The 68,000-nt window shown below is 36.1% G+C and overlaps 2 protein-coding genes and 1 long non-coding RNA gene across 4 annotated transcripts; 2 read left to right on the top strand and 1 right to left on the bottom strand.

Annotated features, from left to right (window-relative positions):
- The first annotated feature begins 11,055 nt into the window (after positions 1-11,055).
- LOC119189859 lies at positions 11,056-11,799 on the top strand. The gene is made up of 2 exons (XR_005112638.1): positions 11,056-11,474; positions 11,576-11,799. It is a non-coding gene; the product is annotated as an uncharacterized LOC119189859 (long non-coding RNA).
- A 33,027-nt stretch (positions 11,800-44,826) lies between these two features.
- Positions 44,827-47,400, top strand: LOC115445929 (putative nuclease HARBI1). Of its 2 annotated transcripts, XM_037440460.1 has the most exons (5): positions 44,827-46,011; positions 46,141-46,337; positions 46,462-46,594; positions 46,678-46,822; positions 47,006-47,400. In XM_037440460.1, exons 1-5 carry the CDS (start codon positions 45,787-45,789, stop codon positions 47,395-47,397), a joined length of 1,092 nt encoding a protein of 363 aa, XP_037296357.1. In that variant the 5' UTR covers positions 44,827-45,786; the 3' UTR covers positions 47,398-47,400. The 2 variants fall into 2 exon arrangements, with proteins under 2 accessions (XP_037296357.1, XP_030028301.2); XM_030172441.2 differs by having other exon boundaries at positions 44,827-46,337.
- Positions 47,401-47,583: 183 nt separating this feature from the next.
- Positions 47,584-50,006, bottom strand: LOC119189819. Its single transcript, XM_037440462.1, has 5 exons — positions 49,876-50,006; positions 49,462-49,650; positions 48,944-49,132; positions 48,335-48,482; positions 47,584-48,195 (listed from the first exon to the last, which is right to left on the bottom strand). The coding sequence occupies exons 2-5, from the start codon at positions 49,642-49,644 to the stop codon at positions 48,032-48,034; spliced, it is 684 nt and encodes a 227-aa protein (XP_037296359.1). The 5' UTR covers positions 49,645-49,650; positions 49,876-50,006; the 3' UTR covers positions 47,584-48,031.
- Positions 50,007-68,000: the final 17,994 nt, after the last annotated feature.

The following is a 68,000-nucleotide window of genomic DNA, read 5'->3' as shown; positions in this document are numbered from 1 at the left end:
AGATTTTCTGTTTAGGTTTACAGAAATACACTCAGTATCGATTCGAAATTCGACCTTGCTTAATGAGTCTCCTTTAGGCGATGTTTGTTCGTCTATTTTTTGTGCAAGGTTGAAAGGATCGGCAAGCATTGGTTCCAAATTCAAACTATTTTTAATAGACGTCTTATCAGTAACGTAAATGCCTGTTTTTGTCCAAGGTCAATAAGATATAGCCAGCTTTGAAGGAGATGACCCTTTTAATGTAAGGCCTGTGTCCGAATAATGCGATAAAATCGGTTGATTGAGTGAAAAATAATTTGATATCTTTAATTTAACATTTTGCAGTTTTATTCTGAAGTATGTGATTGGATTTCTAAAAGCTTTTAGGAGTAATATTCTTTTTTAACCGACTTCAAAAAAAGGAGGAGGTTATCAATTCCACGTGAATTTTTTTTTTTTTTTATGTTTGTTACCTCTAATGTATTTATCTAGCTTATCTAGCAATTTTAATTAGGCACCGACTCCAAAATTGGTATCCAATATATAACTGTTATGTGAAATTATTTTTTGGTTTTGAGTGGTTTTTGAAGGCGGTTTAATTTTTTGTTGAAATTATTTTTATTACATTATATTACTTTTGAAACTAAGATGGTATAAAATCATTGTCTGTTAATGCCAAAGACTAGTATTGTCGTGGATTTAGTTGGTGTTGTTATTGTTTGTAGTTGCCAACAGTTTATCGAGCTGTTTTGTTTCATCGTATATAAAAAACTAAACATGTTTGTATTCGTTGTGCACAGTCATTGCACACTTGTCGCCAATAAGCGGTGTTGCGTCGTGAGTAATGTCGTTTGTACGTGAAAGTATGGCTAACGCGCATTTAGCATCGTCATTGTTACGTTTTTGCTTGGCTTTGTTGTTTGCACTAGGCGTAATGTTGACGTGCAGGGGACATAACAGGGTAACGCAGATTTTATAATGTACTACAGACGACCAAGGTGTGAACCGGAATAAGAGATAGGTAAAAGAATCAGTATTTGTTTTTTTATTAGGCTACAAGCTGCATTTAGAATCAAACACCAAAATCTGCCTGTCAGTGTAGACAAGTGCTACTAGAAAGAATTACTCTAATTGCTATCTCTGTATTAGCGGTGCTACGTTGTCTGCGTCTCATCATTCTTGGCATGTACGTAACATTACACATTACGTTACAGATTGATAAGTAACGGTGGTTCTTTGGCACATCATCATCGCGAAATGAACCGTTGTAGTTGTGGATGATTTCAAAGCTTTAGTAAGAGAATAGTTTTGTTTTCTGTATTTCAATATTATTTAGCTCCTGGTTTATTTTAGCATTTTGTAAAGAAGTCAACAGTTTTTTCATCTTCTTTGAACACTTTTCGAATGAATTAACAGACAAAATCGAACCCTGAGCTACGAGTTAGGATTCCAGCTCTTTTTTTACACATACTATACTCAGGTTTGCAGCGTCTAGTCATAGAAATATAAAATATTGATTATATTTATAACATATTGGGATCGGTGACTGGCTTTATAGCTCAAGGTAGCAGGGAGAAGGTATTGGCTCGCACTCGATACGACTGTAGGGCTGAAGGTTTAAAACAAATGTGTTTATATTTTAATTGTATTTTACAATAATTCAATGAAACGGAAAAGCGGCTATTTCATGTATGTCTTTTTAGACAGTGGTGCTGTGGTACCACATCGATTGAACCTGCTAATTAATGTTCTAGTCTAAAGGTACTAACTTGCCTAGCTCTAGTTTTAGTGTTGCTGTACTTGTCACATCTAAAACTAGCAAGTTACTGGGATCTAATAATATCTCAGCATATTCTAAAGTGAATGATCTAAAACGGGCTTCAGTAGTGGAATTTTAGTTTTATCCAATCGTCGAATTTATTGTACCACATCTGTGACACAAATCTATGAATGAATGTAGTGGGAGCGTCGAAACCGGTCGCCGCGCCTCGACCTTGTCAAGGCGAACCGCTTGACAGGCCAATACGCGACGCTAGAACACCGTACACATACGCACATAGAAAAATCGTTTTTATATATAGCTATGACGAGATGAGCAACTCAATGATTGATTAGCATTGCATAAGCAGTAGCATCAATAGGAACTGCGAATTATAAATTGTGCTGAATAATATGTCGGCTTGATACGTTAGATGTAAAATATTATCCTTACACAACTAGAATGTTCTTCGGCAAAATACAACCTAGGATTCTTATGTTATAATCCAATGTCGTACATAGCTATGTACCACGACGTCGTTCACGGCGACGTTCTGCAACGTTCCAAGAAGCATAAGCTTGTGGTCGGGAAATACGTGGAAGCCCCGGTTGACTTAAAAGTGATTCAGAATCGAAAGGAATAAAATTTCTGAGAAGTTGTTAAATAAAACATGTTTAATTATTTCGAAGAATAAAGGGACGAAATTAAATATACCGCGAAATTACGTACACGTGTTTTGGCGGAGAAAGTAACCTAATGAAAAGCAAGTTGCGAAGGTTGAAATCTTTCAAAAAGGAAGTTAGAACCATTTTGATTGAGTTGCTTAGTTACAAAACACTGCGTCCTCGTCACCTCAGGGCATTGGATGTTAAGCCTCAGGATGACCAGTATTTACACTACATTGTCCTTTTTCATAACCTTGAAGTAATGGTGGCTATCGCACCTGGATGTCGGTAATGCTAAGAAGATTGCCGAGCCGATGACTATTTTAAAAAAAATACGTTCTTCAAACCGGAACACCGAAATTTATTCCAGTTCCAACAGGCCGGCATAATTGTGTCGACTGCCGAGGGGTAATCATCTCTCGTCAGTCGACATTCTATTAGACTCCACTTCACTTACCATCAAGTGCAATGAGCCGACTCCCGTGCTCGTATAAAAAAAATGTACACTGTTATTTCGAAGTTAAAATAGAAATGCTGTGACTACCCAGAACTACTCCTCATACAAGAGATCTACCTGGTGGTAAAGCTAGACTAAGTAGTTTTTCTGGCGTGTTCATTTTGAGGTCCCGGAGCTCCACCAAGGTGCTGATGGAGACCAACACAGGGTTTTTAGCCGGTAGAAATCCAGAAGGACTAGGGTAGTCTAGTCATAAAATAATTAACACAATCTCGCTGCCGTAATACTGCGGTCTTTTAGTGTCTGTAATATAATTTTGTTTTCCCAAGTGGATGAATTATTGCGCTCATTTATCAGGGGGTTATTTTCCACGATAAACAACGGGTATAATATTAATTTTGGTAATTGTTGTGAGCTATTTTGTTTCTTAATTGGTCCCGTGCTATCTGTTTTTAGAATCGACTCCGCGTGATTGCTTCGTAATGACTTTTCGAATTATAATATCGTTATGTTTGGTGTAATTTCGATGAAAATCAAAATCACGCGAGGACAGGCTGGGGTCTTGATTTTAATATCAATAAGATTACCAAAGGGCCCAAAAAAGGCATAGTCTCCCAATTCTTGTCATCTTTGTAAAGCATGGCAATAGATTTTTCTAAAGTTGTAGGTACACTTAGTTTTGTTAATTATTTGAACATATTATGTGACAAGTGTTACCCATAGGTATTGCTCACTTGTTGAATATTATAGTAATAAGAACACCTCTAGGATCTAGACCATGTTTGACGATAGGGCTATGGCATCTCTGGATGCGATTAACAGAGCAAAACTCTGATCAAATATAATATATAAGCGTGATCAGAGGACATAACTAGATAAGTTTTATAAGCAGGCCCCTTAGTTCTGGAATCGTGTGTATAAACAAGGACGCCCACGCATATCTATTTTAATTCTGCTCGCTTCAAGTAAATTGTTGTTTTTTCTGGATGTTCCCGGCAAAGGTCGAGGATGTCTCTCCTCAAGGTTATATTTTTTATTCCTTATATTTATAGTCTATTTGTTCTTTTTTCTTCACAGCGCCTACACGTTTTGAATTGTTTTTTTAAGATTTTGATCTCCCAAGAGAATTTATATTCGCTTATTGATTGAGCGAGAATTGAATATTATGACTATATTATGTTAAGATGAGTAGGATGTATATAACTGCCTGTTTATAGACTTATAGACGGCACTGATCAATCATCAGATTAATTCTAGTTTGGCTGCTTGTTACTATCAAAAATCACAGTTCGGTGCTCATCAACCAAAAATGCCTAGATCGAATAGAATTTGAAGGGTTTAATATTTCGCTTAAATACGTACGTAGGTAAATATCGTTGCTAATTATTTCAATATTCACAAAACTCCGCATCGTCCGCGACCGAGTTATCAATTTAATCAAATTACATAAATTATTTAACATCAGACCGGAACGAACCCGCCGTCCCTAGCAATAATTATAAAGTATTTAATATATCGAACGGGATATTGTTGAGCTATTTTTGGACGTGTGGTTACTAATAAATTGAGTATAGTCAGAATTATGACAATGTATAAATATACAGTATTACTTTATGTACAGATCTCTACGAAATAAAGCTGTAGTCTTAGTTGATTTGAAAAATCTTTTATTTGTGATAAGGTGCATTTTTCGCCGTGGTACTTTTTACATAAGTAGATCCGCCAGTAAGAGCTTTGGAGGAATACATTTAATAACTGTTACAGGTAAGGTTAAGCTTATAATATCACTTTTACAAAAATGAATGTAAAGTATGTCATTGGTGAAGTGATAAGTTTATAGGAAACAGTATGACACAAGTTCTCAATCAAATTACATTTTATCAGAACATGCAAACTGTAATGTTCACGTAACGACTTTATTTAGAAAAAATAGACTCACATCAATCCAAGTACAAGACGCTCGTTTATATCAGCCTGTGTTCCTATATGCCTTAAAATCCATTTTAATCTTTATAACATTACATATACAAAGTTACAACTATTCATTAAATATTAACTAAAGGTGCTTTAATAATCCCTCAAATTTTTCCCGAAATCCGTCAAAATGATTACAATTTTGGAGCACGGCGGCAACGGTACCTTATGTTATATATTTGCGTAATTTATTTAATATGGTGACGTTAATTTTTATCGTCCAAATCCTTTAGCCTGTGTTAACAGTCGTGCTCGGTTTGCGTTGAAACGGGCGTGGTCTCACTTCACGCGAGAAGCGAAAAATAGACGAAAAGTAGAACCAAGTCCACCACTCGGAACTTTAATATAAAATAAATTAACCAAGATAAATATATTTACTGTTTTAAATATCTTTTGTGATACATCCGTATATATTTAGGACTTTGGTCTTGATCTATTTTATAAAAGAAACGATTTAAAATGATAAAATCACCTGATTGTTGTCTAGATAGATGAGATGCAATTATTACCTGACGGGGCGTAATTAGGTCTAGTACTATCTGAATAGCTAATTCGCTAATTAGCAACTCATTGTTGTTTGAACTCGGCGTTAATAGGCAGGATGTTAGGTTTTTCGCGCAGGAGGTATTTTTGTGATGACCTTTACAGTAAAGCAGGATAAATAGATGTTAGGTGTAGATAATTGGCCGGATATAGCAATTACTACCACGCTGATTGTAAACATAGGATGGATTATAAATGTTTTTGTTATGTATACAATTTGTGTTTTGTTAAGGTGGCATGTTTCTGGCTCTATGTTGGCTAGAAAAGGGGGTTTATCATTTTCAAAACTCATTATACGTAAAATATAATATTGGTCATATTACAAACGGTTGTAATAATTAAATTTCTAGTCATGGTTTATAGATTGGCTGAAACTATTATTTGAGTGGAAATACGTTCCGTGAAACGTAATTGGTACATTAAGTATTTTTCGGATCTCCAGGCCCAATCTTATGTTAAGTCCATTATGAACAGCAGATACGTTTTCCCGCTGTAAGTACGCCCACACGACATCGCTTTTGCCGCAGGGCCACGGCAGGCCTACCGTCAGCAGACTTTACGCCCAAGTATAACGGTTTAAGCTTGTTACGCCCTTTGTTAGTTTTGTCGACTGGCTTATATTTTTGGGAGATCCATAATCAAAGGGACGGTATGGACCACTGTTATGGGATTGTTGTCTGTCTATTTGTCTTGCTACTCGTCTGTCAAACGGCTTCTGATGTTTATAAGGAAATGACACATTTAGATGAATTATGTAAATAATTATTAGAGGAAATAGTTAGAAGCCTCTACTCAGATGTTTAGTAAAATATGTCTTCGTCCTGAAATTTAATTTACAGTTTTCGAGGCACATGCAGGTCGCAATGTCCCCACCGAGACAAATGTTTGTGTGAGCCGCAAATATTTGTATCAAGTCTTTGTGCAGTTGGACCGAAAGTCGGTCGTAGTTTCTGATGCTCACGACATCAATGACCAAACTTGTGTTTGGATAGGAATGACTATCTGTGTGACGTTGCATTGACCAATGTACTTAAATATTAATTAAATGGCTTATCCCAATACGGGTTGATCCATCCAAATACATCTGCAACTATGTTCTGCGTGCTTTGCAAAACTATGCGAAGTCTAAATTGTCAGTGAGACATTTATCCCTTTAAAACCGCGCCTTCCCTGAATTAAACATGCGGCAAAGTCAGCTTAAAACGTATATCAACATGTAAAAGGCTGAATAAACGTGGTTTATTTATAACTGAAACGTATCGCGCATTATCCGCCGCGAGCCGGTGTAATCCGGTTGTAGCCGGCGCGAACAAGATATTGTGTTCCGGTTAAGTCGGTTGTACCCGGCGCAAACCGTGCACTGTGCCATCTCCAGATATTGCTTTTATGTTGTTTCATTATAGGTTCAGGTGACCAGGTATTGTGGAAAATTCTCTTTGAACTGTTAAGTCCTATTAGGGCTGAACGCTTGTGGTCGATGGTGTTACTGTGTCCAGAAATAGTAAAAGGTTGATCTGTAATGTTCCAGCATATTAAAGTTTTAGCCCTAACAAATAAAGCACGGTGCAGAAGCGACACCACTAGTGTGCACCGTGTATGCCGGTTAAAATTCGCATTGAGTCTGTTATTTGGATAGCATAGCCTTGGTATGACAATTATATTTAAAAAATCTGGAGTCATTTTATGAATATCTACACCGTAAAATCCTTGCAATCTAAGTCCTGATTCCTAATCCCCATCAACTAACTAATCATATCAGGAATCTAGGCCAACATACTCGAAGTAAAAGCAATATTTTCTCATCTTCACAATAAGAAATGTTATACATGTGTGCAAAACATATTGTGCTTGTAAAATCATATTTACAAAACAATTTGTAATAAAAAATCATTCTCATTTTCCTTGTGTACATATAATTTAGACAAAAAAAGTGTTGCGCAAAGAACCACTAGTTCATGGTAACATGTAGATGGCGCTAATTCGTACATTTTCAAATAATATCCAATGATATTTTTTTTATAATAGTATAACACATTATCCTTTTGATTTAGAATGCTTACCGACACTAATTAATATACATAGTATTGAATTATTTTCTAGATTTGATACTATTTGCATAAATTGTACGATTTTTATCTTATGTAAAAGTAGCGCCCCCAGTGGAAAAGCATCGGAAACTACTAGCGGCACGATAGGGTGGATAAACTGGCGACATTTTACTTGTAGTTCCAACACCCTCCGTAAGATGGCGTTAGTAGGTTCGTCTTTCCCTTAGTCTCGAGTTACTTTTTTCATGCCAAATAACTGTCTATTAAATAAAACAGTTATTTTCATGTGAGTGATTTTCATCCATCACTATTAAACTTTTCTTTCTTCACGCGGAATGTTTGTGTTATAATTTATTTAAGATTTAAGGGTTTATGCCATTCGTGTCAGATTTTTTAATGCAGTGAATTGGCTAACAAAACATAAATAAATTACAATGTCTCTGAAATACCCACAGTATTAAAGAAATTGTAGATGTTTCACAAACCTTATACAGAAATCAAAGTAATTATACTTTAAACGATGAACATCGAAATTCCTTTAAAAATTAACGTCTAAGCTTACAAAGCATTAACCTAAGAATTTGCTTTAAACACATTGCACTAATTCATTACTTACACTTTATCACATTTCTTAGGCCTCTCAACGTATAATGGCGATTTCTATAAATTAACGACGCAATAACTCATGGGTCGTTCAGTATCCATTGTTGTTGATTAATAATAATAAACAGAACATCTAGTAATAACCGCAAATGGGTTTACCGTAGGTAATATATTGAGGCCTCTACTACAGGGGCCTTATTCTTTATGCCATTTGTTTTCAATACGTAACAAGCACGTAAGGCACCGCGTTAGGTTTAAGACAATAGAAATTGGCATATAGAATACCATTCCGCGCGTATTTCACGTAGATAACACTGCTGTGTTATGAGTTTGCACTTTCATAGAGAATAAGGTCTCAGATCTGTTAAAGTGCTTTCTTAAGAATCTAGTTCACCATTTTTATACACTATTGTACAAGCAGTTGGGAGACTATATTCTTTTATATTGACATCGATAAAGGAGCGCCCGTGATACACGTTTGATATTGGGTTAAGATGAAATGCATGTATGGAACAGAAATTAGAGAGGTGTCCTGAATAGGTTATGTGATATTTAGTCATCCATTATGTCCTAGCTCTGAGAAATCTTAGCTAAGCCTCAATAAGTAGTGAATAATAACTAACTTTCTTGCAGTATTCGTAATTCGTAACAAAACCCTTTAGGAAAAGGTGACTTCCACAATAGAAATATGTTACCCTAAAATTTTAATTGTTCTTTAAACGGTGAAGTCGAGTCTGGTTCTCAGTCATAGACCGATGATAGAGGTTATATACGCACGTAAATAATTGTGGTTAATGCTAGAACATCGCATAATGCGTGTTAACGTGTTTTTGATGTTAACGCTATGTTTAACGATGCTTTACACATAACACTATAAGACTACCATCACGGTAGCCTTATTTACATGTTACAAATGAATCGTTGAGTATTAGCATGGTATAGGATCGCTAGTGAATGTATTTAAATCCTCAAAATATATAGTTTAGTTATCATGAAGTTAGCTTTGTCGTGACGCGCTATTTGCAGCAAAAATAATTGTTGTTGCCAATTAAAATAAAATCCAATAGTCAGACATGCCTTGAATCCTTGATTATTTGTTAATATTATTTACATAGATTAAGTATATTAATGTTACTTATTTTTGTTTCAGGTATGTTTAATCAATACAACAACAAACATATATTTAGATTGAAGTACGCACACAGTAAGTAAATATTTCAAACTCTAAAATAATGTTGAAAACAAAAACGCCGACGTAAATGCCTGCGTTAAATAGCCGCTAATGGTTGTTTCGGAACTCGAAAACTTTCACACGCTACGTTTCAAAATGTCTAGATAAAACATCGCGGCTCGTTATAAGCATAAACAGGACGTCAGGCTGACGGGATGGAATTGAGATCAACCCTGGAGAGTGGCTTTTGTGGGTTTTGATATCTTTAAAATTTTGGAAGACTGGTAAAGTTGAATGGTGGTCTCGCGGATGTACTATAGATCTCTGTCTGCTACTTTAACGAATCGCGAGCCTTTATAATAAATATATATATTTTTGGATGCTGCTTTGCGTGTGTCATTTAGATTCAACGGATTCTATCTCGATGAATTCATGCTTACGTGAAAACTACACTGTGACCAGTGTACTGTTGGTCCTCCAGCTGGCAAATACTTCAATACTTCTACTGCAATTGGTTATTTTGGACCCAGAACATCGATTCTGTATTTGATACCTACGAATATTTTTTACATTGAAGTAAGCTCTTTAATGTAAGGTATATAATATAAAGAAGAAGATAACAAAATATGATAGCATAGACATGACAAGACAAAAAAGCTTTATGATGTTAATACAAAAACCGTTTAATAACTATAATTATAGTATTAAAACGAAGTAACTTTTAAATAATGACGGCGTATGTCTGAAAATGCTTTTAATTGTACTTCATTTATTTATTTATTTATTTTATTTATTTATTTATTATTAACGGACTGCTAACGGAGTTTACAATTCAATTTAAATCCACACATGTATATAGTAACAGTCTCTTATGTAATTGTAACTCTAGTTACAAGCAGTCACAGCATGAGCCACAATATATATTTTCAATCTTAAACAATAATTACTCTAATAATATTTAGTACAACTGCAATAAAATTACGTAAAATCTTATATACTATTTATAACAAAAGAGAAAAAACAAAACATACATAGTTAACATTCAGCGTTACTCAATAATTTACGTCTAAATTGTAATAATTTATCACCAAAAATGTCGACGTCATTACGGAAACCAACTGTTTGGTTGTACAGAATAGACAGGCGAGGAACAGGAGCTTGCTTCCCTTTATTAGTTCTATTGAACCGAACATGAAATAAGGGTCCAGGTTTTCGAGGCGGTCTATTTGGTGCCTTTAATAAAAACTTGTTAAGTAAATAAGGGCATCTATTACACCATTCATAATCTTATGTAGGAATAGTAAATTCAAAAATCTCTTCTATCACTTAAAGACTGTAAATTAAAATGTATAAGCTTTTCTTTATAAGATTTAATATGGGCAGGTGGTCTAAATCTGTATGACAAATGGTAGAGTAGTTTTTTGAACTTTCTCTATTCTATTAATGTGTATTTTATATAATGGTGACCAGACAGCACTACAGTAATCCAATTTACTTCTAACATAGCTATTATATAACAATAAAGTTGTAGAGGATTTTTGAATTCTTTGCCATTTCTGAGAATAAAACCAAGTGACTTATATGCAGAATTAAGTACTTTATCAATGTGAAACGTGAATTTTAGTTTAGTATCTAGTGTTATTCCTAAATCATGGATCTCAGCGACCTCTTTTATGGGTACATTAGAAATTGTATATGTAGTGTCGTTTGTTTTATGCTTAAGAGTAAATTTGATGTGGAAACACTTGGCTGGATTTAAATGCATCTTATTGGATACACACCAAGATGACAGGCTATCCAAATCGTCTTGTAACAGTTTTGCGTCATGCGTGTTTTGTATAGTACGAATTAGTTTTAAAGTCATCTGCAAATAAATAACAATTTGAGTTTTTGAGAACATCAGTGACATCGTTTATAAAGACATTAAAGAATAAAGGACCTAGATTAGAGCCCTGAGGCACCCCAGAGTAGGAAATAAAACGAGCAGAGCTATAGCCATTAATTACAACACTGGATTGTCTATTTTTAGGTAAGTTTTGCACCAGTCAAGCATAGGTCCCGATATTCCAAATTTTGCAAGTTTTTTTACCAAAATACGATGGTTAACTTTATCAAATGCCTTGGTAAAATCTGTGTAGATAGCATCAACTTGGCTACCTTTATCTACTGCTAATGTAACATCATCAGTGTACTGAACTAGGTTTGTGTTTGTGGACCTCCTAGTGATGAAGCCATGCTGGTTTGATGATAGTTGGTCTCGAACTTGTCTAAACAGGTGAGGATATACTAGTGATTCAAAGACTTTAGCTATACACGAAAGAATGGATATGGGTCTGTAATTTGAAATATTATGTTTATTTCCGTTTTTGTAAACAGGTACAATTCTCGCCTCTTTCCAATTTGTTGGAAAAATACCCGATGATAATGATTTATTAAAAATATGGCATAATGGAGTTGAGAGTTGATTGGCACATTGAGCGATGAATAGAGGTGGAATATTGTCCGGCCCAGCACTTTTACTCTGGTCAAGATGTTTGAGTTTGTATCTTACATCCCTTACGTGAACGATGATGTTATTAAATTCTTGTCCCAATACAGTATCCATAGTAGTTTCATTTAACGTATCAGAATAACTGTTATCTTGTTCAAATACTGAAGAGAAATGAGTGGCGAACAACTCGATAATGTCTTTCGTAGAATGACCTGTTGTACTATTTAGAAACATAGAAGGGGGATAACTAGAGCCATTGCTTCGCTTGTTTTAATGTGTGTCCAAAAATTTGGGGTTTTATTAATCATTGACTCAATGGAGTTAATATAATTATTGTAACATTCGCGCATTAATTTGTCACAGTCATCGCGTAAATAATCGAACTCTATTTTGTCTAGCGAATTTTAAACTTTTATATTTGCGGTGATATTTGTGTTTACGTTTAAGCAAGCGTACTAATGTGGGCGAGAACCATACTGGATAATTTGATTTAGATTTACATGAGAATGGGACAATGCTTTTTATTATTGAATTAATAATTTCATAAAATTTTTCTACCATTTCGTTTACATTTGTACAAAGCTTAAATATATTTATCCATTCTATTTTACTAAGTTCAAGATTAATTAATTCATAATTGGCTTTTCGGAAGTTTAATTTATTAACTTTAATATCTTGTACACTTTTACTTGGAGTCCCTAATAATTCAATAGCAACATGTAGTGGAGGGTGGTGTTTATCAACTTCTCTGAGGGGTTAGGACAGTGTGTTACCTTCACATTACTACTCATATTACTGAGCACAAGGTCAAGAATTTTGCCGCTGTTGTTAGAAACCTGATTATGTTGAGTAATGTCGTTCAAAGACATAAAATCTATCAAGCTACTTTTAATTTGACAATTAGAATAATTACTTGGAGTAGCATAACCATTGTCACTATTAAATACCCAATTTATACCACCTAAGTTAAAATCACCAACAATGACTGTATTGACTTGGAATTCAAATGCGTAATTGCATTTGTTAAGGTAATTATCTAAGTGTATTTGAGTTACTGGTGGAGGTAAGTAAACAGCGCACAAGTTCAGGGCCAGCCCGCAGTTGTTAAGATGGATTTTAACCCATATATCCTCGCAATCACTTTCTAAATTAGATAAACGGTGAGATGTAAATTTCTTATTAATAGCTATCAAAACACCGCCTCCCTTTGCCCTATGATTAAAAAAATTAGAGCTTTCCCTGTCTCGTCTGTACACATCATACCTGTCGTCGAACACTTCTAAACTAAAAATACTGTCATTAAGCCACGTTTCAGTGAATACAATTATGTCAAAGTAATTTTTTGAATTTGCTGCTGAACCTTAATAGTACTTAACCTAAGGCCTCTAACATTCTGGTAATAACATGATAAATTAAAAAAATCTGAGATCATATTAGAAAAAGCACACATGGGTGCGGACTACAGCTAAACAGTACCGGATACATTATAATAATTAAGAATAAAATAAAATATAATATAGATTATCAGTCAAAAACAGAAATAAACAAAACAAACATAACAGAGCTATTCTACTATCACTTACTCCAGTTTGGATAAAGCTTCAATTGTTTTAATTAGTTTATAATCAGATGACTCATTTTTGCGCATATAAACTAAACCGTCCTTAATCCATACAAACTTGTAATTAAGTTCTCTGGCTTTCATTCTTGCCGCTGCATGTACACTTTTCATAGTTGGAGACAGATGTTCGTTTATATACACCGCACGCCGCTCTCCCGCTATTCCAAGGTGGGTACTGTTTAATTTATCCATATTTGTGGATGCTCTCTTGTTGAAAGTGATGGCAGCTGCAAGAAAGTCATTTCTAATTCTAGGACAGCTAAATTTCACCAACACAGAGCGAGGACGCTTGCTATCCCGATTGACCTTAGATATACGGGTACAAAGATGTAAGTCTGTCTCATTTAAGTTATAATGAATTGTATTGGCGATTTGTTGAACAGTTTTGAACAAATTTTCAGCTTTATGTTCCGGTATGCATTGTATCTCAAGGTTACTAGCTCGGGAATGTTGTTCCATTTGGGTAAGGCGGGTACTGAGGCTAGACAGGTCTTTCTTGAGTTCGAGATTCTCCGTTTCTAAACATCTTATCCGATCTTCCTTCAATTCAAGATCTTTTTTGCACCTGTTCGTAGTTGTGTTGTAAACAGTGAAGGCTCTCATCAACCTGAGATAATCTACTCAATACCTCATTAATGTGAAGGTCGAACTGATGAAGGATGTTGATTTTAAAGTCATCCAATAAAGAAGCCATATCATCGCGAAGTTCCTGCCTAAGGTCATTATCAGCAGGCCGATGTGTTGAATACACTTTTTTCGTAACGTTATATTCGATGCTTCGGAGTTAGATGATGGGCTGCAAGTTGACAGGTTGATCTGGCTGGTAAAAGATTTCTTTTGCACATGCTAAGCAAATCCAAGATGATTTGAAGTCCCTAGTTAGATCTCTGAACTGTTTTGTTTTCTTCGGTCCTTCAATGCATTCAAAATGGTATTTAATCTTACATTCATAGCATGTCAGACAATTCAGAGAAGGTGATTGACTCGAGCAGCATCCAAATTTGTTCAATTTCGACATTTTTATTTTATTTAAAATCAATGTCGAATAATATACCCTAAAATACTAGTTATTTGGCTCTTCTTGAGAAAATGATTATTGATGAGAGGCTAGTTCTTGATTCTGTTTGAGCAGGGGCTTGAGCACAATACATTCAATAGGAAAACTTGCGTAGTAGTGAACTAATGCGTTTACAGTGTTTTGATTTAGTAACGCAATGTTAAAATGACTGTGTTTTCGATTGCCTCTTAATTACAAGTTGCCTGATGAATAAGAAACATTTTAATGAATGAGTAGTATAAAACATCAATTTTAATAGTATATTGGTGTAAAATACGCGTGGAACATTAAATAAATAAAGCGCGAACAACGATCGTAAATCTTGAGTAGTCTTTTGAAACCGGTAAATATTACGAAAATTAATTTGAGTTGTTATTTTTAGTGTGAGATAATGTGCTTATACAACACACGCAACATCACGAATTTTATCCCCGAAGGGGTATGCAGAGGCGCAACCATGGCACCCACTTTTCGCCGAGTGTGTTCCGTCCCATGATGTGATAGGGGGCGAGGCTATCGCCATATCGGGCACAAATTCCAGTGCTTATACAAATCTTTATTATTTCATTTATAGTTTTTCCGTGCTATCGTAAAATCAATTATCACTACATAGTATAAAACAAAGTCGCTTTCTCTGTCCCTATGTGTGCTTAAATTTTTAAAACTACGTAACGGATTTTGATGCGGTTTTTTTTAATAGATAGAGTGATTCAAGAGGAAGGTTTATATGTATAATAACATCCATTAAATAGTCAGCATTGCACCTGTGCGAAGCCGGGGCGGGTCGCTAGTAATTTATATTTCATTTTAATACAGTTTAAAAATGTTAACAATAGTGATTTGTATTTTAAATTATAGTTGTACATCTACTTAATTTTAAATAAAACATTTGTAATACATAATATGTCTATAATTTATGCACGTTTGATAGAAATAGATATCTACGAGTGTGTCCGATCGCGCCAATCGATTAATTAAATATAGTAGAACGACCTTTCAGTGACTAATCTTGTCTTGTAGATTTATATCTTCGCCCTCACTAAAGGCGCGTGAGTATTTTTGTCAAAGTGATAAATTGTTGTTTAAAATAATGCAACGATCGTAAGCGATATTGCACATAGAAACAGTATCTCAGGTTGTTACGTAATAAATATACTGTTTTGCGATCTAATCCATATAACTCTATTTACAGCAAATATTTAACTGCCTTAAATTAATTCAAGTTATTAAATACTTGCTTTATAATGACTTTTCTATCAATTTCTAAAACTAAACGTTTTGACTCAGACACAAAATTAGAGATTAATTACTATATAATGGATCTAATGACGAGTGAGCATAGCGGTAGTTAAAAATCCCGCCGTGACCTTTACATATAAAAAACCGTACAAACAGAGCGTCCGTGTATCTGGCACGAGTGAGGGCCGCTTATTATTAGCCGCGTACACAGAGTTCATTCATACCGCGCCGTTATATATAGAATGTTACGTTTGTGTGTCTGATCGTTGGTCCGGTGCGTGCGTGGGCGACGGCGAGTCATTCAGTTGCTGTGGGGTCGACAGAGCTGATTGAACATGTAGGAAAATGTTGGTCGAGTGTCATGGAAGAGTGTCACTGGGTATTAAGATTTTTTTTTTTATACGGGCTCAATAAATTAACCCAACTGCACCTGATGGTGAGTAAAATGGTCCAGATAGAATGCATTGACAAGGGATGATTATCCCTCGCCAGTCGCCACAATTATGTCGGCCTGTTTGAACCATACAGGCTGGGGCCTTATTCTCTTTCTCGCACGTTATTATAACAGTTCGTAACAAGCACGTAACACAACGCATCATGTTTAGGACTATAGAAATTTGGCTTGCAGAATACCATTCCACGCACATTTCTCGAAGATAACATGACACGGCCGCGTTACGCGTTCACACTACCATACAGAATAAGGGCCCTGATCTCGAAACACAACACACTTACGTAGACTACTAGGGCGGGGTTTACACCTTGTACATGGTGGTCGCTATTTGGGCGGATAGAAATATCTTATCACCAATACTGATACATAATACTTCCCAAGTTCCCATTGAATGTGTCAGAGTGATGCAGTAGTGTCCCATGTAGTATAACTATAGACTGGTTTGATATTTTGCATTTCATGCAGTTGCATAAGTAAATAAATAGTAGATCAAAGTTTTGAAAAGTAACGCTGCAAGGACAATCGCTACACGCGTAACCCACAAACCTAAAATCTCTTCGGCTAACTGCCTTAAATATTATTAATACTAGCTTTTGCCCGCGGCTCCGCCCGCGTTATAAAGTTTTTCGGGCTAAAGTTTTCCGTTATAAAAGTCACGCTATATATTTTCCCGGGAGCCTATGTTCTTCCCAGGGTCTCAAACTGTCTCCATACCAAATATTATCCTAATACGTTGGGTAGTTTTTGAGTTTAACACGTTCGGGTAGACCGATGCAGCGGGGGACTTTGTTTTATGATATACTTTTGTAGAACTTCTTAAGAGGAACAATCCCGTCATACATTATTGTTGCATAACTTTAACCGTTTACGCAGCGCACGTAGTGTTGCCCAAATGCAAGAACAAGACGAGACTTAGCCAGTCTTGGTCTTGGTCTTGCGCCAATACACCTGATCTTGGTCTTGGTCTTGGTCTTGCGCTCCCAGTCTTGGTCTTGGTCTTGGTCTTGCAGCAAGAGTCTTGCAAGTCTTGCAATTACCTATTAGTCTATTACTATTTATTAAAGTTTACTTTAAATCTTAGAAAAACGTATTAGAATTGGAACATTGTGAGCTTGAATTAACATAGCCATAGTAAAGATCAAGCAGATTAATAAATAACTGAAGATTTGATAAGAAATTCGAAAAATCAACTGACCTATATGTCGTTTTCCATGGAAGTAACTGTTTCTTAATAAACATTTATGATTTATAAGCTTACATTTGCTAAAACATGTAAAAAACAAATTAATTACAATAACTTGACTGTATTTTAAAGAACAATACTTATCTGTCTAGAAAGAGATTGAACCTTCAACTTATAAGAAATTTATTTATTTACTCTTAAAATTCGAAATTATTTTGCATGAGTATACCTACGCCCTATGGCGGCAATCAAATAGTGTCAAATGTTATGATTTCGGCGTGGCGGCAACGATTGTTTTAGATTTCAAAAGAAGCCGCCGGCGCGTGTATCATAACCATGTACTTCCGAAAAGCGGCAAATTTCTTTGAGAAGTAAGTACAAAACCTTTGATGCCGCATTATCAAAGTGCCGATGGTTAAAACATAGCTATGCATGCACTCAGTTTGATTTTAATAGATAATTTTTTATTCGCTATGTTTATGGTATTAGTCGTAATGCGCATAGGTCCAGATTTTCATATTCTTTGATACAGTATTTTGCGTCTCATAGAATTCCTAAGCGTACCTACCTATACACCGAACTGTTACACCTAACTACTCAGTGAAATAGCGCTAAGTCCTAGCTGCAAGACGCAAGAGTCTTGCAGGCTATGTCTTGTTCTTGCTCAAGTCTTGCACGGTCAGTCTTGGTCTTGGTCTTGCTAAAAATACGCGGTCTTGTTCTTGGTCTTGGTCTTGCAAAAACGCAAGAACAAGACCAAGACTGCAAGACCAAGACTGAATTTGGGCAACACTAAGCGCACGCAACAGAAGCTGTCAAAACTAATAAATTGTCCCCGTTTTTGCATCATGTTTCATTACTGCTCCGCTCCTATTGGTCATAGCGTGACGATATATAACCTATAGCACTCCAGGAACAAAGGGCTATCCAACACAAAAATATTTTTTCAGTTCGAACCGGTAGTTCCTGAGATTAGCCATTACTGCTCTGCTCCTATTGGGTATAGCATGATGATATATAGCCTATAGCACTCCACGAACAAAAGGCTATCCAACGCAAAAAGAATTTTTCAGTTTGGACCGGTAGTTCCTGAGATTAGCCATTACTACTCCGCTCCTATTGGGTATAGCGTGATGATATATAGCCTATAGCACTCCACGAACAAAGGGCTATCCAACGCAAAAATAATTTTTCAGTTCGGACCGGTAGTTCCTGAGATTAGACATTACTGCTCCGCTCCTATTAGGTATAGCGTGATGATATATAGCCTATAGCACTCCACGAACAAAGGGCTATCCAACGCAAAAAGAATTTTTCAGTTCGGACCGGTAGTTCCTGAGATTAGGCATTACTGCTCCGCTCCTATTGGGTATAGCGTGATGATATATAGCCTATAGCACTCCACGAACATAGGGCTATCCAACGCAAAAAGAATTTTTCAGTTTGGACCGGTAGTTCCTGAGATTAGCGCGTTCAAACAAACAAACAAACAAACAAACTAACTCTTCAGCTTTATATAATAGTATAGATTGACCAAAATATATTTTAGTTAGTACCAATTCATTCACACCTGTTTTAAATTCATGAGCTGAAATCCTTGAAATAAACAACGAATAGTTTAACAAACTACATATAAGTTGTCTTTGTCCATGGCAAATACTGCTATGTCAAGCAGAAATAAAACCACTATTTTACGGAACACGCAAATTGCATAAATATGCAGTAGAAGGGAAAATAAAAATACACAAACACAATACCGAAACGTAACCGCGATATGAAAAATGTGGAAGTCAGTGCGAGGTACAAAAATATTGCTTCACGTAAACTACAAACTTCTTCCCAACGGTTCAGACAATTGGATTTGCAAATAAATTTCCTTATGAAAAAAAAATACTAGGTTTAGTCGTGGTTCCGCCTGAATTAATTTTCTTACCGGATATAAAATTTCCTCCTCCTTTGTGCATTTGCGCAGAATTGAAAGTAGCTTACATGTTAATCGAGGGCTTTATGTGTTCGTAATTTCTTGCGACGATAAAAAATCAGCATCGATATCTAAAAATCTTTATGTTTTAATATATGACTGTATCGTGTACACCCGCATTCCAGGTTTGCCTCCCAAATAACCAAAACCTTTATTTCCGAGTACACTAATAGCGTCTTCGCCGAATCCTTCGGGGAAGTCCTGGAATATGGTCAAATAAATTTACTTTTCTTTCTCTATATTATCCTGTAAATGAATGTATTGTGTATCACCATGTGAGCTGGGTTATGGTGCGGATGTCGCGTGGGTGGCATCGGTGACGCGCGCCGTGATCCTCGCGTCAAAGCAAAGCCCCTGTTGTTTACACAACTTATTAATGTTACGTCACTCACTTACAGTGATCCCTCGAGTGGATTTGTTTAATCCTATAAGCGTTTTATAGAATAAATCATGATGTGTGTTATGATAATTTTTGTAATATATTTGTGTGCACAGCAGTTTCATAAATATAGTTTTGAATTTGTTATATATTGCAATCTAACAATTTTATTTCTATAGCTACGAATATTCAAAGATAGTTTAATTATTACGGCAGTCCGACTGCCAGATGCCAGCCAGCTTTACGAAATCTAATTCCCAGAAAATCGTTCAGAAAAACCTACACAAAGTGTTTCTCAACTTAGGAATCGAACCCATGTAAACAAACTAAACACAAGCGCCATCTATGATCCTTTACCGAAACCGTCGATACAACCCACACCCACTAGATGTCGTTGTGAGTCGATCAGGACTTAAAACTGTGACCCTTCTGCAACATTTGTCTGGTATTTGCGGTCAGTTTAATTGACAGTAACAGTCGTTGTTATATTTACCTAAATCGTTACGTTAATAATATATTTATACCGGCCCTGTATTATAATATTGCACCATTGCAAAGCATGGGCTTCCGCTACTACAAACCAAGAGGGTTTAAGCCTTAGTCGACCATAATGTCGCACTACGGGTAGGCAGACTTCACATACCTTCTAAAATCTAATATAGAATTCTCAGGTATGTAGATTTCGTAAAGATATTTTCCTTCGGCGTTAAAGTATCCATCGTTAAGTCAGAGGTGTGTGCTTTGGACTTTGAACCCGCGTACCTTCGTCTCGGCAGACCGCTCCATTTCCATCTAGGCTACCGTCCACTATAATCGTGACGTATTATTGTGTTGTGATAACTCTTATGAGTTTTTACTATAGTTATTTTGAATTTAACAAGTCATGATCAAAAGCGTCAGTAAACTACGGTTAATAACTCGATTATACGGTCGACGTCGGCGCGTCGGTGTCACGTGCAGTCCCACGGCGCGAGATATCCCATGAATACCTCATTAGAAACGGTCTGTTCTATTTGTTGCATACATTTAATAAATTAACATAGAGGGACACGTACGTCGGTTGTACTATGATTACGTTGGACTGATTGTATGTTGGATTTTGTGTATATGAAGTTTTCCTAACACTAACCTTTGCTCGTGGCTCTGCCTGCGTGAAATAGTCTTCCCGGGATAAAATTTGTCTATAGCACTAAATATATATTTATTTTAAAAAGGCCTACTGTTACTAGTAACTTTATTCTACCAGGGCCCTTATTCTGTATGATAGTGTAAACGCGTAACGCGGCCGTGTCATGTTATCTTCGAGAAATGTGCGTGGAATGGTATTCTGTAAGCCAAATTTCTATAGTCCTAAACATGATGCGTTGTGTTATGTGCTTGTTACGCACTGTTAAAATAACGTGCGGGATAGAGAATAAGGCCCCAGTCTACTCAAATAACTGATTCAATCGATATCAAAGTCCGGTATAACAAAAACATACTCGTAGACTCAAAATTCCAAACAATAATTACAGAAACGCTCACTTCCTCAAACACCGCTTCTAATAAGCGTTTTAAGCGTTAATTTGATAGGTCATTTGAGCGAATTTAAACGACGCCGCGGCCGCCTGAAGTATTAAACCGAGCAACTTCCATTGTATGGTATTCGGCAGTCGGTAATTATGCGGTGCCGGACCGAGATGCTTAGCCACGAGGAGGGATAACGTGGCTTCCGACTTGTTTTTGAGTTTAGGATAAACTGTTAAAGCGCAGTGCTTTTTTATAACGACTTCAAATTTGAGTAGCGGTTCAGATATTGTAGATAAGATACGAAAAGTGTTTTTAAGCTAATTTAAAGGCAGAGATCTTGTATGTTCTGGTATTTCTTGAACTCTTCCCCATTTTTAATCGCTGTTCCTTTCGTGCCCAGGTGGCGTAGTTCTATTGTGTGCGCGATATGACTCTTGGGTTTCCTGTTTTGAATCCGAGGTCGGCTAATGTGGTATTGTGTTTCTCCTCTCAGTATTAGCCTGTAATCTGATATTTGTGCCCGGTATTGCCATAGGCCCGCCACCTGTCTCATCTTGGACGGAAACACACATGACGAAAAGTGGGTGCCCTAGTTGCACATCTGCTTACCCCTTTGCGGATAAAGACGTGATGTGTGTTTGGTTTGATTTATTCCTTTCATTAAATGTTGGCCACGCATCCCGAAATCCTCTGGTATTGCTGATGCTTAGTGTCTGTTCACCTACGTTGAGTATTTGATGGGCATAGTCCACTGGTCGCCAGTGGCGAATGGTGAAATTTTCTGAAAGGGAACCCAAAACATATACGTACTGATATGCATAAATGCGGTTTGCAAATCGTTCTTATGATAATTAGATTCTAAATAAATTCTACGTAGAGGAAAACTGGCGGAAATCGTGTTATATGGACCCTACTCCACTGCTGGTCACACAAACTGTGTATTACAAATTGAATCTCCTTATTATGATTTCAACAGGTTCTCAAAAGCAATCCATTAAATACTCGTTTTCATCCTTTGTGAAGTTCAATAGTTATTATCCCTTATTATCGTGTGAAGTAAAAGGGATCGGAAACATATCCGTGTTTATCCCGGTGGAAATCTTTTTATGCCGGCGGGGGATTCTTTTAAGCCGAAATTATCCAGGTAACCGGCGATAAATGTAACGTAGGCTTGACAACTTTCGTCACTTAGAAGTGCTACAATTTTGTTATTGTTTGAGAATATGAATATATATGAAGAACAGTTCTCTCAATGTTTAATCGTAATTTGTCTGTAAAACGCGTGTGTTCCATATTCGGAACCGAAGTTATATTTTTTGTGGTTGTAAAAAACTGCAAACCGGAGAAATTCCAAAAGTGTTTATAAAATATCTTTCAATTAAGTTAAGGCCATCGTGGTGAACGATTTCCTGAATTAATTTTATTCGACGCTGTTTATTACTAACAAAAAAGGAAAGTAAATCAACTGTCCAAATTTTACCCCACAACCTCAAGTCCATCTAAATAATGACTAGGCCAATATAGTCCTAAAATTGCCCCGAGCGTACCCAAATGGAGCGCGCACTAAACACTTTATTGCCTACTATATTTGTCACACACGTTGGTACTCATAATTTATAGTCTACTCGTTCGCCGCGGAAAACAGCCGGACTTGAAAACGTTCTCTTTGTTTTTGTTTTTTCGTTTCATCTCCGGACGTCTCGGGTGGATGCGCAGAGCTGCTCTAAACACGGACGTTGTGTGGTTGAGACGCTGTGTAAAGTGTAATTAAGTTAATAATCATAGAAGTAGGTGGTAGGTCTCATTTGTGAGAGTCTGTCTGCGTAGGTACCATGCCATGTCTATTTTTGCTGGCAAGCAGTAGTGTGCAGTGACTGATGTGTTTCAGTTTTAAGGATTATGTGGCCAGTGTAACTACTGGACATAATAAGATTTAACATCTCATGTCTCAGGATGGCGAGCGCAGTAAAAAACCAAACAATACTTTGTAATTTAAGGTGTTGAATGGTGTTTCTGCTGTTTATGGGCGGTCGTATCGCTTACCATAAGGGGCCAAAGGCAAGCTCGTCTCGTCATTCAAAACAATAAAAAAATAACTGCTAATAATCAAACCTCCATGTTATTTTTAGGCGACGCGCAAATCCTATTAACTTATTGCCAGACACGAGAGACACTAAATTTCTAAAGATTTCAGTAACCATCTGTTTCACAGTAATGTAGTATTCCTGAACTTCACAAAGTCTGCGTGGTGCCTATTATTCATAAACGGATTTTAGTTCCCAAAAAGTTTTATGTCATCCATATTTTTATAATAATAAAATTGGGTATTTGACATAGTAAAGAAATAAATAAATTTGGTATTGAAGATTATATAATTTAAGGTGTTAATTAAGAATATTTGACTTAAATTACAAATAAAAATTATTAAATATTTTATTTTCCTAAATAAAAATAAGAGTTTTTGAATCTGTGCATCATTTACAAGAAACGTCTCAAGCGACCAAGACTAGAGAACGTGACGTCACGATGTATTATATGTAATGTCTTGTCTTTTGGTCTTGTCATTCCGAAAAAGATTTTGGCGCGTTTCATTCGCAGGTTTCATTAATATTTATATGATTAATTCGTGTCCAAGGTGCACTTTACCGAAAAACACATGGAAATTGGTTTTATTAAAGCTGACAGTGCAAATTTGCCAAAAATTGAGTGTTTTATGATCGCAAATTTCTGTGCCTCAAACTTTTGTTCTACAGAATTTAGGAACGCGGAAACGTCATTGTAAGTACAAAACTGTCCTTTTCTGATATTTTGTTCAATTCACAATAGATTACAGTCTGATTTATGTACTTAGCCTTATTTTTTTTTTGCTATAAAATAACCTTTGTGTCATGCATGTGATAGGTACATGTTTAAATTTGTAGACTATAAATACAAATTATGCATTATTACGTTACCAATAAAATCATAACTTATGAAGAATCTTACTCTGATTAGGTACCTGTTATTTGTGTAAAATCTATTCAACGAAAAGTTTCTCGTATTGTGGCTATCTGTGATGCTTTATTTCTATTTTTACAGATCATCAAGACAGTTGTATGGTGATGATGCTAATTCATATGCTAACTCAAATCCTAAAACATCAAGCTGATTACAAAGTGCCCGACATTCTTCAGTTCTCGATGCATTATTAGAGCATCAAGTATAAGAAAGGAAGTGACTGTGAAACGATTTTAGCCAAAATTAATGGTGTTTTTACACAAGAAAATATAAATTTTGTGGAAAGTCTGACCCGAGCACAACACAAAATTCAAGCATGGCATGAGTTAAGGTATTATTTATTTATAGGTATTTGATTGTATTTTAAATGTGATGTTGCCCTTTTAAATGTGATTTCCTACTGTAAGGATTGAACTAATAAGATATTTAAAATCAATGTTCTAGAGCAAAATTCCCAACTTGGGGTCGGTGGACATATCTAGAGTCGGCTGATTTCAATGTTAAAGCTATATGAAGTTTCAGGTTGTGCTTAAGAGAAGCATTTTATTGTGATTTAAGGAGGTCTGTGGTGATCATCTTTGCTCATTTAGTGGTCCACAGCTAAGAAAGGTTGGAAAATGCTGTCTTAGAGTAATATATATTGGAATTATATGTTTCCATGTGAGATGCAATCTCAAAATGTAAATTAGTCTTGTAGCTTTACTAGTCTTTGATGTTTGTGTTCACATTCATATGTGTTGGGCACCCATTCTACAGGGCATTCTAGTGGGGATATAAATGTATATGTGGCCACCAGGCAGTCATTAGTTTAACATTTAAAAAAAAATAATTTTCTTTTCAGGAATAAAAGCATGAAAAGCATTTGATGTTTCACGATGCAAAACAACGGTTGGATCCTTGGTTGCCTTAATCATAGGAGCTAAAGTACCAGATACTCCAACCATAAAAAGAGGAAAATCATTGGAAGAAGTAGTAAGAAAGGAGTTGGAAAAACAATATGGCAAGATTGCAGAATGTGGTTTTATTATCAGCCAAAAATTCCCAATGGTAGCCAGATGGTATTTTAAAGAGTGACAAAGTTATTGAAATTAAATGTCCAATGAGCCAAAAAAGTTTTATATATTATATATGTAACAACACAATCACAGAAAAGTTTGCAGTCTAAGTTCTTTTGCAAATGTATGTGAGTAATTTCACAAAAGGTTTATTTTGTGTGGCAGATTGGGAATTTGAAAAAAATAATAGTCCATGTAATATCAATAGAGTATGATGAGATCAAAGTAAATGGTATTTTATCTAAAGTTGTAAAGTTTTGGAAGAATAATGTTTACAATCTATTGTAAAACTTATTTTTATAACTTAATATAGGAAAATAAAACATTTTATTCTAAATTTTGTTTTTATTCGTCAAATGTTTTTAATTAAGGAGCCTTGTAAATTAATTAAGGCACATGCAATAACAATGCAATCGTCCAAAAACTTAATTAAATTTGTATTGACAACTGAATGCGGTTTTAACACTGAAAACCCCCTTAGACGTCGGATGACTCTTTCAATGTGTATCAGTAAACTTGCTATCTCCTTAGTTTTTCGAACTTCAACTTTGGTTTAATTGGACTTAACTGATACACTTGGCGGTCTCACTAAACTACATCCCTTTTGTAATAACAGTTGCTCAATATGCTTGAATCCTCTATCAGCTAGTATAATCGCACCAGGTTCCCAATGATCTAAAAGTTGCAATTTTCAACCAAACATACATCGCTAATCCTGCCACCATAACCAGGAGAAATTTAGTTAATAATACCATCAGGTGTGCTACTTATAAGGTATTTTATTGTATTGGCCTTTTATAATCTTGAATAATAAACGAATCTCACGTATTGTTTACGTTAAGACTATTACATCATGACGTCACACCATTTATTTGTCACGTGACTTAGCGTTTCAGCGGGAAACACAAAATGTATTTATTAAAACTGTCTTTTTGCTATTAAAATGGCTCTAAAAAAAAAAAAAATAATTGTAAAGCGTATCTTTAGAGACTCTAGAACATTTTAAAGTACTTTACAAAAATTTGTCAAATACCCAATTATAACTGCAATTTTCTTTATATTTTATCTTATAATAATTATGTCTAAAGTAGTTCACAGACCATTCAACGAACAGATCGCTGACCCCCTCATTTAAACGGTATCACAATCTTATTAATTACTAGCTTTGCCTTCCACTCCGCTCGCGTAATAAAGATTTTCCGGGATAAGAATATAAAAGTAGCAAACAGCAGTAAGAGTAATGTAGCTTCCGATTAGTGAAAACAATTTCAAAACCGATTTAGTAGATCCTGAGATTAGCAACCAAACAACCAAACTCTTCAGCTTTATATATTAGTATACATCATCATCCTGGCGTAGTTCATATTTCAGTCCAGAGTAGGGCCTTATCTTTGATTAACACGTAACTTAGAATTTGGTGCAGTTTAACTAAGGCTCCAGTTCAGTGGCGAAATTACATTCATCCAAATGCATAACTAATCAAATAGCGAACGTTCTCTTATCTTACGTTGAAGATGTGTGAGAGCCGGGATCAAACAATCGTGCAGTAATTGCGGGCAGGGTTGGACCGAGCCGGGCCCGACCGGAGCCGCGCGGCCGCCTGTGAAGCGACCAATCAAACCGGCTGCCTCCGGACGGCTATTCAATTAGAAATAGCCTCGTGCCGCGTGGACCAAGCCATGAGATGTGGCGAGTGGGGGTTCGTTATGTTTGGTTTGGTAATAGTTTTATAGATATAACATTTTTAACATGTTTTTTTGTATACTAAAACGCAGGGTGTGGCTTTCCAAAATTCATTTTGTTACAATTATTTTTACGCTGAACCGAAATAATTACGTGTGAAATAAACCCTATAAGATACGTTGGAATTTGGTATGAGTCTGAAGTTTTTTTTTATTTGCCTTTGAAGACAGACGAGCTAACGGTGAGCCCTGATAGTAATTGGTTACCGTCGCCCATGGACGTCAGCAATGCCAGGAGCACAGCAAACCCGCTGTCTATTGTAAAAAAAAAACTTTTTAAACCTGAAGTCATGCTTATAAAATTGTATTATTTATCACTCATCCTTTCCAGCAGACCTAAAAGCACGTAAGTTATTTATTTCAAGGGTTTTATAACGCTTCTCACTTATACCGATTTAGTATAAAATGTTCCATCAAGTCTTAGCGCTACGACGCTACGCGCTACGACTACGGTTCTACGACGCCGTGTCGGGAAACTAGCTGTAGCAGATAAATTGGGTCGGATAATCCATCTTTTCGTTACGCCTTTACATTCGTTTTTATCTTACTTTTTTCGCTTTGATTTTTACAGGAAATTGACTTTTGTCCCAACTTGTATAATACGTTTGTCATATTACAAAAGGTAGCAGTCAACGTTTTTCGGGAAAATTATTTTATCGCTACTTAAAAGAAACATGTCTGTTTAATAATATTTCCGTGAGCTAAACCGAAATAAAATATTTCGACTTTTAAAAAATTCTTAACTTAAACGCTACAATTCAGAATTGTAACTAAAAATTACTATGAGACTTAAAGTTAGTATTTTTCTGAGTAACAGCGTACTAATTTTCATAGCCGGAGGTCCTGGGTTTGACTCATAAATCTAATATATTATACACACATACATCATCATGTATTTATTCCCGAAGGCGTATACAGAGACGCAACCAGGGCACCCACTTTTCGCCAAATGTGTTCATCATGATGTGATAGGGGGCAAGCCTACCGCCATATCGGGCTCAATATTATAATGTATCATATTTTAAATTCTATGTTACCTCTATAAGGAAATAAATAACTCGTATCCGTATCCTATCGAAGACATCAGACTTTATTTATAAAACATTGTATAGTACAAAGGCAATCTAATACATTGATGCAAATAGCAACATCCGCCGCACAATCTTTCCTCTATAGCCAAAAAGTACCGTCGGATTCAGACTATGGTAGATTACACGAGCCTTATCCCTGTCTCCAGTAAACAGTCGGCAAGGTCAACGCATAATTTATTGGTTATTGATATCGGATGCAAGCGAGGGTATTCCGCTATCTGTCCTATACTCATTGGTTTTATGATTGAATAGGGTTTAGAGTTGTATTTTGGTTTGAAGACTTAATAATATGCACTCGGTGCAATGTATAAAGTAAATTTGAATTCGCGCAATTGTAATACATATATGCAAGATTAGAAAGGTACATTAAAGAGTGAGTACCTGCTAATACAGAAGAAACCGGTTATAATGACTCCGGTTATAAGTATACATAGTAAGTTCTCTTTAAATAAATGCATTTCAAAAGCGTATCGTTTATAACGACTATCAAATGTAACGTCCAGATTTGGTGGTCCCCTTTTATGTCGCTATAACCGGATTTCACTGTAATTATTAATACGCTGGTCGAGCCCGTCCATTCTCGCTGTACACACAACTGATTTTAAGTCGTCTCTTCTTCATTTAGCAAAATTGGACAGAGTGTGGACACGTCGCTGGCAGTATACGTTCTATTAATGCAAAAAGGGAAGAATGCATTCCATTTTTTGTGTTATTTATTAAGCCCTTAAATGTTCTTTACCAGTGACGCCGAGTATAATTTTTTGAAAGGAAACCCGACATAACATATAGATAGGTATTGCATGAATGCGGTCTGCAACTTTATTTTTTTTATTATTTATTTATACATATATTATAACACCATAACAGTTGATACTAATGCGATGTTATACAGATTTAATCTTAACAAAAAAAATTCTTTTTAACTTGTTCTAATGATAATTCGAATTTACATAATCATGAAAGGGAAGGCAGGAATCAGGTTATATTGACCCTTCGCCACTGTTTTTTACTCTGACCGATATTATCGGCCATGTTAAGAGTGTTAGTCGAGTGTCTCCAGTTCGATTTGAGCTTAAGTCTAAACTCAGTGAGTTCGAAGTTTCGCGTTCGAGGCTTACGATGAGGGACACAACGCTTCCTGAATACTCAATTAATAGGACAATCGGAATTTTTGATGGAATTTTTAAGAGTTAGTGGTGTAGGCTGGTTTGGCATTTGAAGTTGGGAAGAAATATCGTTGTGATAATTTAGGGAACTAACTAAACATGTAAGTGTTAGTGAAGAGAAACTAAGCATCAGCTATGCGAGAAGATTCAAATCCTCACAATTACCCTCAAGAATAGAACACAAACATTTTACGAAAAAACCCACATCACGCCTTTATCCTCTAAAGGGTAGGCAGAGATGCCACCAGGGAACTTATTTTTCGATAAGTGTATTCTATCCCATGATGTAATAGGGTGCCTATCGCCACATCGGGTACAAATTCCAGACTCCGGAATTATAGTGAGCAGAAAAACCCTAATATCACTTTACCTCGCCCTGAATTCAAAGCTTGGACCTCAGAGCAGTTGTCCTATCGCGCACGCAATACAACTACGCCACTGGCGCACTCAATATAGTCATTCACAATTACCGTATCACATATTAATAACAACTACAGAGTTTATGAAGCAATCGTATTTTATTCATAATTTTGTCGTCATACATAGGAAACCGCTCGGAATCCTTTCAAATTTATTGAATGCAATTTTCAATGTAATTACCGCTATTAAAAGGCTTGAATAGAGTGATGTCGGGCATTCACAACCACACACATTTAAGGAGCTATAATTATAAACAATTTTAATATCCCTATCTATTAATTAATGTATGATCGCAATCGAATTACCGCTCATCATTCCAAATCCGCAAAATCTGGTTTAATAAATATAACGGTAGTACCGAATTAGAATACTGTAACACCCAGACCTGAAACTAATATTTTCAGATGTTTCGGTCCTACGATCGAGCCCGCGGTCTCCTGTACCACGACCTGTTCCTTTCCCATTACTAGGAACCATTTTTTCTAGTCAGGTTTTGCGTGTCCGGACCATAATAATCATCTCTATATATAAGTATGTAGAAATATTTATTGTAATATTTCTATAAGAAATAATTAATTAGCATTAAATCCCTCCTCGCTACGAACTTATCTCTAATATTACTCCCACGATACTGAAGATTTTTCCTCAGATTATAAGTGTGTTTTTCCTCCGAGCCTCGACCAATATCCGGTAAATTTTTCCATTCTTTCCCACGCAGCCTCATTATCTTCCGCCTGGGGTTTCCAACCGCACCGAGTGCCCGACACGATGGATTAAAATGTTCAGACCGAGCAGTGTAAAAAAAAGAACTTTCTATATAAAGCTTGTGGCTTATTAAGGAAACCCCTCCCTGGATTATCGAAGATCAAAGCGTGTATGTGGGGCATGGGTTAATTATATCTTGTCGTGTTATGTCGTCAAAGCAAGCGGTGCTGTGTTCCGGTTTAAAACAGCATGGGTATTGCAATATATACCTGTTTAGTTTAAGTTTGAAATTATATTTTACAATTCAGGGCGTAGGTTTGTAAATATTACTACTGTTTATATGTACGTTAACATTAAATGAGATAAATTTCAATGACGTCATCCAATTGCATAAAACTCTTGCAACATCTATTTTCAATTTGTTATGAACAGTTTCTTAAAATAAATTTCTATTCTCATCCATTGGCTGCGCCATCTGACAAATGAAGAATGTACTTTAATTGAATTCGAGGCGTCCTTTAAAGAGTTAATTAGATAACTCCACTCCGTTAGATGTCCGAGACGGAATTATGAATGAAATTTCACCGGCTAACCGAATTAGCAGTTGTTAAAAGCCGACGGACGGCGCTAACTATTTCGGTGCTCCACGTTAATTGTCAAATATAACGTGAGTTGCTACAAATAATGAACTGTGTGTGGAATTTAATTTACAGCTATTTTAATTATTGTAATGTTTAATTTAGATATTTAATAACTATTTTAAATAACATTTGAAATGTCTCGTCTATTTTGGTGATTGAAATGTAGAGTTTAATAATTATGTAATTAATGATCGCCTTATTCATAGACGTTTTTTTATCTAAGGACGGAGTAAAGCTGTGATAACAAGTCTGTTTCTCAGTGCTGACGGCATGGCAGCCTTAGTGCGTAGCCATAGGGCCTTTGTGATTGGTTAATATTGTTATATTTCAGCTTTAATCCGTCCTTAGATAAAAAACGTCTATGAATAAGGGGGTTAGTGTATAATTTTATTACAATGCGGCGAGGACAGTTTAGCCGGCTTCACCGAGTTGAACCATCATATGGATAACTAGCATGTGGTAAAAAAAATCTATTGCGATTCGCGTTGGCATTAGTTTCGCCAAGTCTCGAGACCCTAAATAATACAAAATGTGTCCAAACTTGTTAATTACATTGGCCAAATTGAATTTGACCAATGCCAATCTAAATTAGAAGTTAGGTTTGTATTACAAATTGTTTAGACGTCCCTACAGTAAATACAATATTATATTCAAAATAATGATTTGATAATTTAAACTTTTGTAGAAATTGCGACAGACGCGAATATTGTGATTTGGTAAGGGCGTAAGTGAAGCCCTAACATATTATACTTCAGTTGTTTAAATTGTTAATGTGTGACGTTGTGGGGTTAGAATATAACAACCAACCAACTAGAATATAAGCATTAAAGAGTAACGCCTCAAAGTCAGCACATTAAACATATTACTGATAGAGAAATTACGCTCGGTGTTTCTAACAACACTGAGTATCATTTCTGTCGTATTATTAACAGTCGTATGCCTAAGGAATAAGACCAATTCTTATTAAACGCTTTGTTCCATCATCCGCCGACGCTCACCCACAGATAATACACCTTATTGAATCAAGAACATAGTATACATTAATGCCAGAGCGTTCCACATTAAATCAGGAATCCAATGCAATCACGATCCTAAGATCGGAGAAGACGATCGCGCGACGGACGGGTGACTGACGACTCCAAGGCTTCGACTACAAGTGACAAATGGTCGCGCTGAATAAATAAATACATGACCTGAAACTACGGCACGAGTTGTATCTTCGACGCCGAGCAATACGACAGATTTACGACACCTACAACAATGCAAGTATTTGCGAACACAAACGTTTGTCCCGGTGCGGGAATTGTACTCGCGGCCTTGTTTTGCAATCGCCTTTTTGTGACACGAGGGCTGAGGAATAAAAATATGTAATTTAATTTTTAAAACAATAAACACATAACGGCAACATAGTTCTTGCCAGATATTAAAGTTCGAATGCACGATAGCTTAGTTGGGAATGAAACGGATTCCCGAATACAAAGGCCGCGGGTTCACCTCTGACTTATCAAAGTTACATGTGATTTTTTTCTGAATTATCGTTCGCTATAAAGGTGAAGGAAACATTGAAAAAATAACCTACATAATATGTACCTAAGGATTCTATTCCCAGATACGTAAGGCTCCGCGTTAGTAGTAGGTATTAGAGAATATTTTTAGTCTTACAACGCAATGAAACCAAAAAAATTATAGATCGGTAGCGGCTCCAAGGTTGTACAATATATTCATTCATTTGCTTTGGTATGAGATATCAAACCCGCGATCTATTTTTTAGAAGGTTGTCCGCGGTGACATGAAATCTGTCATGTTATACAATTCATTTATAGAGTTATTACCACAGATTTGAATCTTTGCCAACTATAATATCTTATATCTACACTTGAATAACAAGTTTTCCAGTACGCAAGCGGTTTCAGTTAGAAAAATACGAACGCGAAACTAGGTTGCCGTCTTTGAACAAATATTTGTTGAAATCTTCCAGTGTTAGGCTTTGGAAGTTGGTGTTATGTTTTGTGTGTGAAGCACGCAGTGGAAATAATTACTGTTAATCTTTATCGTTTTTTTTTATATTGCTAAACTGGCTTAAATGGAGAGCAGTGACGAAGAATAAAATTTTCCAAAAAGGTACTAATAATATACATAAATGCGGACTGCAAATTGTTCTAATGATAATTAGAGTTGACAAAAATACAAAAGGGAAGCCGAATAGAAATCGGATTATATGGACCCTTCACCACTGATGAATTTTTTTAAATAACTTTGCATACGTTTCTTTCCGACCGCCTAGCAGCAAACCAGTGAAAAGAAGCTGGTTTGCGATACGTGCGGTCAGTATTTGCCGATACCCAAAAAACAGTTTTTCGGCCCCAATCTCTTAGTTATTCGTTTCAGCAAGATTATTTATATTTCTTCAAATTGTGCGGAAGTTTGATGGTGGTGGTGGTCATTTATTATCAAAACTACTTTGTCCGTTTATGTCTATGTAGAGATGCAGTAATTCTCTACGATGTAGAGATATGAAAATGTCAATTAATTTATTTAAAAACATTAATTTATTTACTTTTTACATATCTATACATAGGTAATAAAATTATAACAGGGTCATTTACAGTCCATTGAAGAAAAACGAATACGAGGAGCCTTTAGAATTAGAGCTACTGCCTGTCTGGAAATAAATGTAGTTTCCGTGACGTATTGCTAACGAACTTAAAATATAGGTTATATTTTATATCAGGAAAATATAAAGCGGGACATTTACACTGGAAAAATTATCACGCGTACGTAGCCACGAGGAAAAGCTAGCATTAAATAATCGCTCCACAGAGTACAAACGATACCACACACCTCATCCCCATTCTATTCTAAGTTGTTAAAATTAATATCGGTTCGATGTTGTGACGGATGACGACACGGCGAACGGTTTACACCGCGCCGGTTACCCGGTCCACGATATTGCGAGCCGGCGTTCATCAGTTCAAACTGCACGCTCCGGGCGGTTTTACTCATTGATTGGTTTAGTTCAATGTTTGTGGGTGTGTGGTAAGGTAGAGTTTACTTGGAGATTGTAGATGTTTCGTACGCAAGCCTGCTTGGGTAGTTTTGTCCATTTCTACCGGAAAGGTAGATAGGAGTTATTATGATCATGCACCTGTACACTATTTATAGTTTTTTTTCCGATTGGCTACGGCTTGGCTGTGCTATTGGCGGATCTTGCTTACTATCAGGCGGAGCACTTTCTTGTTTGTCTACTACGGCAATAAAACAAAAAAAAACACCCGCCAGTTTAAACCAACTTACCCTCTAAAATCAACTATAAACTGTATTTTTAACATTAAATAAACAAAACCTGTTGAATTTGCAACACCAACACTACAAGTACAAAACAAAGTAAACAAACTTGTGAACGCTTTGAACCATAAATCTTTCCTCAAATTTTAAACTTGTAACAAGTTAACGAATCTGTTGTGAAGTGTAAACGGAATTGGTTGAATTATTGGCACCGGTAAAGTCGGTTCGGATAGTTTGTCAAGTCGGCGGAGGCTTCAGGCCGGAAGGACCTCCATCGGCGCTAATTACACTAGACAAGATTTAGGGCACCATTTGTATAATACCTAAGTAGATGACTAAAGTGGAGCTATTTCAGTAGAGTATTAAAAAAATCGTATAGCGACGGGTGAATGGCTAATTAACTTTATTGACGATTTTGATTTAAAAGACAAATTTGTCAAGTTTCGGGAAAAAAATTATATCATTTATAGATTTTTTGCGAAACAAACAAACAATTTTTTGTCAAAGTTTCCTTTTGGCTGCCACCGTTCATTTATCTTTGATTTTGCGAATGTCGAATTATTACTAGACATTAGCAAAATCATAAACAAATGCTACTATTATAGCAGATACAAAACAAGAGACAAAAATAAAGTAATCAAAAATATTTTTTTAACTATAATTTTCACAGTATTACCAATTGATAACCTTTTCAATCCTTAAAAGTCTCAATTTAAAAAAACTCGTACACTGTCATGTGAACATAAAATCCTTCACGTTACTTTTAGCCATATTGGCATAATATTTGCAGGATGATGATGTATTTAAAATAATCCTGTATTACGACCTCTTGTTATATATTACAATGTTATTAAAACGTGAATCTAACACAAGTAATAAAGAAAACGGACAGCTGGTGAACGTAACGGTTTGTATACAGCACCGCTGAGAATTCTATATTGCACCAGTTATCTTTTCGCCTCCGAGTTTATACAAATTACAAAAGAAAATAAAAGCTTATTTTACATTGGCGCTACGAAAAATTGTGTAACTAGCGGCGCCCCGGTAATCTTTTGACAAACTATATTTCAACTTTGAAACAAGTTTTAACGGACTGAGAATTTTATGTCGCTTAGCGTAGCCAAGCGTAAAATTCTTAGCGCAAACGTTAAAACTCAGGCTGAAATTATTTGACAAATCGTTTCACTTATCGGACCCGCGAGTAAATTTTCCGAACAAATCCCTTCCAATCATGGGGAATAAAATATACCACAATTCAACGGTTACGTCACATTTAGCGCGAGTCGCGAACGTTGCGTCGCGTCGCATTGCTACGCGGCTACAAGCAGTGTGACGACGCTCCGGCGTAGCACCGCCACGTAGCAGTGGCTACGTGCGCGTCGGGCGCGTTGGCTGAGCGCTGCTACGGCTACGGCCGCTACTAGCGCTACGTTTTCTCGTATTGTTTTGAAGTGAGCGTGAGTTCGCGAGTGAAGTTGACTGGAGTGACGAACGTTTTGAAGTTGGATAATACACATATTATCGACCACATGTTTGTGTAAAAATATTTTTGCCTTCAGTATTTTCATGTTGGAACTAAACTGTAAAGCAGACCATTTTTTAGATACGCTCGAAGAATTCCTTTTCATAGTTTCGACGAAAAATCCACGTAACGGGTAAAAGTGTATATTTAGAGCATGAGGATTACGTGACTGGAGTTTATATTTCGCTTAATAGTTTTTTTCGTACTTGTTATTTTACTTTCGTTGTGTTTTTTTCGGAGCTAGTTGAGTGTTATGATGTGAGTGAAGGGCTATGGGCGAAGGCCAAGGGCCAAGCGTGTTCTTCGCCACCGGCGACAACGGCAACGGATACCGGCTGTCAGCCGCGGGAGTCCGCACGCTGCAGGTGTTCCTCAGGGAACATGGAGCCGATTGTGTGAGACAATTTATGCAGGTACAAGACACTTGTTTAATTCAACTCGAATTCCGTTTTATTTGAAAGAGAAGTGATTTTATTCAATTGCTATTACTGTAGTACGAAATGTTATATTTTTAAGGATATATAATATTTATTAGTATTTGTTATAAGACAGGTATTTTTATAACTCAACTGATCCTGTAATACAACCACTCAAATATTATCAATAAAATGTTTATTCTTATAGCAAAATTAATAAACTATTTCTAGTTTAATTGAGCTCGTATTTGCGTGGAGCTAATCGCAGATAACCAAGAATTAAACCAAATATCTTACCCAGTTCAAAAGCATTATCTAACTGACCTATAATTAGGTCAAACCATCTCGAGTCGGACTCTAGTTAGCAACTCATGCAAATGCTAATCGCAATGTATGTCTGCACTACATTATTTAGATGTACACATATTATGGATATTAAAAGCTGGATAAGTAAGGGATGGATAATGAAAAGTTATAACTAATATGATCAAATAAATGGAGCTTATAAAATAATCGTTTTTTTTTTTATAAGGTTATATGTCTTATCCCCATAATTATAATTTTATAATTTTGGAGACAAGAAAAAATCGTTTAATTAAATATTAAGATTACCCATTGTTCTTATGTCCCATTTTATTTAAAAAGATATAATACACGAAATTCCCTCATTACTAAAGGTGCCACAAATCTCCTATATCTACCCACTTTCCAATTCTTTTTTAATATCAGACAACCACCTCACCACAAACAGTTTGGGTGTTTGTGGTGCTGTGGTGATCACTTACGTTCACGTGGCCCACTGGCACGTTTACGTATGCAACAATCAGTGGCGCAAGGTGAAATTTTCCTAAAGGGAACCAGATGAAACATATAGGTACTAATATAATGCATAAATGCGGTCTGCAAATTGTTCTAATGATAATTAGATTCTAAAGAAATTCTACATAAAGAGAAGCCGACAGGAGTCGGATATGAACCCTTTGCCGCCGGTAACCATACCCACCATGCCCGAAGAGCACTACCATTACTGATGCATCATCATGCGACATAGCTAATTGGTCTATCGATCATTTTTTATATATAATCATGTATCGCGTGCGTGTGACATGTACGTTTTTAATACATTACACGTTACCGTTTGAAACTTTTATATATCGCGTTACGCCGTACTCCAAATGGGTCAACAGAAAATATACGGTTATATCTTCGTTACGAATGTGCTATAAAAAGTTTGTGTATGGGAAAATTGGCCCGAATCGTGTACATCTGTACCAATTTGAGTATGTAAATTATTGTTGCTATAAGATATATATGAATTGAGAGTTTCGGTGTTAAATAAACATAATATTACTCTTATATACTGCACATTTTTTCGTTATTGGGTTTCCTACGATTGTTACAGTTTCAATAATTCTCTTAATCTTTGTCAATAATATCCAATGCCAATATTCCCTTCCTGAAACCTCAACAATGCACCAAAAACCTTATCCCGTTAATAATAGGTATATGGTCAATGGGGTTAATTGTTCACCAGATAACTAGGCTGGTCTGACTTCTAACTATGTACCTGCCTTTCGGCTGCAATAAAATAAAAAAATCTCATACCTATTCAAGCAAGTAAATTTTGTACCACAACTAGCCACTCAAAAAATCTTGTATTTCGCAATGCAAAAGTATTATCCATCCAATTTATAATATTTATGAAGTGAGCCATACATCACAATTAACCTTCCTCGCCAATATCTTTGTACGTTCGTAACAAATAACAGTAAATTCGACCTTTTAAAACGTCCCGTACATTCATAAATCCTCTACGAAAATGAATTATTGTACTCATTAAACAATGAGAAATACGTACGTACAATGTACGCATATACATGTACGTTGAGTTAGTTAAATATTGTGTCCAGTGTTGATAGCACGTTCAAAATTAAATTTTATTGTACTGTCCAAATTGGATGTCATTAAAATGTGAGTTACATACATTCGTAAGTTATTTACGTGTACATTTTTGTTTAATTGGATGAGTTTTTGAAACTATCAGCTCTTTTGTTACCACCCATCCCGTGGGGTAGTTAGTAGGTCTAATACTACTTTGAAACTCATTTCGATTGTCTCGATCAATAAAAAAATTAGACGTCATTAGTCTTTATCTCTGATTTATTTCTCATTTTCTACGTGATACATATAATAAAAAATTAACAAATATTCCCTTGGAAATAAGGGTTGTTGACAGATAATGATATCTATTGGAAAGTTTGTATAGGCTATGCAAAGAGTATAGGAGGCGCTGGTATCTCGTTATCGCTTGTACAATGTGTTTTCAACTAATGAATCGAAGAAGCCTTAGGAAGTAATTACTTTTGGAAACCCATGAGAATTCTATTACGCACTTCGTACGAAACAGTATTACTATGCAGTGTTACTCTCGGACTGAGACGAATACTAAGCAGGCTTTTAATATTATAGAAGATATTTGTATACAGGATGTTTCACAAACACGGTAATAAACTACACTTATAGAACGAATGATTGGTAACATATCGGTAAAAAACCTAACATTACTGCCATCAATGACGTCTTTGCAATGACTAATTAATTATGCTTATGCACATGCACATACAATAGGCTAGGGTTTGTTAAGTGTTTTGTAATCAATTCTATATTGATTATATATAGTTGATTCCTACAAGAAAGACGGAGGGCTTCGTAAAGGTCACAGGAACTAGATGCAAGCCGCTTCTAATAGGTTGCTCTGAAAATCTTTAGGGGAGCCCTATATTCAAAAGTAGACTTCCAAAGCCGATAATGATTATAATTAATTTTCTCAATAAGCTTAAGGATGCAATATCGTTTAAGAACTAGTTTGCATTGCTGTTAGTGTTGACTTTTATTTGGGTTTTTAATCACCCTATATACTTCACATTTTTGACTCTTTGTTCAGTATCTGCAGGCAATATAAATTATTCAGCGTACATTTTTTCGTTCTAAGCATAATGTTTCAGTGTCAGAAAACATCGATCTACTGAAATGGGTCATGAATTTATATATTGTTAGGAACGATTACATCTATTTCAAACTTTATTGTTTGACTTAAAGACAAAAAATTGCATAAATGAAATACCAAACGAGTTTTTGGATATTATTGAGTTTTTATATAGCCGATTGGAATGTTTCTAGTTTAGAATGGAGTAGGAACAATGGTATGCAATTTCGATTTTTATAACATATCTAAACTCAGTTTTTCCTTAATTCGAATTTAAAACTATAGTTTCGTTAGTCAATCATAAAATGCAACCAATATTATCCAAGTATATTTGATTTGTCATGAAGGATCATTCGGACTAAGGCTTCCAATTTTAAATGATTAATAATAGATGTAGCGCTTTACTACTTTAAATACTCTTCAGAGAAAAAGTTGTACGTTTTACGCCGCTTAAAACATGACTTAACGTCTCACATCTCAGGCTTTGCAAGAAGTTCAAGGAAGTATTTCCTAGTGTTTGTAGTAACGCTTACCAACAAAGATATACTAGTTTTTAAAGGTATAAAAATACGCGTAACCGGTGGTATGGTTTGCCGCTTGATGGGTATAAAATACGGCTAGCTGGTAGGATTAACGAAGCGTCCACACAACTCGATTCCTACCAGCTTTCCTTTTAGGTTTTGGGTGATACTGAATAATATATTTAATAAGAATATTATAAATTTACACAATACTAGACTATGGACAACAATAATAGTTTAAGACTAATCCGCTGTCTTAGTATTTGTTTTTCGTCAAATTGTCCGCGATATGTTAACTGAAGCGAAAATTTGAGTTCGCTCGAGTTCCCTTTTGAAATATTTCACCTATCGCCTCTGGCCGGTAGTATGCTCCGCCGATGAGATTTGTATTTACACCCTTATTTTAAACAAGAGTATATTAGCGAGTATACCACTTTCTTGGCGCAGATCCGAGACGATGATGTAATGTTAACGTGTAGATCGCGTCCCAGATTGAAGCTTGTTAAAGGCGTACCTAATATTTGGCTGAAATTAAATGAACCCGGCTAGACACAGCGCCGCCGGCTATAAATTAACATTCTGAAACCGACGCTAATCCATGTATAAGGGTTTGGGCACACGCAGACGTGCAGAGACCGGGCTGTGATAGTGAAGGGTGTAAATTGATGCTTACCTATAATATATAACACCGTTTCATTTTTATTTTTTATTGCTTTGAATGACGAGACGAGCTTACAGTTCGCCTGATGGCAAGCGTCCGCCCATAAACAGTAGAAACACTATCCAACACCTTGAATTATAAATTATTGTTTGGTATTCTACTGCGCTCGCCACCCTGAGACAGATGTTAAGTTTTATTATGTCCAATTGTCCAAACACAGGCTACAATGTTCTTCAAATCAGAACACAACAGTGGCTACATACTGCTGCTTGGCGGCAGAAATAGACATGAGTCGGAGTAGGTACCGACCTACCCAGGCGTACTCTCTCATAAGAGACACTTACCACCAATAGATGTAATGACCTACATTTAGTCTTTTTGAAAAATTTGCAAAGGTATTCCAGTAGGAATCGTATTGTACGCCACCATCCGATACCGGTACTGTTGGCTAGCTATATATATTTTTCTGTAACTTAGTGTATAGTATCTCAGCCCTGCCACTCATCGGATACCGCTCGGCCACGTGTAGCCTTGTGGTAAAAAAGTATAAAGTATTGAGATCAACAGACACGTCGAACCTTTGCCAAGTTTTGTCAAAACACGGTTTATTTCGCTACCATTGAACGCACACACAGAAAACACTTACGTTTGATAAATAAAACGCATAACTTATGTGTATTGTTTTATTTGCCTTCGTTGGGGTCTATTAAGTTTGGGATCTGGAATTGTTTTGGGTAAAAATACGGTCGGTCTCCCTCTGGCGGGATTGTGTAATGTATCATTACACTGGTTATTAGAGTTGCTTATGTATTATGAGGAAACTTACACTTTTTTATTTTACATCCACGTCTCAAGTATCATATTGTAAAGTATTATATCCAAATAGATAAGTATGTAGTTTCATTTAGTAAAGCGATGTCAAAATGACCCTGTATAACCGGATCCATTTTCTTACGAATCGTGGTCCCCTATTTTTTAAGTCACGTCAACTTAAAGCCCCATCAAGCTAACCACTTTCAAATGGAATCAATGTATTGAAGTAACAAACTTTGAGAATCTGTCTCCACAATCCTTTAAAAAATGGACCATAGTTCTACTATTATTAATGGGAAATTGCTTGCCATTAAACACTTCCATATACCATATGTTTTCCATAAAAAAGTGTTGAAATCAGTTAACTTGGGTCATTGCTCATCGGAAATGCTTAGTGTATTTCGCAAGGTATGTACGCGTGACATTGCCGATCTAACATCGAAAATATATTCCGATAAAAATTAAAACAATTACCGACTATCTTTACTTTGTTTCTAATTAGGCTTATAGTACTCGTAGCGTTAAATATAGGTCCAATAAAATATCCCAAACCTATAACCATTGGGGTTATTCGAATACTCAACCCTAATTCGAAAATCGGATATTTTACGATATGTGATTGACCGGTGTGGATGGAATAGTTTCCGCTTAGTGAACATATCTATATCTCTGCACGCCTCGTTGATGCGATAGCACGTTATGTAAAACACATGCTCCGTCCATTACCCGCTAATCGCATCGCTTAAAGCACTAGAAGTTTGTACATTAATGACAAGAGTATATTGAGATGATGCTAGAGCATGAATTTAAGAACCACCATTTATAACGCCCGAAAAATGAGAGGCAATGTATAATACAAATAAAATATCATAATATGTCAAATATACTTACATTATATATAACCAGGCTATAGCGACGATAGCCTAGTTAGTTGTAGAACGGACTGTCGAGACGAATGTCCGCAAGTTCAATAATACAAATTAAATATCATAATATGTCAAATATACTTACATTATATATAACCAGGCTATAGCGACGATAGCCTAGTTAGTTGGAGAACGGACTGTCGAGACGAATGTCCGCAAGTTCAATAATACAAATTAAATATCATAATATGTCAAATATACTTACATTATATATAACCAGGCTATAGCGACGATAGCCTAGTTAGTTGTAGAACGGACTGTCGAGACGAATGTCCGCAAGTTCAATAATACAAATTAAATATCATAATATGTCAAATATACTTACATTATATATAACCAGGCTATAGCGACGATAGCCTAGTTAGTTGTAGAACGGACTGTCGAGACGAATGTCCGCAAGTTCAATAATACAAATAAATAATCATAATATGTCAAATATACTTACATTATATATAACCAGGCTATAGCGACGATAGCCTAGTTAGTTGTAGAACGGACTGTCGAGACGAATGTCCGCAAGTTCAATAATACAAATTAAATATCATAATATGTCAAATATACTTACATTATATATAACCAGGCTATAGCGACGATAGCCTAGTTAGTTGTAGAACGGACTGTCGAGACGAATGTCCGCAAGTTCAATAATACAAATAAAATATCATAATATGTCAAATATACTTACATTATATATAACCAGGCTATAGCGACGATAGCCTAGTTAGTTGTAGAACGGACTGTCGAGACGAATGTCCGCAAGTTCAATAATACAAATAAAATATCATAATATGTCAAATATACTTACATTATATATAACCAGGCTATAGCGACGATAGCCTAGTTAGTTGTAGAACGGACTGTCGAGACGAATGTCCGCAAGTTCAATAATACAAATTAAATATCATAATATGTCAAATATACTTACATTATATATAACCAGGCTATAGCGACGATAGCCTAGTTAGTTGGAGAACGGACTGTCGAGACGAATGTCCGCAAGTTCAATAATACAAATAAAATATCATAATATGTCAAATATACTTACATTATATATAACCAGGCTATAGCGACGATAGCCTAGTTAGTTGTAGAACGGACTGTCGAGACGAATGTCCGCAAGTTCAATAATACAAATAAAATATCATAATATGTCAAATATACTTACATTATATATAACCAGGCTATAGCGACGATAGCCTAGTTAGTTGTAGAACGGACTGTCGAGACGAATGTCCGCAAGTTCAATAATACAAATAAAATATCATAATATGTCAAATATACTTACATTATATATAACCAGGCTATAGCGACGATAGCCTAGTTAGTTGTAGAACGGACTGTCGAGACGAATGTCCGCAAGTTCAAATCCCAAGGGCACACACCTCTGACTTTTCTAAATAATTATGTGTGTATTTTTTGTAAATTATCGCTTGCTTTAACGGTGAAGAAAAATATCGTGAGGAAACCTGCATACCTGAGAAATTCTCTATAGGAATTTTCGACGGTGTGAGGGTGGAAATTCGAGTTTTTTTTTCTCATTATTAGCCCGAAGTCTGGTATTTGTGCCTGATATGACAACCCGTCGTAGGACTACCGCCCTGAGGTCCTGGATTCAAATCCCGATTCGGGCCATAAGTTATTGAGACAAAATTAACCATCTTAAAAATTATTCAATCGCAGCTCAGAGTCAGGAAGTTGACGGTGTGTAAAGCCTTTAGTCCTAGGCCTGATTTCTCGCCGGTCATGCCGTATTGCCATCTCACCGGACTATGAGAATGAAGGAACAGAAAGTGCACCTGTGTAATGCGCACACACTTGTGCACTATAATATCTGCATACCTGCGTACCTGGCTAATCTAAGTTGAGATTCATTAGCTAGCTCCACCAGTGTGGTATGAGTGTCTCAGAGAGCTTTGCTGTTGTGATTATTAGTTTACACCATCCCTCAGATGATAGTTATCATTTACCATTACCAGATCAATATAAACTTTTAGCAATAAAAAACGATGTTTTCCTCTCGTTTAGCTACAACAGTAAAATAGCATGCAAATTGCGATTTCAAAACAAGCTAAGTACCCATGATCTACTAGCGACATCTTCTCACAGACGTGTATGAGCTTAGCAGTCGTCTTCATTGCATCCAGCTACTGGATCAGCCGTGTGTACAAAAGCAGCGCTCTTATCTGTTTGTACGAGTGACTTTGATCTATCGCCGACGACGTCTGGCCTGTGAGTTTTGGCGCCGCCTCCAGATGTTTGCGATGCAGCACGATGGATGATAGTGGCGTATGTACGGTTCGCGATGGTTAATGGAAGTCTAAGTTGATAAATGTCAAGCATATGTAGGGACAGTACACTTTCTTCAAGAAAACACTTATATTTCACAGCAATCACTTTTTAATGTTTCCTCTTCGATAGTTTATACACAACTGTCAATCTGGTCCAACATCAAGTATAAAATCAACTTTTATTTTAGAATACCGACATCATCACTTACATTTATATTGATACACAAATACCTACAAAAGTAACATAATTCACAATAAGTTACTAAACTAGTATGGTGTAATCTAACAAATTTAACACATATCTCCTAGGCATAAAAGCCAAACAGCTCAATATTTTTTTTTGTTATTAATGTTATTATTGAGTCATATTATAACATGAAATTTGTGCTGTATGTAAACTACACTTTAAACTACTATGTACGACGTATATCTACGAAATAAAAAATATGTTTTAATATGTTTGTGTTTGTTTCAGGTATGTAAACCCATCATGTAGATCCTGAACAAGTCGTTCACAGACGAAAGAAAGGTATTGGGAAACAAACGTCGCATCTATACTATTTATACTTTTTCGAGACAAATATTTACATCTTCGAAATATTAATATGTAAATCCAATGAATACTGGAACACTACATCAGGTTACGGTTTGTTCTGGCCTACGTTTATGGGATAATATTTCTTATACGCGAGTAGAATGTTTTAATTCACAAAATTTAGATGAAAGCAGTTTAATTAGTTCTTTTATGTATAGTGATACGCATCTTTCTATAAAATATTCAACATGAGAATATTATTTTGACAGATACTGCGAATCACGCTACGTTGCTTACACACATTATAGACTTATAAAAAATAAATATAGTTAATTATTTACACAAAGTTTACAGTTTTTGTTTAACATTATCTATATTTAAAAAAAGCACTACATGTTTGAATTTTAATTATTTAGTAGTGTAACTGAGTAAATGTTATGTTAACAAGAAAATACTAAACACAAAGAAGAAGGTGATTTGGGTCAACGAATTTACACTATGAAAATATTTTTCATCAGCAATTTTCAATTATTCAGTTATCAATAGAAGATGAATGAATAAATCGAAATAGCCCGAAACGTGACTGACGCGCGTTTTGTCATACACGTCCAATCAGTCGTCATTCGTACGAAACTGAGGCCCTACTTCGAAAAACGAAATCCGTAGTTTCGGATGACGGATCGCACGTTTTCTTACTACGAAGTGTTACGGATCCGATGACGAATTCGACGACGGATCCGAAATCGGATTTTGACACTAATGACATTTTTACTTTCGTCGGCCGCACTACGAAAATAAATTTGACATAAAATACATCGTTTGTTCGTACGGATCATAACCTCAATTTTACGAAAGCTCTAAGCCTTTCGTTTGATTTTTCTTTGGTTCTTTAGAGGTTTTGAAATGGCTCGATTCCTTCTTTATGAAGACTTGTTGCGAGAAGAAAGTACTCAGCGAAGTCGGAAGCGACTAAAACTGCGTGAAACCTTCGTTCATCGAAATATTCCAGACATGGAATTTATAAGAACATATAGAGTTTCGACAACGATTTTTGAAACCATCTGTGAGGAAATAGTTCCACTGCTTCCTCCAAAAAAAAATATACGGCGTATTGATCCTACCACTAAGGTAAGCTACAGAATAAATATTACTTTTTACCTTTCTTAAGAACTTAGCTGGAAGCAGTAGTCAATGTCTATATAAACTTATTTGGTTATTAGAGGCACTGTATACTAAAATGACCCATGATAATTTCAGATTTTGACTGCGCTTAATTTTTATGCCAGGGGCAGTTATCAGGGAGCAGTGGGACTAAGTATAGATGGGTCCATGGCCCAGCAAACAACTTCTAAGTGCCTCAGGCAAGTTACTGAGGCATTCAATCAGCCTCATATATTGGCAAAATTTATAAGGTTTCCTCAAAACCGGCAGGAAAGGACTCTTATAAAAGAACAGTGAGTAAATTATTAATGATTCATCAAAAGTAACTTAGTATCATCTGTATAACATTAGCCTTTAATACAAGGTAAATTCGCATACTTTATTTACTCATGTTAAACATGCCATTAATAATTTCAGATTTTATCAAAAATATGGAATTCCAGGCATATGTGGATGCATTGACTGTACCCATATAGCCATAATAAAACCTGCAATGAATGAAAACCGATTTTTTAATAGAAAGCATTTCCATTCTATTAATTGCCAAGTGGTGAGACTCTTGCAATATTTATAATTTAACTTACTTACTATAATATTTTAAAGTGTATATTTTTAAAGAAACTATTGTTTTAGATATGTGACGAAAATTGCAACATTTTAAATGTTGATGCGTCTTTTGGTGGAGCCACACATGACTCCTTTATATGGCAAAATAGTGAAATTAGGGAGCATCTAGAAGGTCTCACTACAAACACAGATGAGACGGCCATGCTATTGGGTTAGTACTTTAAATGAAGAACAGCACTGTGTATATAAAATCAAAAGTAAATAATCAATACTTTAGCTAAAGTTTTATTATTAACTAGATGACCCAGTAGACTACACACCCCCTTTTAAAATTGGATAGTAAAGCACCCTAATATTGAGGTGAACAAGATAATTTATTACATTATAATTGCAGGAGATTCTGGCTATCCTCTCAGGAGATACCTAATGACCCCAGTGGTTGGCGCTTTAGATGACTCACCAGCAGGAAATTATAATGCCATACATAAAAGGGCACGGTCCACCATAGAGCGTACCTTCGGCATTTTAAAAGGCAGATGGAGGTGTCTTTTGGGTGCCAGACAGCTGCATTATAGCCCTGAGGTCGCAGGAAAGATTACAATAGCGTGTTGTGTTTTACACAACATATATAATGCAGCTGGCTTGGATCCATTGCATTTGATAGTTGAAGAATCGCAACAGGAAAGTCAAATGCAACAGAGTGCTGAAAATCATGGAGGGCTTGCTCTATTAGAAGGGCACCGAGCTCGAAATGAACTGATACAATTACTCAACAGAAACATTTAAAAGGTGAATATTTTACTTATTTAATATTTAATATCGTCGCCTGCATTATAACTGTATATGTATATAGCCTACAAATATTTCGTTTAATACTAGTATAGACACAATAATTGTATGTCGTACTTTTTATTGGGTTTATGACTGTAAATTTACAAGACTTTAAAACATATGTTTTCTTGTTTCAGAATAGAATAATTAAACAACCACCGAATTGCGAGAGCATCTATGACGAACACAGTTTTCAAGAATGGAAGATTTATTTACAAATATACTATTTTTTTTATTAGTTATTTTTATTTTTAGTATTAGTTTGAATGACGGGTAGAGCTTGCCGTTTACCTGATGATAAGCGATACGACCGCCCATAAACAGTAGAAACATCATCCAACACCTTGAATTATAAATAATTGTTTGGTATTCCACTGTACTCGTTATCCTAAGACATGAGATGTTAAGTCTTATTATGTCCAGTAATTACACTGACTACAATGCCTTTCAAACCGGAACACAACAGTGACTACACTCTGCTGGCGGCAGAAATAGACATTGTGGTAGTATCAACCCAGGCGTACTGCCACATTTTTGAGAGACCTACCACCAGTAAAAACATAATATGTTACCAGAAAATAAAACAACATTAATACAATTTTTCTATAAGTTTTTTTAAATTTATATTTATTTCTCTCATCTCCCTCAGGATCCCCTCCAGTACTTCCTTTTTCTCAGTTTCAAGGCGAAATACGCGATTTCGGAGATCCGCCTGTGTCGCTGGGCGCACTCGTCGCCGTACCTTCCTTGAAACTGTTAAGTGAAATCATAAGAAAAATGTTAATTGTTTATTGTAAAGATCCTAACACGGTATAGATATGTACGGTATGGTTATTATTAATACTGGGAAAAAAAATAATAAAAAGTCACACGTAGATTCAATAAATTTTACCTGAAAAACTGGTGCTGGTGCTTGGTCCAGGGATCACTGGGAGAGAAGCTTGTGGGTTGACCTGTGGCATCTCTACCTCTTCGCATGGGAAGCTTAGTGTGGGGCTTTCTGTGCGTAAAGGTGTGGGTTGCTCAGGTTGTTCAGCTGGCTGTAAGTTTGCAGAAACACATTTTGTTTAGGTGATGAAAATGACTAGGTTGTTTGGCTCAAAATGAGATTGTGTATGTTGTTATCAGAATATATTTTAATGTGTTAATCTATAACAACTCCAAAGCAAACTTTTATTGAAATGATTTATTTGAATCTGTAAAATGTTATACATTATTTAGATTCCGTCAATATTAACTCTACCACCAGTTCGGAAAGCAGTTTTCACCAGAGAAGAACGGGCAAGAAACTCTAGTGTTGCTCTTTTCAATCAGTTTAGGGTAAAGACTACAGTACATGATAAAGTGAGAAAAAAAGAAAAGTTTAAAAAAAAAAGTTTGGAGCAGTTCATTTATAGGCTCGTGAAATAGGGAATAAATTAATTTAATTTTTTGTATGACTGCACAACCCACTCAAATTAAGACATATTATATTATTAAAACCACAAAGCAAAAGCATTACCTGAGGAAAAGCTAGCACTCTACATGAGGGTATGTCGGGCTCACCAAAGCCTGCCCCCGTTATCGAAATTACTTTAATATCGTTACCCGATAATAGGTCAGCAGTTGGCGGCCCACCCCCAGTGGCACCAGCTGACCTTCTGGCTGCACTGTTAGCCTTTTTAGCCAAATACTTCCTGTCAGCCCACACCTAAGCAGATAGGTTAAGCTAAGCGTACACATTCAAAGCACATGCTACAATGGGTGTTCATGCATGCATTTCCTGCCTAAACTCACAGAAGTGACCCCCCCAAACCGGTATTTTACGTAAAATAATTGTGAATATTAGAAAAAAAATTGTAAATTTAAAGTTGAATAAATTTTGGAGGAGGGCGGGGGAGTACTGGAAAAGGTTACGACGCGTTACATGGGGAGTTAAAAAATCTTCAAAAATTGCATTACGTAATAATTGAACGGCCCCTTATGAATAAATAAATAATAATAAAATGCATCCGATTATTATTCTAGTAAGCATATTACCTTTTTCCACTGCTGCACCGTTTTCACAGCACCCCCCATGCTATTAAGTTGAGATGTTAAGGTCTCCCACAAGCGTTTTGCCTTAGCCCGCCCCTCCAGACTATGCACAAGGCCGCGAGCAAGATCGGGGTTTTCACTCAGAAAATCCAAAAGAGTCTCAATGTGGACGCTCGTGGCAGTCATCTTGAGCTGAAATGTTTTGAAAAATAGTTAAAAAACATTATCGGTTTATTTACTATTATTGGTACGGTAATCGTAAGTAATGATGATTTTTATAATAGATCAAAACACAAAAATTGCATTTTGTTACACAATAATTGCCTTTAAAATGCAAAAGATCATTCCTCAAAGGCGAGTAAGTAACATATTCATAATAAACATAGCATTACAATAAATAAAATTTCAATTACTTACAATTTTTTGTTGTGATTGCAGAGTTTTCACATGTCCGTCAAGTGTCAAAAATTCAAAAATTCCATAGATTAAACACAATGCAATAAGACCGTAGATTGCATAATCAGTAAAAATATTTATTATTTTGTCATTAATAAACATTTAGAGTTATGAAATAATAGTTAGATTGCAGAAAACCTAATTAGACATCCAATTTATATGTTTTTTTACAAGAATGCCATGATAGGTAAAAATTACGGTTTTTGAAGATACACATCTCTAATCCGACACAATATTTTCATTCGAACGATTGTTTATGGTTCCGAAAGTAACGATGACGGATCCGAAGTAATTTGGTAGTAGGGTTAAATACGAAGTTCGTCGTTTCTTCGTTTCGGAACGACGTTTCGATGTTCGTTTTTCGAAGTAGGGCCTCAGAACTATAAGACGGATGCTGCGTGTGCCGCTTCCCGATATAATGTATTGGGCCAATTATAACCACACTGTCATATAAATAAGTTTGATTTTATGATGACAATGAATGGGCAGGATGTTCATAATGCCAAGTAATCGGTGATTACTAAAGCAGTATATTTATTATCTACAAAAAGCAAGGTAAAGTAATGTATTCTTGAATACTATGGATAATTGCTAATGCAATTTATTCACTATCGAATAAGCACTTTATTAGTACACATTAAAGTGTACATTCCGCCACGCTCGTTACGGGCAACCGGTCTCATGCATATTTTAATCGGCGCGTCGGTGGCTTCGCTGCATACCTCTAATCAACGGTTTTTAATTACGACGGACATTAGTATTGCTTTTTAAATGATCTCATTTTATTCGATAAATTAACCAATCAATTAAGTCTGAAAAGCATTTCAGACATCAGAGTGATTCGTCTGAAACCGAAGTTTAAAAACAGAGAATATACAAAGAAGAAAATATTATTTATATATTTAGACATTATGAACCTGCCTCGACATCCAATGTCTCAACATGATGAATGTAGTTCAGTCTATTACCGAGTTTTTAATTCAATGTTCTGTAACACTTCAAATTCAAATCTTTTTTCAAATCTCTTAACATGTAGTCATGGCGCTAATTCGAAGGAGCGGCGTCCTCGTTATATCTGTCAGATGTATCTAAACAGACCACCAGTGGCGAAGTTTGAAAATTTCGAAACAGAATCCGACACAACATATACGTTCTAATATGAATTAATTGGGTCTAAAAATTTTACATAAATAATGAAAAGGTAACTGGCAGGAATCGGGTTATATGAGCCCTACGTCACTGCAAACTACAGTATAACTACATAACGCGAGAGAAACCGTACGCAATAAAATACTTCTAGACAGTAATCGACCTACTTTTCTTGTAATTCTTTTTAACCATGTCCCAATTTCTATAGGGATTTGCGCTCGGTTATCCGAGTTGACCCCGCGACGGGTCCCGTCTGCTCCCCAAGGAATATAAATTAAAGCATTCCGCCCGTCCGTTCCCCTCTAATCTGCGGCAGATTTATCTGGATAGTGAAAACTTGTGGCTAGCAACACTCAGGTTTGTGCGTTGCCGGGAGATCTCGTGTAAATTTTCATCCCTGTTGCCAGACCTTTGTTCTTTATTAGGTTTACATAATGGAAGTGTATGAGTGTTTGTTTTGAATTGGATTATTTCAGACCTCGCGACAAAAAGGAGGGTGTTATATGTTTAACTTGTGTCTCTGTGTATTTATCTGTGGCATCATAGCTCTCATACGAATGGACCGCATTAAATTTAGTTTGTTTTTGCTTTTTTAACTCTTGAGGTAACATTTTGACTTTATCTGTCTATACTATAATATACATACATAGCTAAAAAGTTTGTTTGAACACGACAAACTCAAAAACTACCTAACGAATTCCAATGAAATTTGGTATGGAGATAGTTTTGAGACCCTGGAAAAGACATAGGCTTACTTTCTATCCGGGAAAAATATAAAGTGGAACTTTATCCCGGAAAACGCGGGCGATGCCTCGATTAAAGACTGTTAATACATTTATTTGTGGTTGGTTTCCATAGCGTTTTGCGGCGTATGTGCTCTTGACTTCTCTTACAAAACTAACTTACCGTACTACTCACAATTCCTACAATCGTAAAGTAGTGCTTAACGAGTAATGTCTGATGATTACTATCACACAGCCGCGTATTTATAATTGCCGATAATCAATGGGGCGTGCGCATTAATGGCGGTTTATTAATTAATTCCCGTTTAGCACGTGCCGACGCGTTTTAATCTTGGCTCTAGAGACGCGCTCCGTCGGCTTGTGTAACGAGCAGCCGACAGACGGACACACCCGACGCCGCCGCCTTCAAAGCCTTGGCGAAACGAGTAGTGGCCGCGCCGTGGTAGGACAGTGTGCCACGAGGGATGAAAATGCGGTGCATACGTTTACTACAGTATTTCTTTCTCTCGTGCAAGTAAGTCGATTAGTGTAAATTGTAGACATTCATTTCTAACGCAAGCAACAGTGTGCAAACGTTATGTTCTCGCGTAGACATTATTGATTATAATATTTTATTGTATTCTGTATCTTAGCTTTGCTAATCCAACAGTGCTGTTATTTTTTTTTTTTATAAGCAATGAGTATACACCATCTGTGTGACTTACCCATCGACGAAAAAATCCACACAGGACCGCCATCGCCACGCCTGTATGTGATCAAACCTCAACATTCTCTAACACTTATCTTAGCTAATATATACGCCACAAGCGCTACGCTTGTGGTTTATGTATATGATGAATATAAACTATTATGCATTATATTGTAAACTTGTTTGCTAAATAAGTGGTGAGCACGCTTTCCACGCTTAACTTAAAATCCAGTCTTGTTTGAGTAACTAATTAATGTACTACAAGTTATTAACGTTAAATATCGAGCTTGTCCAATTTTAACGTTCTCAACAAGAATCAAACATAAACGTAGGTAGCAATACCACCCAGTATTTTTAAGTTACAAAGCACTGTATTCAAGATTGTATTATTCAAAACTACAAGCGACATCTATTAGTAGACAAAAGAACTTAAGTGCTGGCGTACAGTACATTCTTTGTCGTTATTAGTCGATTAACCCTTTCTCGGTTTTTCTACGAACATTGTGACGACGTACTAATTTAAAATTAGTAAAATTATTTTTTGAATTTCTCAAGCTTTTTCATTTATTTCATAAGTCCAAGGTCAAAATAAGTAAACCAAACAAAACATGGTATCGTATTTCACTCCGTTAATTTAAAATGTTAGATATCATGTCTCGTAATGCTCAGTAATAACATGAAACAACAACTACATTATAAACAGCATACGTGAAAACTTTCCATACGCGACTTCAATATATTCCAAACACCACGGGTTACCGTCGCAAAGTTTTCGCACAAAACAATTGCAGGATAAACAGAACCTGCGAAATATCCCGAGTTATGATGATTGGGAGTCACGACTTGGCCCACTTTATTCACAAAACGGGTGGATGTAAATGAAGAGGTGGCGAGTGCCACGCCGCGGCAAATCACTCTATTTATATGCGTGGCTCGGGAATCGAACTCCGGCGTCGCCACCTGGCGGCCGATCATTGAATTGTATTGTTTCCCACCAGAGCGCCGCTGGTTTTTGCTAGCCGATCTATTGGTTTTGCTGTATTGAAAATCGCTCAGAGTTATTTGGGTATCTTTTTTTCGCAATGTTGTTTTAGAATGATTGGTAATCGCTGGATTTGTTGTGGAATTCTGTTTTGATGTTTTATGTGGTGATTTTAATGTCTGATATAATTTGTAGAAACGTGTAATACCTTATAAATATTTTAATACCTCAGATGCCATTGCCCCAATACGGTGTGTTTCGGTCTCTTTTCCACTATCGCATATATTCGCACTATGTTTACAACGTACTCTCAGACAGGTCTTTTAACAGCCATTGTGACACGGAGGGTAGGTAGGTAACTACCATCTGCATCGCGTTTCCTTTCAGCGCACGCAGCGCCTCAACAATGTGCATGGCATGTGCAGTGCGAGGTATGAACTTGTACATTTAGAAAGTGACTCGTGCTACTACTTTTTTAATGTCTCTATATGTAGTCATTTTAAAACTGGAAATCGTCTATATACACTTGTCACTACAATTTTTTTTCTTGACTGATATAATTCGGATTCAATATAGTTTATTATAAATCAGACTTACATAAAAGCTTAAAATTACAGAAAATTAATATTAACATAATGTAATAAGTTACTTCATTCTTGATAGCGAAAAAATATTACGTGTTATCTAAACTTAACACCTATAAGTGATTTAAAGTTTCGAACTTGTTCAAACTATTTTTCTGGCAGGGTATAACTGTCTGAGAGAGCGACAAGCTTTTCTCTTATCTTTATACAACTTAATGATGAGAAGAGCTGTTCGCTCTCAAGTCTCTGGATAAGCCACACCTGCTCATTACAGCCGTCACCTCGCCTAAAACTGAATCATAAAGTGCCATGGTGCATAGTCGACTCTCTCTCAATTTTTTTTTTAATACAATACGAGATTTAATCAGACATTATTAAAATCAATGCGTTTTCTAGTATAAAAGCTAATTAAAACTTTAACCGATTACAAAATGAAACGAACGTAAATATGAAAACTCGGTACGAAATGTCACCTTGATGCAGCGAGAGCGATTGATCCTGTGACGTCATTAACGAAGCCCAAACGGCGAGCTCTTTCACTCACGCCTTTCATTCCCATAACCCACCATTCAACGGTCGCGAAGAACTCGAACCGTACAGTCATTAGTGTGGCGCGAGTGTAGGTTACTAATGCCATCTATTGACGGCGCGGTGACAACTTATTGGAACTGTGTTGCTTGTCGAAGTATCGAGTCGAGTTGATAGAGGCCTCGAATTCGATGGCTGCTTGTAATTTTGTGTTGTAATTTTTTTAGATTTTGATTAGTAAAAACGATAAATTTGCTAATTGTTTCTGTGTGATGTAAATTTCAATATGAATACCAGTAAACTTCGTTTCAATGAAAATTATTAAAATAAGTAAGTACTATAATGAGAAAACTACTTTCGGAACTGGTCATAGTGAACCTAAATCGACCAATCAGCATATTGTGGCTGTCCACTGCTGAACGTAGGCCTCCCCAAGTGAGCGCCAACGCCATATTATATAAATTGAATAAAAATATTTAATTTTCATTCCCTTTTCAATTTCAACGTAAACTGATTACTTTAGTGTAAACAGTTCGTCCAACAAATTGTTTATCTCAGTTTTATAATGTTGACGTAGGCTTAACACCCACGCGGCAGATCGTATTCATAACTTAAAAAAGAAATGAAACTTCTTAATATCCAGTACAAATTATAACGTTAGTATAAATCAATATAATTGCTTTTTAAAAATTTAAAACCAATGTTAGTAAAATGCACTCTTTGCCACATAAATTAAATTCTATTTTCAAAACTATCTTTAAGTAATTTGGGGCCGTAGCGAAGTCTGCATAAACTTTAATAACTTTGACGTCACCGAGATTGGACTTACTGAAGGTTTTTGTATCTCCCAGATCCCGATTGGATGGTGAAAAACGATTTTAATAAGCAATCGACGCAGAGACCACCGACGCCTCTGAATTTTCCGAATATCCACTTCGGCTTGCATCAAATTTCACGAGGTTGTTTTTGAGGACGCTCGTAAATAAGGTTACTTTTTTATCCTCGATAAATATGAGATTTTTGGTGGAACTTTGATTAAAAAGCGTCTGCAAGTGCTAATCTCTGTAGCTTAATATTACTTTTACTATCCTAATTAATAAATTATTTAGTTTGCCTAACTGATACTGCTCTTCCCCAGATAATAATTTATTACAATAGATTACCCAATTATAGTAAATCGAATCTTGAACATACGTAGTAAATGTCGTATTTTCTTTGTTACCAAATTGAATAACTCGTGTAGGCGCACGGTTGTCCGTTAAGAAAATAGTAACGAGAAACGTTAGTCGCAACTTATAACCTACTGCAAACTGAGGAACATTCGTGGGAGTGATTCGAGTATGCCCAAGGGACTTCTACTTTTGAAGACTGGGTAGACATCAAATGATTTTAGTTGCGTGGGTAAGGTCGATGTTATCTGTACATATTAAGTAAGTACCGGACTTTAACAAAGTTATTACTCGAAAAGGAAGTAGGTTATTTTCTTTCACAGTTAGATCTTACTTCTATAGTAAAATACAATATTACTATATTATACATCAATATCCTAATCAGTTATAAAGTTTAATGACCCATTCTTAAGTTTTACTGCAAACAGTTTTGATCCAACGTCGTGTAGCGCACTGAAGAAACCAAAAGAGTAATAAAACACGGGCAAAGTGCGCGAAATAAAGTGCCACTACGAAGCGCGCGTAACGTGAGAGCTAAAAAATAGTTGGAGCAAAAACTAAGTAACTAGAGGTCCATTAAAAGGGTCTTTAATGTACCATAAAAAGGGCTCAGAAAGCGCCAGCGCCATACAAAGATATACGCGCTTACATTATTTTAACCTGTAGGTTTTACTAATCTTTATGATTACTCTTTAACGTGGTGTAATAAAAGGAAACAAAAAGACTTTTATGTTTTTAATAGTGGTCGTCGTTTCAAAGTAAATAGAAAATGTCGAAACTGTGTTGTATTATGAGGCGTTTTAATGTTATTGCGGATGAGACCGTATCGCCTACAAAACTCTATCACTGTACACCATTGAAGTACAGAATGCATGGAACATCAGATGTTGAAACTTATTATCTCCAGTTAATTTACATGACATATAGGGCTATAAAATAGTTCCTAATGCAGTGTAGGGTATTGGACTCTACCCACCTACCTGAAGAATGACAAGCTGCTGGGCCCTTATTCTGTGTGATAGTGTAAACGCGTAACGTGGCCGTGTCATGTTATCTTCGAGAAATGTGCGTGCAATGGTATTCTATAAGCCAAATCTCTATAGTCCTAAACATGATGCGTTGTGTTACGTGCTTGTTACGCACTGTTAAAATAACGTGCGGGATAGAGAATAAGGCCCCTGGTTGAATGCCCGCGCCATGTCAAACACCTGATATTCACAAGACTCGTATCTTACTGTAAAGTCAAGACTCTATTTATTACATTCCTCAAATATTTATAGGTTATATTCACCTCGCCGATCTTGCACCAACTACAGGTATATCTCACGTACAGACCAACGCGCATTGCGAGCGGCGGCACCGTTGATCCTGAGTTCACGGTAGTTGCACTGTTGCCGAAGGTGGGTTTCTCTCCAAATTGGGAGATTTTAACATCATCAGGGAAACTTGAGATTAACTAATTAACTGATACAGTTCCACAACACACTTTATTACTTTTACTCACCATTCAATATTTTGGGGATTTCTTAAGTTAATTTAGGGGTGTCACAAAGCAGATATCTGGCAACACTGCATAGTTTTATGTTGCCGCCGTGCGCGGCGACTTGTACTCGCTACAACGGGTACACGAAACTGCTATTACCGACCGATGTTAGGAGACGGCTTGCGGACTCTTTGTGTATGAAAGTGTTGTTATTGTATGGTCTAGACTGGTGGTGTTTGGAATTTGAAAAATGTTAAGTAAATCTAGAATTTTCATGTAGTCATTTTGCAATAAAGCTGATGTTACTAGGGGCTTTAAATTTACAAGAGAGTCCGTCTGCGGAGGAAATATTGTGTTATGATTATGTGTTCGAGAGAAAAAAAAAGTTTTACCGAACTTTAGTTGCATCTTTGCCTACGCCTTAGAATATACAGCATAAGCTTATTATACATTATACGTATTTTAGGGTTTGGCTAAAATATGCATTTTTATACCACTGAATGACGAGACCAGCTAGCCGCCTATGACATAATCTCTGCATACATACATTACTTAGTATCTCTGTTTATATTTCTCACATTTCACTATAATCATAATCATCAAATCACGCCTAACTACTTACTATATTTAATCAATAGACGATACAAAGGAGTGCCGGTATGCATCGACATGCGAGCATGGCGTTTCACCATCACAGCATCCCAATTAGCACGGGGCCCGTCGTTAGCGCTCCGCTTTCACTTGGCACGGCGCGCGCGGTCGACGTTCAATCACGTCTCATGCTACTAACAGTCGTGTGTGTCAAATGATGATGTATTTTAATATTCTCGTGTCTTTAAATAATAAATGTCCTATTAATTAATTTTGTAGCCATTGCGGGAAGTGGTTTCTGGTTCTATCAGGAAACACGCAATTCTTACTTAAATGTATAAGTAAGTTGACTGAAGTTGGAATTTGTACTGGACCTGGCACCTATTAGCTATCATGGAATAGAAATTAACTCAGCCAACAATAATCACATTAGTTGCGTCTTCGCCTACCCCTGCAGGAAAAGATAGGGAACAAAATGAGCCTACACGAACTGAGCAAACATTACGCACACAAAACACAGTTAAATACACCATTGTTGTGACATACGGACGGAACAAATATGTATTTATTCGAATGAAACACGTCCGTAGTCGACGTGTATCCGCCGCCCGCGCGATGTCACACGTATATTACATCTCTATTCTATCGGCATCTGCGTGTTTTGCAATAATATGTCATCGATCTCGCATCGTGTTAACACTGTTCTGTTTATTGGACATCTCTATTATGATTTTCTTTCTCGTTATACTGTTATGTTATCGATTCTTTATATAATAAGTATATCCGTATTTACATAACGAACAAAGTTTGTATATATAAAAGAATTTTATACCAGTATGTGACCACTGCCTCCTTAGAAATTCTTATTTGAAGCTTACTTTAACCACGGCGGGGTGCCTAGTAATGTAAGTAGTACTGGCTGAACTATTTCTTCTTAAATACATTTTGGAAGTAAATAAGTGGGTACATTTTTATTATAAGAAATAGACCCTTTTGTAATTGTAATGAAAGCAACGATTAATATTTTTCACCATGACGGATGATCATAAAACGTGTTTCCTTATCCCAGTTATTAAAATGTTATTTAAAAGCGCCCTTTAGGAACATTTAGATAAAGTGAAACAATGTTTCCTCGTTCTTTATAAGAAATATATTAAAAAAACATTTTGCTTCGGGGTCTCAAAAACCGAAAATATTATTTTCCTTAAATGTCTTTTGAAGTATTTTCGCGGGAGGTGTGGTTTCACTTACTTTTCTAAAATGATGTATGTATTCTTTGTAAAATATCGCTTGCTTTAACGGTGAAGAAAAATATCGTAGGGAAACCTACACACCTGAGAAGTTCTCTACAGATTTGTGAGGGTGTGTGAAGTCTACCAATCCGCACTAGGTCAGCATGGTGGACTAAGGCCTAATCCTTTTCAGTAGTAGCGGAGGCTTGTGCTCAGCAGTGAGACAGTATATAATACAAGCTTCATATAACACATCTTAGAATACAGGGGGGATATTATTATTATTCTTATATAGGTATGCTTATACCTAAGTCAAAGTTATAGTTATACTGCATTTAATATAACAGACGCTTCGCTTATTATCAAACAAACAAGCTGCTCGTCTCAACATTCAGCTGTAAAAAAACAAAATCATATTACCTCGTGTTAGCTTTATACTCGACGTCATGTTGCGGATGGACTCCTCTGTTTTAAATTGAATGTTATAAGGATTCCATCGGCAATCGTACCATCAGTCTCGGAAGCTGTATTCGTGTCCATTTCATTAGTCGTCGTGGTCTCCTACTTATTACGACGTCATTTTGCTGATTTTTTTATCAAGCGAGTGATAGTAGACAGAGTATGGCATAATTTTTTCGTGGGTTTGAAGATATATCTTTTTTTTTTAAATATGTTTACAAAGTATCCTTGAGAATTTAAAATGTAAGCGTTGTAATTTTCCCTCTTCAGATAGACCTCAATGCCTATTGACGTTCTGTTTTTAATCGTCATCATCATCAGCCGCAGGACATCCACTGCCGAACATGGGCCTCCCCCAAATATTTTCAGATCGACCTATTCTGTTCTTTATATTCTAAACTAACCATCATAATGTGAAAATAGTTCTAGCCGTTTCATCTCAGCATTTTTATCACTACACGCATAAAATCCATATTATTGTTAAACTCAACAGTAATCCATTCGAAATTCACATGAAACATATAAAATGCACGTTCGATATGTAAAGACATATGTAGGGTCGTGTTTTACGATATGTGCGCAGATTTGATAACATGCATGCGGCGAGCTTTACTGCTGACCTTTTAGGTTCACTCGGTACGTTTATATTGTTTACTGGCGCCGTCACTCGGGTTTAAATCTTTTTATCTTCGGCACTTAAACCCTAAAGAATTTGTTTTTATGACTACAAATAATATTGCAACGGTTTGATAAAGACATCAGTGTGATTGTAAGTTCGGTCTTCTCACATAAATAATTGATTTGTCGTGGGATTCATTCCGTAACGACCCTTGGAGTAGATCTTTACTTCAGTAGCGAAGAGTCCATGTAACCCGATTCCTTCAGCTTCCCTTTCAAAATTTATATAAAAACTAGCGACCCGCCCCGGCTTCGCACGGGTGCAATGCTGACTATTTAATGGATGTTATTATTATACATATAAACCTTCCTCTTGAATCACTCTATCTATTAAAAAAACACCGCATCAAAATCCGTTGCGTAGTTTTAAAGATTTAAGCACACATAGGGACAGAGAAAGCGACTTTGTTTTATACTATGTAGTGATGTTTGAACGATTGGCAGACCGTATTTGTACTTATTAGCAATGCCTATATGTTGTGTCGGGTTCCTCTTCCGAAAATTTCACCCTTCGCCACTACTATACTTGTTACAGAACTGCAGGTGTTTATTATGGACTAACTCGCCATCCAAAAAGTACTTCTACCAGATTCGATTACGGGCGATTGCAACTTTCAGTAGCTCTATTAAACTTAATTGACCTAAACCGACGCTAAACCATCGCGTTAACCACGCCATTCGCATCATAAAAACATCCGATAAATGCACAATGATTTTAGTGTATTTACACGTATTGTGCATTTATTAATTTCACGTGACGCGGGCCGGTTGCCGATAATATAATCTGTTGTAAGTTGTAACATGCCACCGTTAATGCGCCCGCCGGCTGCCGCTCGGTGTCGTGATAAACGCCACGCGAATGTATACCATCGATTTTCATTGTTTACAATGTGTAATGGAGAATATTTTTGTTTTAATGAATAGGTGATATAAGTACTACACCACCACGCTACAAAGTAATTCTAGGGGTACGTTTTAGGGGGCTCCAGAGGTTTATGTTCCTGCGTTAAAGCAAGTAATGATTCGATGATACCCCTGGTATTGTGGCTGTTACCGGAAGTCGTTAGTATCAGGAAACTCATTTGCCTCGTTCTATTGCATAAAAACTGAATGGATTCCAGCAACCAAATAAAGAACACTCCGGCATAGACAGCCGATATACGTACAAACATCACGAGAGTCATAATTCCTACGAAGGTTGAAAAACGCAAGATCCTCCGTTTCTTGACTTTATTTGCACTACTCTGTACTTAACATAGGCCAAGGTAGTCTATGGTATAATTGTCAGTCAGTATAGTACAGCGGTTATGCAAGATGAGGCGAGATTGTCGCGCGCACCGGAATGTGTTTCCGGTTACCGGGAAACAAGCGTATATCGCTTTAACTGATGCAACACTGCTATCTCTAAATACATTCAAAAGCATGAGCTCATCTTGGTATTGTCAATGGAAAAGAAAATTGAAGAGTTCTTTGGAAAGAACAAACTACATGCATAGTTTGTAGTTGAAAATAGTCCATGTGTCAGAGTTATCGAAAACTACTAGGAATGTATGGTTTCACAACCAAACGTATCGTTCGCGGATCAACTTTTGCTTCACAGAACTTGATACAACTTTCAACTGAAAGAAAATGTTTTCGAAGTTGAGATGTCGGTTTTTAACCGTTTTACATCGAAAAGTGTGACGTACTCAAGTATTTTTTTTTACATCGCATACTAAGAAGTGGGAATTATTTGAGAATAATTCGCAGACTAGACATTATTTTAAACGAGTTATGTCTAGAGAAAAATGTAGTCATTTTAACACTTCCGTAATAGCACTATAAAATTTAATTCAATTTCTATATAATACTGTACGCGACCGCAAATACCTATATTCTAGAATATAATAAAGCTAAAGATCAGTTTAGTTATGCAAGATGCGGTTGTATTGCCGTGGGGCCCGCGCGCTGGCGTGTGCAGCGGAATGCTTGCCGGGGCTCGACCATGACACACATCCTCTACGAGAAAGGGGTTGTTCGCTGTGCCCGGAATAATGTTGTCTCGGCTCAGAGTTTCAGGGTAAAGTTAATTATCTCCGAGGTACAAAATTATGTTGTATAAATATACAAATGCGCGTTGATAAATTGTTTATTAAATGTTTACTAGAGTATAAAGAGTTATTAAGGAAAAAAATTGAGAACAAATTTTATTGCATGTTATACTTGTAAAGAGAAATACTTTCTACTTCATCTTGCAAAAAATTATCAGAATGATTATATAAAAATTTAATAAACATTATAGAAATATTTGATTATAATTCGAGCATGCCGCTCTCGCGTTTCGTAAAGTTGGCGTAAACAAGTGAGCCGCGGAAAGTACATTTTTTTGTGTTCCTCAGCCCCTGAGATGCTATAATTTCGTCGGCATCCAATTACATTTCGCCCACGTGCCGCCTCACAAACAAACCTATAGAAATATTAAAATTGTTATAGGGAACATTTTGTACTATATCATACAAGTTATTTGTTACTTAGTTTCATTTAGGTTATAAACTTGATTCTGTGATTTTTTCAGGTAAACGAGAAATGTGACAGTAAAATGTTTAGCGCACGACTAAACGTACGGTCGCCGGCCTGATGGACGCGTCACGTGCCCGTATCCAGTTAGAACATTATTCTAATTTATATCACAAAGTATTGTAATATCTACAAATGTGATATTAAAGTAAAGCTTTATACACTACCAACTGACCATACTTATACATTAGTATTTTATATTCGCTGAATACTTAGGCACTTACATTATAAGTACGATAATTTGTAGACGTGTTTGGGATGTTAGTTAGAAGTACAGGTATAAACCGCTGAAAGGGTTCGATTGGATTATAGCATAGACAAACAAATTCCTAGTTTAACCTGACTTCGTTTTGCTTTAGAAATGTATAGCTTTTATATTCGAAAAACGACTTGAACGCTTCTGGAGCTTCGACCTAAACTTGTAATAAAGTATAAAACATTGTAACAGCATCAACAATGACCTACATAACGGTGGTCATGCGACAATCGCTCGGTGGTCGACGGCCGGTGGTCGATGGGTCGGAATGCAGCGAGCATTGAACACAGGCGCGCTGTGTCGTCAATGACTGTGTATCGACGGGCACTCGCTGCTCAACGGTCCACTGCATTTTACGCCATGTCCCTGTTACACTGTACGTTTTTATGTTTCAATAAAAACATGATTTTCGGTCTATTGTTCGGTTATATGGACAATGCGATTCGTGTTTGTCAATTACGCGGAGAATGCGTATAGGGTAGGAGGTTCGATCTGTAATTAAAGAATGGGGTTAGGGTAATGTCTGGTAACTTATTTATCTCCGTTTTATAATGTTTTGTTAGCGCGTGTATTTTGTGTTTTAGTTTGTAAACTTTTTTTTTTAAATGAGGCAACAATTGACTCTATTACACCTGATGGTGAGTGCAGTGGGGTCCAGAAAGAATGTCGACTGATAAGACATAATTACCTCTCGTCAGTAGACAAAACTACCGGCTCATTATACCGAATCCGACTTAAGTGGGCCAAAATGACGGGTTTTTAATACTTTCTGTACGGTGATTGCTAGCAGGGCGAATATAAAATATATCCTACCACCAGCGAGAGCTAAAATTCACAATATAATATTAAAATCCAAGACCCACGATCAGCGAACTTTTTGCCCCAATTATGTGATATATGCGAACCTTTCGCCTTTGAATACCTATTATCTAAACTTGAGGGCCCTATCAGTATCCCTAAGAAACCTAAGAGTTATTTATTCACAAGTCTTAACATAAAATTGACAATAGATTCACCACAAATGTAACGCGTACGTCCCGCCTGCGACGCCTCGGGATCTCTCGGTTTGTGTTTATTTTCACGGCGGATATTACATCTGGCAACATTGTTACCGTTCTAAACAAACGTCAATGAAAAAGGATCGTGTGTTTTGGGATAAACAGTTTCACAAGACGTTTCTGTGGGTAACTGGGCTGCCTAAAATGTGATTGACATAATACATGATTGCTATTTTTTGCTGTATTAAGTTTGTTTGTTTCATAAGCCGATGAGATAGTATATGTTCATTTCATATTATCTCTACCGCCTATAAACACTGAATTTCAATATCATTCGATGGCTTTAAAGAAAAAAAAAAGGAATATGATTAGGAGAGTGTGGAACGTAAAGTGTGACCTACACTATTAAATTATGAATTATTCTGTATGATATTAGCATTATTTCTAATATTGTATATCTCATAATGTGAAATATAATTTCTTTTTATTAACTATAAATATCTTGGGAAATTCAAACAACCTAGAAAAAAATAATTTTGAATAATAAACGAAGCAAAATTTTATGCATTTGTCTTTGTCATTTGTATTTAACATCTCTTGTCAGTCTTTATTATATTTTCACTGCATTTTACTTGTAATTACTTATCAATGAAGCCCACTCGCGTAAACATAGATAACTAACAATTATCATACATTGTGGAAAAATATTCGCGCAGTATTTACACAATTTTTTCCAAGCAATTATAATATGAGGAAGCCACTCGCCTAATATGTAACGACTGCTAAAAAGTTAAATTAATTACAAAACCAGAATAAGAGACTACATAGCTCTGCACTATACTGGTCATTCTGAGACATTACACGGTAAATCTTGTAATACACTGTGATTACAGTGTACTTACATTTTTTTGTACTAAATATACGTAATATAATAAAGTTTCCTACGGGTAAAAGGATACATTGGTATAAACAAAAAAAAAATTTAGCTCTAAAAGTAACTCTATTACCAACTCATGCAGTACTTGTAATGCCAATCTTGCATGTCGTCATTCAAATAATTTACTCAACATTGTTCCCATTACAGACCCCAACTTCAGTATTATAATGGAACTAACCAAAGCCTTTCAAAACTTCAATATACATTTTCGAGAAAAGAAAGAGGTTAAAGGATTTCACACAAAGACGACGCGCATTTAATATCCCGTCTGTGAGTAAATAAATAACGCGACGCATTCATATACCGAAATTAGAAATCTCTAGTGTGTGGGGGCACGGTTGAAACATGGGCGTGTTGTGTGAATACTAACAACTCGCCCTGGTGACTGACTGTCTTAAATCTGTCAGGGTGTAGAAGAGGAATGCTTGAAGAGATTTTCACGTATGTAAAATGGTCGTTGTTGCGATACGGATTGAATTGGGTTTACTTTTTTTTTAATTTGAAAATTTTTGAATCTGTAATTAAACGATACTATTAGATTCCACATCCAATGTGTCGAAGAGACGAGCTCAGTGCAGAACCATTTATTAAATTCTTGGTCGCGCTAAAACATTAGCAATGACTTGTGCCTGTTCATAGACAGGTGTAGCAACTTAATCTCTACATATAGTTGTTTTAAAATCACCCAACTTCTTTCACAACTCTTTTCTTTCCCCATCCCTCTATATTAGTGTAAACACAGCCCATTGCGTCCAATTGCGTATAAAACTACATGTATCGAACACGTGGTGCAAAACGGCAGTAATGTTGAACTGGAGCGCGCGAGTGTCGGTCGCGTGTCGGCTTAGCGTCTGGTTGGCAGTTGTCATGGGCCTTCATGGAAGCAAGATTGATTGATCGCGGTTGCAGAGAGCCACCGCGCGGATGACTGACGCGGTATGTGAAGTTATGGTGGTATATGACAAACAAGACGTACACTCAATGACAAAGTATGACAAAGTTAATCGGTATTTATTTTTAATACATTTAGGGCCTGTTTTACAACGTCTGAGTAAATTCTACTTGTTACATAAATGTATAAACCGTCCAAATATAAAAGTTACACTCTAATCTATATTCCCAAATAAATGACAATGAAATGAGTACTATCTACATTAGCTATTTAATACGCTAACTGTTAAATAAAATTTACTTGAAACTTGTAAAATAGGCACTTAAGTAAGAAACTGTTGTAGGATTAAGAATTGTTTACGTCTTTATCTTCTGCGTAATTTTTAATTCCTTTACGTAATCAAATTGTATATAGGCGAGCTTAATGTCTTAGGCATTGTGTTTATCTTTTGTATCCAAAACTCTAGTATCTTTATTAAGATGGCCTAAGTTCCTTAACTTTCCTTTTAAATGAATATTACACGCATACAAAAGGGGAGCTATCGGAAAACTTTTCCCAATGTGATAATAATAAAAACAGACATCAGGACACGTAAGTGAAAAGTTGGCTTTAACTGTCGGAATACCCCTTTCTTGTTTCCTACATAACAGTAATACTTTGAAAAGCTGATTGATAATGTTGCCTCCAGCACGTGGATTCAAGGAGAGACACGTTATCAGGAACTCCTCTGAATTAAAGAAATCCCAAGTAAATATTATTTTGTTTTATTTGTTAATTATAATGGTTATATCGTTACAAATAATAAATGAATACGTAATTTAGATATAGCATGTTATATAGCACATATTAATTTTATACACAAGCATATAGACTCCGTTGTATTTACACAAAAACCAAAAGTCTAAAAAGAATTTCCCCTTCGTTTAATCCGACAAAAAAGCATCTCTTTTTCATTAAGCTAAATCGTGCATCTTTGCCGTTTCTAATATAATTTGACACTCCCAACTAAAGCCCTCAATCTGCGTTTACCCCCTAGATAATTCAGAATAGGCAGAACTTTGACCGTGCCTGTGTCGGATGTAATTGCACGGCTCGCTTTAACGTTATTAATACAAGGATGAACTGTGATTGCTGTAGTTGCGACGAAATGACGTAAAGTTGGGGGCTTTGGTCTCAGGACCTGTGGGAAGAGAAGGACGTGTACGCAGTTATCTGCTATATATATATATTCGGATCTTTATTTTTAAAAAGCTCAAACCCGTCTCGTGTTGAATATATACTAATAAGTGTAATGATTTTAAATATATTGAAATTTTTTATGAAAAAAAAGGAGACATAAAAAAATGTGAACTAAGTGATTTTTACAGGCATATTTTTAATGCACAAACGACGTCTATACACGTTATAATAAAAAAAACTTGAAATAAAACCAATATCGCAATATTTTATGTTAACATTAGCAAATCCTTGTTTCTATACCATAGAATACTAAATCTCCACAGAGACGTACCGCCCAACCGACTTGAACAATACAATAACTAAGCAACAAAGGAGCATTCACCGCCTATTCGTAGACATCACACGGCCCGGTGTGGAGTGTCCGCATTCCGTACCGCTGACTATAAAGACGTGTTGAGACGTGCGATAATGTATGATATCACAAGGGCCCAGCAGCTCGAGGACACTTCACGTGTAAGGACCGAGGAGTAAGGTGCCGTCGTCAGGCGGTTACCTTGTCGGATATATCAGATTACTTGATTTTTATCATTCTACTACCTGATTTATGACTTCGTCTCATCACGTTCTTATTGGTTTATTTCTTAAGTTAACTGATTTGAGAATTTATATAATATTGACGCAGTGATCGAACCTGTGGCCTTTCATTGTAGGCTAGTCTGCTATGCATCGAACGTTCACAGAATTACGTTGTAACAACAATTTTATAGCTTTTTCATATAATTTAGTTTTATAATTGCCTATTATTAACACTGTAAAAGAGTTTCTTTCATAAAATCTACGTATTATTACTGAACTTTATAAACTGTTATGTCCTGTATTCATGCGACTTGCAAAAAACTCCTTTCGACGTACGTTAAACTCAGTAACCTCATTACCTTTTTACACGCCTAAGATGTGAGCTTTGCTGTCAATAAAAAACTTA

Source organism: Manduca sexta, chromosome 19 (assembly GCF_014839805.1).
Source record: "Manduca sexta isolate Smith_Timp_Sample1 chromosome 19, JHU_Msex_v1.0, whole genome shotgun sequence".
NCBI classification, from domain to species: domain Eukaryota; kingdom Metazoa; phylum Arthropoda; class Insecta; order Lepidoptera; family Sphingidae; genus Manduca; species Manduca sexta.
Note: the sequence above shows the minus strand (reverse complement) of the source record. Positions and strands in the feature narration are given on the sequence as shown.

Excerpts from the sequence above, each read along its gene's own strand:
- LOC115445929 (XM_037440460.1), top strand. The coding sequence starts at position 45,787 with ATGGCTCGATTCCTTCTTTATGAAGACTTGTTGCGAGAAGAAAGTACT. Across the intron at positions 46,338-46,461 it reads AGGACTCTTATAAAAGAACA|ATTTTATCAAAAATATGGAA; the intron begins GTGAGTAAATTA and ends TAATAATTTCAG. Across the intron at positions 46,823-47,005 it reads TGAGACGGCCATGCTATTGG|GAGATTCTGGCTATCCTCTC; the intron begins GTTAGTACTTTA and ends TTATAATTGCAG.
- LOC119189819 (XM_037440462.1), bottom strand. The coding sequence starts at position 49,644 with ATGACTGCCACGAGCGTCCACATTGAGACTCTTTTGGATTTTCTGAGT. Across the intron at positions 48,483-48,943 it reads GAGTGCTAGCTTTTCCTCAG|CCAGCTGAACAACCTGAGCA; the intron begins GTAATGCTTTTG and ends GCAAACTTACAG. Across the intron at positions 48,196-48,334 it reads CACCAGCACCAGTTTTTCAG|TTTCAAGGAAGGTACGGCGA; the intron begins GTAAAATTTATT and ends TTCACTTAACAG.